The 71,040-nt window shown below is 45.8% G+C and overlaps 2 protein-coding genes and 1 long non-coding RNA gene across 4 annotated transcripts in view; 2 read left to right on the plus strand and 1 right to left on the minus strand.

Moving 5' to 3' along the window:
* Nucleotides 1-2,398, minus strand: part of EIF5 (eukaryotic translation initiation factor 5) — a 7,494-nt gene extending 5,096 nt beyond the window's left edge. The window contains exons 1-2 of one of the 2 annotated variants that reach the window (XM_053945398.1): nt 2,319-2,398; nt 1,959-2,151 (exon numbers count right to left, since the gene is read on the minus strand). The gene's annotated coding sequence lies outside the window, so the exon portion shown is untranslated. Of the gene's footprint in view, nt 1-442; nt 638-1,958; nt 2,248-2,318 lie in introns of those variants that run through there. The other variant, XM_053945399.1, reaches the window with a different exon arrangement.
* Nucleotides 2,399-6,313: 3,915 nt separating this feature from the next.
* On the plus strand, nt 6,314-41,173 carry LOC128789212 (uncharacterized). Its single transcript, XM_053944885.1, has 8 exons — nt 6,314-6,376; nt 29,385-29,979; nt 31,636-31,753; nt 35,310-35,384; nt 37,525-37,625; nt 38,616-38,708; nt 39,968-40,100; nt 41,048-41,173. Exons 2-8 carry the CDS (start codon nt 29,474-29,476, stop codon nt 41,171-41,173), a joined length of 1,152 nt encoding a protein of 383 aa, XP_053800860.1. The 5' UTR covers nt 6,314-6,376; nt 29,385-29,473.
* A 1,740-nt stretch (nt 41,174-42,913) lies between these two features.
* Nucleotides 42,914-51,808, plus strand: LOC128789460 (uncharacterized). Its single transcript, XR_008431417.1, has 4 exons — nt 42,914-43,065; nt 46,064-46,185; nt 47,802-47,987; nt 49,807-51,808. It is a non-coding gene; the product is annotated as an uncharacterized LOC128789460 (long non-coding RNA).
* Nucleotides 51,809-71,040: the final 19,232 nt, after the last annotated feature.

Raw genomic sequence — 71,040 nt, forward strand, 5'->3', positions numbered from 1 at the left:
GGTGAGAAAAAGGGAAAAGTACATTTGCTATGCTATGGCTTTCTTCAACCTATGGAACTGAAATCCATCCTTGGCTTGCACTGCGCTAAGGAACTTTTCTTTAACTGCACCACCACGCTTCCCACCCTCTCTTACTACCCTAAAACCACTGAACAGCTTACAACTACTTTTTAATTCAATTAATTCCAGCAGGAGTTCTGGAATCACTAAGGAAGGGCACACTCCTCGAATTATTATGCAGACCAGCGACTTGCACCATAAGGGTCACGTGGTATGGTTTCAGGCTGAAGGGCACAGGAAATCAGGAGAAATATTTGGAAATCCATTTCAAATTCCACATCATGAACCTATCACAAACTGAAGTCTGCCAAAATGTTGCAAAATATAACTAAGATGAAGCAGCAGCAATCTGTAGCCCAACATAAGTTTCTACACGGCTTACCAGTTTTTGAATCGGAGTGGAAAAGAGTTGAAAATTACGTAATTCTCCCTCTCACTTATGGATTCTCATAGCAGCTTCTGTTGAGTTCTGACTTAACAATAAGCCTGATAAAGTCTGACAGAAGTTGCTTCACTGTAGAAAGCCTAGCAATGCAGAGGTACAGAGCAGTGCAGCAGCTTTTCCAGTTGATTTTTTCTTGGGGGAAATGGAGGAGGGGGAGGAAGGGGAAGGAGGATGAATCCTATTATTAACGTTGCCTTGAGCAGTATTTACATATTTAAATTAACACGTGCCTCTATAATCAGATCTAAGAGTACTTAAGCCACAACTGGTTGACTACACAGGCAACCCTGACTACAGAGCGTGGCTATTCTGACACGTCATCATGTTGTTATCGTTAATGACAAGCGCTGACACATTAAAAAAGCCTTCTTAGTATTTATGTGGAAGAGCGTGCCTATGGTGCAACATGATCGAGTCCCTCTGGTCAGGTTTACAACTCCTTTACACAATAAGAACGTAGATCTCTACGTGCCTTAGAGATTACATTACAGTAGCATTGATACAATTTTATCCTTCCTCAGCAAAAAGTACACCGCGGACTCCGTTTAAAACACACCATTTCCTTCCCCAGGATGTCTAAAAAGAGCCACCGTGTAACCTGACCACGTGTTTGAAGAAATGCTGAGGAAGCAGCTCTCTCGGTGACCGAGATCCCAGAAGGAGCGCACCGTTTTTCCCTCCTTCCAGAGCGCAGCATTTGACCGCTGCAGGCTGAAGCTCCCTCTCCTGGTCCCTACGACACCTCATCCCAAGCACCACCCCCTCCATATGCCGTGCACGGAGGAAAGAGCGGGAAGGCACATCGACTCCCTGCCGCACAGCGCCGCGTCCCCGCCCCGCTCGCGGTGAGTCATAAATGCAGCAATCAAGCACTGAGTCAACGCCGGGAGCCATGGGGGAGTCACCGCCGGCCGCGCATGCGCCCCGCCGCGGCACGGGGGAGCCCTACCGCCCCCCCCACAGCCCGGGCCGCCCCCCGAGTGTCCCCCGGGGCCGCCCCTCGGGAGCGCGGCCGAGCGCCCCCGCCCGCGGCCGGTGGGAACTGCGCCACTGCCCCCCCGGCACAGCGCGGGAGGCGCGGCCCCGCCGCCGCCATCTTGTCTCGTCGCATGGCGGCGGCGAAATGAATACCAATAATTAAAAAAAAAAAAAAAAAAAAAAGCCTCGGCCCCCCAAAACCCAAACAATAACCCCACAGCTGAAGGTCTGCTGCTTTTAGAGTTGAATTTTGTTGTGCGTTTTTATGTTGTTTGTTCCCCCGCCCCCCCCCCCCCTCCGCGTTGCTTCTCTTCCCCCGCCCGTCAAAGTGCCGGACGCTTCGTTACACAAAACCTCTGCAAATATCCACCGTTCACCCACAGGCTGAGGCCCCAGCCCAGCCCAAACCACCCGCCTGCCCCCCCCACCCTTACCCCGCTGCCTTCACCCGCCCAAGCCCACTATTAGCACTCACCGTTTTCGTCCAATAAAGACATAAACCCAACGCTGCTCGCCCCGGGCTGCGACGAAGCCGATTGTGAGAGGAGAACAGGGCCGAGGGGGCGCTTATATCCAGACGGAGAGGGAGGCGGAGGCGGACGCCGCAGCCTCCGGGTCCCGGCGTCCTGGGGCGGGCGGTATCACCAGGGAGAGCGGTGCCGGGCAATCTGTGGGCAAAACACAATCAGGAGCATCGTTAGCGGCGGCACCTGTGAGGGAGAGGGAAGAGGAGGGGGGAGAAGAGGGAAGGGGGGAGGGAGAGGCGGCGAGAAGCGCGCAGCTGAGGCAGGAGGGGCCGGCGGACGGGACCCGGCAATGGCTGCCCCGTACTCACCTCTAGAATGTTCTCGCTCCGACTGAACAACGCCAGAGCTGGGATCAATCAGCCAGCGGTGCGCCCCGCCCCCCACTATCGCCATTGGCTCACCGCTCCCCTCGCTGTGAAGCTATTGGCTAAAACCTCGCTGCTCCCCTCGCCTATTGGTGAAAGCCGCTGTCAATCAAGGCTTTGCCTCCCTCCCCCGTGCCCTCCCCCTCGCCAGTGCCCCAAAGGACATCGCGTCTACAGCGACCGAGTCTCGCGAGAGAGCGCGGGGCGGGGGGGCCGAGGCCGGGCCGGTGCGGCGGGGCCGGGGCTGAGGGGCCGAGGCCGGGGCCGAGGGCGCTCCCGGGGGCTGAGGGGACTCCCAGCTTCCCCCGGCCCCTCCGTCCTGCCCGGTGTGCCCAAACTCTGCCCCGGGGTGGGAGGCGAGCTACTCCCGGGCGGGCAGTGACCCAGTGCTTGACATCTCATCAACTATGTTACAAGTAATAATACAAAGAATTCAAAGCAATTAAGTTGCTGAATAAGTTGTGTTTTTCCTGCACAGCCGGCTTTTGGGGTTGGGGAAGAGCCTGTTATTCACCTGCAGTGTCATAAAGGCTCAGGGTTGGGTGGCTCTGGGTGCCTGGGCTGCCTTACAAAGAATGACACAAGTGTCATATGCATGTACTCTGTTCTTAGTGGAAAATGTTGCCCGCCCTATGTAGCTGAATTGGGACCCTGAATGAAATGCATATCTTGATTTATTTTCACTCAAAAAGCAGAAAACTTGCATCCTTTCTTCCCTGTTTCTTGTTCTTTCCCATCTTCTTCCATCTACTCCCCCAGTATCACAGGAGTTATATGTTTTGGGTATTTTAGAGCGTCAATAATGTTCAAGTGCCAAACAATTTTTCCCTGACTTTATGAACTGAGTGGGCAACCAGCCCTGTTACCCCTATAAACACTCCCCAGCAAAGCAATGCTCCTCAGTTCCTGTCACTCTCTTACTGAGTAATGTTGTAAAGCTTCTTGATGGCTCTGTGGGAGTATAGAGGAAAAGAGAGGGAGCGACAGTAAAACTAGTAGTGACATTAAATAATGCTATATACTCTAAATCTCGTCCTGCCTAAAGTTAGTTTTAATGCATAATTTTCCTGCCTTTGATATCACATTGATGTAGTCAAAGGAGAGATCCCTCCTGTTGAACTTTGAAGTACATATTGAAAGTTTTTGGTCTGATATGCAGAACTGCACTCAGGGCAGTGGCTGATAAATGATGTTTTCTTAGAAGTCATGAAAGCAGGACTACTGCCACTTCCAGTAGCACACAGGGACAATGAAAAAGCAACCAGAGATAAATATGCATATCTTGGTGCTTTCTATCAAAACCCTCATTGTGGCAGCTGCCCTTGCTACATGTCTCCTTTCAGTATGTGGAATAGCTGGTCATTCTAGCCAGGACACTCTCCTGTAAAGAATCATGGAATGGTTTGGGTTGGAAGGGACCTTAAGGATCATCTAGTGCTAACCCCTCACCACAGGCAGGAACACCATCCACCAGATCAGCCACATCCAACCTGGCCTTGGACACCTCTGGGGATGGAGGATCCATCATATAAGGTTGTCTTGGACTTCACTATCAGCATTTGAAAAAGTAAACATTCTTCAGGATATGTAAAATGTCTCCTTGATAAATGCACAGCAACACTTTCTGAAATGGGAGAAAGTGTGTTAGGGCAAAATAAGGAAGCATCTCCAAAGTATGCCGGGCTTGGCAGTTAGCAGGAGGGGAAAAAAGTCATTAAAAATGTGAGGCAAGAAAAGCACAGCAGAAAATCCTTTGCTGTGAAACTATGTGGCACATACAACTTGCAAAATGCCTCCTGACTGTGGCTTTAGCTATGTATTACAACACCTATGGGGTTAATAAATTACAAGTGTTAAAGTATACTGTTGCCAACACCACTTAGTGAGCTGCTGGGAAAGAGACCCTGGACTTGGTACTATTTGACATTACGAATAACTCTGAACCCTTACAATTAATAGCATAAAGATAGTTTTTAAATATAGTATATAAGTTGACAAAAGTTAAAGAGGTACCTTTTAAGATGGTGTTTTTTCTGCAAAAAGCAGGTCTCATCCAGGTGAAATCACATGACATTCTCCTGGATTATGCAAATCAGACTAAAACTGTGGATTATTGACTTCATGGTGCCTAGTTGTTGATTTTTTTCCTCAGCAGAAAATTAATTAATATTAAATGTTGGATTCCAAATATTTTTTACTGAATCTTAATATTTACAGTTTGTTCATTTTAATATTTCATGGTATGGACAAGACAGAAAAATATTTTCTCTCCTCCCACTTTAAAATGTCACAATTTCATGAATCCTGAAGTTCATAGTTCACATTGCTTGTGCGACCTTCAAAATACAGACTGCTTGTGTACTTTGCATTTTATTGACAGAAACTATGCAGGTTTTATACATACTTTTGTAGATATGACATTTTAAATGACATCAGTAAGTTGGGTTTTCCAAATGTTTTCACGTCTAAGAATAGGAAATTTTCCACTGTTGAATTCTCCTTATCACAGAAATCCTTTATTATTGCTGAGTTTAGCCTTGAACAAACCAAGTTTGTTCCATGTTGCCTTAGCTGGTTTTTATTACAAATAACCAAGAGTCGATGACTGTGACAATGCAGCAAAATCAAAACTCTATTGAAATTCTTAACATATTTAACATCTTCAGAATTAGGTTTGTAATCTGAACAATTACAATGTGTGCTTTTAATCCCTGATTGGCAACTTGATGTCCTTCTGTGGTTTATTCAGTGAGTTTGTCCTCCCTCAGTGGTGCGGCTGGCTGCAAACATAACCCTAATTCAACGCCCTCTTGGTAACCTTGGCCTTGAAGAATGTTTTGTCTCTGCTGTGTGTGTTCTCTCCCAGAGGCTGGGTCAGAGCTCTTATTTCGTCCAGTGCAGGCAGGAACATTAGCACCTGAGTAAGGGATTCCTCCTCTTGCCGGCTTTGGCTGTAATTTCAGGAGATGGAAGGAGGGCCAAGCTTATCTATAGTTACGTGGAATAGCAATAGCCTTTCTTCTTCCTATCTTGGCAATGTGTAGAAAAAGTTTAATTATTTACATGTCAGGTTGGAATAGGTAACCTTTAGGGAAGGGTGGGTCTGAAATCCATCGGGATTGACACTAGACGTTGATCATTCACAAGGGCAGAGGTTAATTCTGGTTTTACTGTTCAGGAGCTTCAGAGTCGTTTCTGTCTGGCACCTCACTGGCCATCTTGGGGAGGTTCACTTTGTGAAATGCTTTTCTTTCCATGCTCTGTAGCACCATCATTCCTGTTAGCTATTATTAGTAGCTCAGGAATTAGTAAACGGAGAAAATAATGAAAGCAAGTGTGTGATGTTACACACACACATAGCCATTATTTATGGAAGCTATTTTTGTTGCTTCTATTACTATGCAGAAATGCTAAAATCTCCCAGCTAGTATTTGGGTCTGAGTGCTCTGAAAGGGCTCAGTGTCAGCTGACAGCATGAGCTCTGCCCCAGATCTGGTCTTGTCACTAGTGAGGTTCCCTGTACCCTCCCTCTTTCTCTTCCAGTGTATATCTGCCTATACAAGGGAGTCACCACAGCAAGGAGAGGCAAACAGCTTCTCTGCAGAATACAAACCAGTGTTTGATAGCAGTGAGGTCCCTGCCTTGGAAACCTATCTTTTCTCTGTGTGTCTCAGCAGTAAGTGGAAATGCTGGTGATAGGAATCAGGGAAGCCTGGTTTTCTCAGTTTGTCTAGGTAGCAGCTTTGGCTATGGGCCTAACTGGCAACCACTACCATTATCCAGCAGTTGCACGTTGTGGTTGGCAAATCTGCCTGCTACATTTATATGGTTGCTGAAAGAAGTGGATGTGGAAGATAAGAGTCCCTGGGAGTACAGCTTCCAGCTGAGAACATGCTGTCAAAGCTACCTGCCTGTTCATAATGCCCATTAGTAACCACTGCATTTACATTTCCCTGCTGCTTGTCATAGTCAAGCTTCAGATATCAAGATCTGCCTGTGTGGTAAGTTAAATCTCTCTTCCAGTGCCACTTTAACAATCTGCACTTCTGTTTTGTTAAAGAAATTGCTCAGGCCCTCTGCAGCTGTCGTGCTTTGCCAACACCTCCACAGATTAATCCCCCTTCATCCTTTTTCTTTGGCTTCTGATGGTCTGGCAACCAGTACTGTGATGATCACTATAGATTTCCCAGCTGATTTAATTCTGAGTAGTAGAAAAGAGTAATGGGTACTTAGAGTTACCTTTGGCTTTTTACTTTTCCTAAGGGAAAATGTGGTAGCCCCTGGTATTGAGAGCCTATCTCCAAACCTCCTCCCAGACTGGGGACACCCTGGAGATCTTAAGTGCTCTCACAGCCCATCTCTTGTGAGCCAAAATGTGGCTGCTGATCTTGTTCCTAGGGGTCTGCACTGCTGAGTGCAGCAAGTTTTGCTCATTTCTTCTGCCCATCTGAGCATGGAGGAGTTTCTTTGCTGTAGAACAATACAAGGGCTTTGCTGGGAGAGCTAAGCTTTTGGAGTCAGTACTGAGGCCCACGTAGGAATTAAGTTTGTGCTTCTGCTGGCAGCTCTAGGAAGAGGATAAGGCATCCCAGATGCTTGGACTGAAAAGAAAGGAAAAGCCAGTTTTGAAGGCAAAGGAAAATTTTATGTTCTCCGAAACAAAACCTTTGAAGGTGCTGCTTGGCTGGTGCTGTGCATTTGGAAACAGGCAGACACATCACAGAAAATATTTTTTTCCTACTAAATCTGATTTTAAATTCCTAAGGGTTGCCTCTCTTGTGACATTGAAGGTATTTTTCAGGGAATTACAGGTCCTAGAAGATAATGTTGAATTTGTACATAATGGCTGAGAATTTACTACTTGTTTGGTATGTTTAATACCAAGCTGCACCAGCAGCTTGATTACAGCTGGTGCCAGCTTTTTAATAAAAACACAAGGATTACCTTTTGTAATGAAGCAAATAATACAGGACTGCCATGCAGTGCCAAAGGCTTTGAATGCTTTGGTGGTTTGCAGCTCAAATATTTATATTACTAAAATAAATTGTTTGCCAAACTACAAAACAAAGCAGGGGGAGTGGTACTTAAATAGGAAAATAGAGGCAAAATCTTTGTCCTATGGTTTGCATATGCCAAGTGTTATGCATGCTTAGGGTATTACACAGACTAGTAGCAATATTAAAACAGCTAATAACACATGTTTTCCATGTTTTCAAATAGTGCTGTAATAAATTAAGTCTGGTTTTGGCCGGTGGGGATTCTTGGACACCTAATAAAAGCTGACTTGGAGCTCTAATAATGTCTCTACCTGTGAATGTCAGTGTGTTTGGAATTATGCAGGGGGTTCAGGAACAGGTAAATGGTGCTGAAGACACAAACAGGTGCATAGTGACACACAAACACACTCACCACCATTGCATAAATCTTGGTTGTTTAAGAAATGAGGCTAAAAATATCCTTGTATATGAATCCAGGTCAAACATGGTGTTGACTGTAAAGTCTAGCATGATTTTATTGACCTAATGTAGGCTTCTGTTTTTGAGAATGACTCAGGAGACACGGAAGGGAAAACATTTTTAGAAGGATTTTACTGCATTGAGTTGTTTCCAAAATCAGTTTTTCAAAAGTCTTAAGACACAGAGTTGGGCCAGTGCAGGCTCAAAAGCATAATGTAGGGTGAATTTTCCCTTGAAGCTCAAGGGGGTTATTTGAAGAAAAAAATCTTAACCAATCTTAGTGGTTGTTTTTGAGCTTTTTACTTGGGATAGTCTTAGGATACAAGCTTTCCTGAAACAGGCCTTTTCATAGAGTTGAAGGGATCTAAAATAAATGCTAATGATAACATGTTTTGTGGCTCCACACTCATTTGGGAAACTGTGGCACCCACAACTGAATTACATTATCTGGTAGCTATGAACATTTTGACATTGTAATTCTTTCAGAACTTGATTTTAGGATTCCAAAATGATTGTGTGCATGTGAAATCACATGTATAAAGCATTATTTGGCACTTAGTCTAATTTATACTTATTTCACCAGTGTCCTTAAGATGCCTTTTTCTTAAGCCTTATTTGCACAAGTAATTTCAAGTTCAGTAGCATTTTGGCTTCAATGCCTGATGTAGACATGCGACAACTGAATAAACTGCAACTTCTTGTACAGTTCTCTATGGATTTTGTATCTTCTGTGTCTTCTTTGCAATAAAAGACACAAAGTAGGACTTCCTAGAGTTCATCACAACCACTCCAATGTCTAAAAAATGAGATACTCAAAAAATATTCTGGCTGTTTTCAGTGTTGCTTGCTGCATCTCACCCACAGTTAGTTTTTAATAATTCTCATGAATGATTTACTCTTCCCTTTCTATCATGTTACTTTTTCATTGTTGCCTCCAGCAGACAAAAAGCTTTCAAAGGGTTCTTTAGGGCTTAATGTATTGTTTGTCCTAGATATTTGGCATGACTTATTCAGAAATGTGTAATAAATACACAATCCTCTCATTTCTGATTGTTTGCACATCTAAAACGTATCCTTGTACTAGCCCTTGTGAAGAAAATTAACTCTACCCCAGCTGAAACCAGCTGAGACATTTGACAGATTAATGGATGACCAGATGATGGATGAATAGTCTCGAGTTAGGAAGGGTGTGTGGATGCAGGTGGGATCTTGAAGGTCATGTGTAAATACATGTGAGCTCATTCAAGTCTCTGGGGATGCAGCATTTTATACCAGTGGATAATGTGCTGGTTTAACTCAGAGACTTCACTTCTGAGGCATCTTTCCTGGTACCGGCTTTGTGCACTTACCCCTGATTATGGATATAATATTTCTGTCTTCAAGGACATATGCTTATAAAAGGTTACTTTTTGTAATCAGATATCCAGTTCTTTTGATTGGTTGAACCTAATGTGGCTAAAGAAAGCCTTTACTTTCCCTGCTTGTTTTTTTGGTTTTTTTTATTTCCCCTGGTGCACTGAGACAAGAAGTACTGGTACAAGTGGTTTTGATAGTTTAGTCTATCTGCTTTGATGGTAAGTCTCTGTGTAGATCTATGTGCTCTGAAGGATGTTTACTAGTAGACAGTTGATAAAACTTCTTTTTATTTTATAGACAATGAATTGTGAATCTCAGTGCCACTGCTGCTCCCTCAGAGACTTACAGTAAACAGCTGAGTCATACAGATGAAGCCTGAAATTTCTTCTCTCACAGATGTGATGGAATCCCACTGAGTTCCTTTGCAGAGAGTCCTGAGCTACTGAGTTCTGCACCCTGAAAAACATGTGGATGGGCAGGAGGGTGAACAGCTTATCCCCTGCACCTTGTCCAGCTCTGTTCTAACTCTGGTGCTCAGGAGGCATATGCTGGGATGTGTGCAGGCAGATTGCTCACAGCTCACTCACATCCTGAGCAGCAGGGAATCAGGAAAAGTAGTGGTGGGCTGCCAAGTCTCAGCCTGCTGGCCAAGTTGCTTGAGAGTCAGCACAAACCTGCTACAGAGTGAGCCACTCAGGACTTCTTCTGCCCTAGCAAAGGTCTTAAAGGCAGCTCTGTAGCTGACTTTGGGTTGTGGCAGATTCACCTGATTTTCGCCTGTTTACCTATCATGCTCCAGATCTGCAAAGTGTTGTGTTTCCCATACTGATTCTAACCTATCTCAGTGTACCTCCTGAGAGACCTTTGGGAGACATTATGGGTATTGGGGAGGTCTGTCTGTCTACATCTGTGGACTCTGTACAGGGCTGTTGCACAAAAGGCTGTGCAAATATATTCTTCCAAAGACCTGCTAATGAGAACACGTGAATCAAAGGAGAGTTAGTAGTCATGGGTTTCCCACAGCAATCTCTTTCATAACTGATAACTGATGACTGCTTCTCAATGAGTACATAAAAATATTAAATAAACCACAGAGTCTTAAGCTTGTACTCAGGACCAGCTAAACTTCAGCCATTTGCTCTGACCACTTTTGAAAGCTCATGCATTGCTTGCATGGGAGAGCTGTGCCAGAGATGTGAAAAACTGTATATGTCTTGTGTTCTGTGTATTTTATCTTGTCCATTTCCCACTGGCACTGACTGCACTTAAAGCTTTTTAGAGGGCCTGTCATTGTGCTGTCCATGCTGCTATGGCATGGACAGACAGTATTCTGTTCTTAAATCCTGCCTTGAAAACCTCTTCATAATATGTCCCTAGAAGAAATTTCTGGTTTGTTTATTTTGATTTGTCCTTTGGCTGTGGCTGGATGCCCTGTCATGGGCCAGAATCAAACTGGCTGAGTACCAACACAGGGTAATTTGCAACTCCTTGTAAACGACTTCAGTTCATTTTGGCCGGCCGCTGCAGCATTTCCCAGAGCCAGTCATCTGTGCTTCAGCTGATCGGGATGCAAGCTGAACTCTGACTTGCCTGGCTAGCTTGCCAAGAAAAGCATTAGTTTAGCAGAAACAGTGTGTGGCTAAGGGCAAAGGTGAGCATGCGTTAAGTATCCACATCTTGATACTAAAAGGATGCAGCTACAATCTAAACAGGGTAAAGGGCACCCGGCAGACAGACAGCCGCCTGAGGTGACCCAGGAGCACACGCCACGTTGCTTGCTGAGAAAGGCCTCTTTGTCTCCCTGCATTAAGCATGCCCATTTTGAGTGAGATGCAAAACAAATGCAAGAAACCAAACTATATGACCTTGATGACATTCCTCTGTTTCTTGGCATTGGTTTGTTGTGCTTAGAAAGGCCTTGAATGTGCGTATCTCATCCCCAGGCAAAACAGAGATATTTGTGCAGCTGGACTGAAGTTCCTCTCTCCCTTATATACAGTCTAGGGGATGGAGAGGGTGTCTGAATGCTGGGCCACCAGGTGAGAGACAGGATACAGATACTTAAGTTCTTCATCTGTGTTTAGGAAGGAGTGAGGAGCAAAGGTGGCAAGGAGACCTTTAACCAACACCTACCCCTTTATCACCAGTGTTGTCTTGCCAGTATTTGTATTGCTTCCCTCTTCCCATTTAGATTACAGTTTGACCAGTGTGACCTGGATTTTCAGACCTTATTTTAAACACAGCTAATGCAAGTCTTGCTTCGGTTGAAGCCCTGCTGTGTCCATGTGTGTCTCTCAAAGAGACAGGAGAGTGTTTCTTATCAGTTTTAGAGAGGTAGTCTTACCAAAGTTCTTGTACTTCACCTGGATATGTGCAGTTCCTTTTTGTTGTGACAAGGCTTTACCACTTTGATAAATTACTCCTGCCATAGGCTATAGATAACAAGATAAAATAGACTTCACTTCAAGTTACAACTGGTTTTCTTTTCAGACTGTCTTTCGTATCTATTTCTGCACTGACAAAATGGTCAGACTGTGGACCTTGAAGTTGTTAGATTGAATGTGAGAGATACCAGTTCTGTGCTTCCATGAGCTTTGACAGCATTCAAAAGTTTGGATGTATATCTTGACTTCCATAACTACCAAATGTGTGTTTGGCAAAATAGTTTTCTTGAATGGCAGGTCCTGTATCTGTATGCAGCTTGGCACTGTTTGGTGGTGCTGTTTTGCAGGAACAAATAGCTTCCTGCTCCTGCAGTGGGTTCAGATCCAGCCAAGAGACTTGTTGGGTGAGGTAGCAGAGTCCTATAGCAGTCCTGGCTGCTATTAGTGAAAGGCAATTCTAGCAAAGTAAATGCTTATTTCTTTTAGTTGCCCCATACTTTAGTGTCTGGAAGTGACAACCTCTGAACCCGTTGGCATGACAGTAGCTTTGGTCGCTTTTGGAAATTTGGGACTGTGTGGGCTCAAAACCTCTACCTTTTTACGAGAAGGCTGAGATAAGCCCCATATCTGAATTTCCTGTGTCTTACACAGGAAAATTCCCATTTCCCATTAACTAAAGAGCTTTAAAAATTAAACAGCAAGCCTCTTCAGACTCTCTTCTTTCTTTGTCACTCTCATGTTTGTTCCCATTTCAGCTCCCTAAGGGGAAAATCAAATGTCATTTGCAGTTCACTGCTGTGTATTACATTTATTGCCCCTGTCTTGCTCTTTCAGAGCATGAACCCAACCAAGTAACTTCTTATCAGTTTGACGCGCTGTGACTGTTGTCCTGGTGACTGGTGTAGTTGCACTATCATCGTGTACAGAAGGCAGAGAAAGAGATGCCTCAATGTGTGGGTGTAGCTGTGCATGCACATGACATGCCAGGAAGTCACTGGGATACGTGAAGATAAGATCCAAGTCTTGGGCTGTGTATGTGAAAGATGAAGTAAAAACAAAACGGAGAAGCATGAGAAGTTAATAGCTGTAAGAGAAGAAATGGGGCTGTGTGTAGGAGTAGCAAATGCTCTGCTCTTCTCAGCATCTGATCTATGTACCCGTAACTCAGTGCAGTTGTATTTCAGAGATAGTTGCCCGCCAGCCTGCTGTCTTTTTCTACCCACTCCATTTCTCCCATTTCTTACTTAGGTTTATGGACATGAGAAAGAATAACGTTAGTAACACTTATGAGTCACGTTTTCCATCCAGACACACCATGCTTAACCCATTCATACACATCCTTGTACAGCATTGGCTCCAGTTCACTAATTACTCACATGAATCAATCAGACTGATTTTTGCAGTGCCCTCTCACAGATTATCTCCTGGGTGCTAACAGAAAGCCCTGTTTTGAGCAGCATATGATCCGAATGGATGCCAAGGAAAAACAGATGGAAAGAGATGGGTAAGGGAGCACAAAGAAATAGTGAGACATCATTACTCAGCACATAGGCAACGGTGTCAGCACACCAGCTGCCTAATGCTTGGAACAGCTTTTGCAGGCTACGTGGTGTGTTCTTGTTTTAATGTTGTCTGGTTCATGTAAATATCATCAGCTTTCAGCCATTGAAGAAAATGTGGGATGGGGTAACCTAGATAAAACAGATCCTGGCTTGTATAGGCTATGTGGTATTTAGGGGATAAGAACTTATTCAGGTTTTATCTTTTACCTACAGGTGAAAGGACTGTAGGAAACCTGTCAGTTTCTGTCCTGAGTGGGGCAGTTTTAACCTACTGGGATGAAAGTGGGGCACAGCCCAGGGGCTCATGTTCCATGTGTGTGCCGTGGTGTTGTAGCTGTGGTTGCTATGGGGAGAGAGTGTCTGGTTAATCCCTAACCTAGCTAATCTTCCATAGCCAATTGAGAATTGAATACATTTAGTTTACTGTAAAATCTGGGCTTTCTGGACACTCATTGCCAGGTATGACTCCACAGTCATCAACCAAGTTCTGCACTAGGTGCAAAATCATCTAGTGCAGAATGGAGGGAAGACATGCCTGATCTGCTGCCTGTCTTGTTTTGCTTGTATATCTATGCCCCCAGCATTGCCTTTGCCTGGGTTTGCTTATCTGTGACCTCCAGAGGCCTTGCAGCAGATAGGATGCTCTGCTAGACCTGCCAAATCTCTGCTCACATCTGTGTATTCCAAACAGCCTGTGTAGGGGTGCATTTCAGTGGAACACATTGCAGGCAGGAGCTGATGCAGCAGATCTGTCTCCTCCAAGGCAATGCTTCAGGGCAGGCTGTGTTTCAGGGGTGGTCAGTAGGGAGAAGGAATGGGTCTGTTAACAACATTAGTCAGACCCTGTACCAGGACTCCTGGTGGCATGTGCCACATCTTCTGGCTGAAGGATCAGAGTTCTGATGACTAACGAGGAGAGGTTTAAATATGTTCTGGGATGGAGCTTCTGTCATGTAAAATTCATGGTGCTGGCAGGCCATTCTTAATAAATAATTACCCTCTCTGAGGAAGACACGTCTTCATTTCATGCTTGTAAAAGAATAAAACAGAAAGGAAAAACGGATATTTAAAGAATGAGTCTGATGTGATTTTGAACTTGCTCTCCCAGCAGCCTTGTATTGGAATGACACATGAACATTCTCATGAGGAAAGGTAGAGTGAGGGGAACATCATTTTGGTAAGAGGAGGAGATGACTGGTGTTTTCTGTTTAGCGGGAATAGAGGAGTGGCATTTCTCACCTCTGCAACACCTTCAGCTTCTGGGGTGGCTCTGTGATCTTCAGAGACATCATGCATGGTGCTGGTGGGATACAAAGCAGGCCTGCACCAGCTCTCCTGTTCAGCACAGCTGATAACCCAGCTCCCATTGCACCTTTCCTTCTGCTTTTTGTTGGCCTGTGACTATTGTCCTGCACTCATTAGTACTTCTTCTATTACCAAGAACAGACTGTTTTCCTTTGGGCTACTCATAACTTTCATGGGTGTTGTGAATACTGAAATTTCTAAGATACTCATGAAAGTCTTGTGTACCTTGAGCTAGTAAAACATGATTATGTAGCCCTTCCTTTGTAACATGAGTTCTTCCTCTTAAGGGAAGCCAGAGAAATGAAGAAGAAGCTATTGTTTGTTGTTACAAAAGGCTCTTGAGCTAAATGGGACTCTGGCACCAACCACCAACTGCGTAATTTCAGGAGTGTAACTGACATGGCTGGAAATCTGTTTTTGCTGCTAATGAGTGCAGTGAATAATTGCTGCTTTCAGTTCTTGTTCAAGACAAGATAATAAGATAGAGAATGAATGTGTCAGTGACTGATTAAGTATATGTGGATTAACGATCCCCCCCAAAATATGGTTACAGAAAATTCAGTGCAACATCACATGCGAGCTGTTGCAGGTTATAGATGGCATAAGTCATGTGAGTATTATATGAGGGATGGAAAAAAAAAATTGGAAAATTTGGGATGTAAGAAGCTGTCTTCATAATGTTTGTCCCAGACCAGTGGTTTCCCTAGGAGCAATATTAGAAACATGTGGCATATCAATGTTAGGTGATGAGGTAGTGAAGCATGGCTAAGCCTCCAGCCAGCTTGTATCAGCCAGGCTATTCCAGCTTTCAGAATATGCCCCATGTTCTTAAAACACCCCTGAGCATCATTCTTCCTCTCTGTGTCTTAGACCCAGAGCTGAGCTCCCATGCTATGCCATGTGTAACAGGGCCTGTCCTTTCCCTGCCCATCTGTTTGCAGGAGAACTTGCTGTTGCCTGCCCCAAGTGGAAGATGTAGTTTGTGTAACTCCATCTGCAGGCTGTACCTGATGCACAGTGGCAGCATGGTCTTGCTGGAGAAATAAATGTTATTTAGGGTTTGGAAGGTGAGCTGGATCTGCTTCAGTTGTCTTTGCCTGTGTTGGTTCTTTTGAAGTTCTTGTTTCCTTTTGCAGGTACCTGGATGGTACCAGCTGACACCTGAGGGAGACAAGATGCTTGGGATGGGAGCTTCAGGCTTGAGATGAATTTCAAAGGACAGATGAAAGTAACTTTAATGAATTTTAGTGTCTGCAATGTGTTGATGGATTGCCAAAGAGGCACTTGAGACCCCCTTATTCTGGGGTAGCAGCTCTTGGGCAAGAGACAGAGGCAGAAAAGGTGTCAGCAAACACCAGACTCTCACAGCCAGCTCAACCTCTTGCCTTTTTCTGTGGCAGAAAAAGATTGTCCCCCTGCTTTCATCCTCTCAGCAGCACATTCTGATGTTCTTTGTGCAGCTTTGAAACCAAGAAGCAGAGGTGTTTCCCAGCTGTGCAGAAGCTCTGGGCTGGTGATGGTGTTCTGGGGAGGCTGGCAAAGAGGATTCTATGTGGAATTTCCCTCCTGCTGAGGTGACTCGCTCTAGCAAGCAACCTTTGCTGGTTCCATTGCACAATCTGCAGCACATCGTGGCCATGAGCCATCAGCCATGCAGCTGACCCCGTGCCCTCACAGATCATATACATCTGTTTTTTTCATGGGAGTGGAAAGTCAAAAGATCTGTGGGCCTGGAGATGGGTTCCTGACATTCTTTATTGTGGTTAATTTCTGGAAATTCAGGCTGTGGTTCATCTATGCTGATATATGCATATCAGTGCCTGAGCTACTCACTCTGAATTCCTTCTGCTGCTGCTGAAGAGAATGAGGCAGTGCTGGTGTGCTGCTTGACTGGCCTATTTCAGATATCTGCATTCATTTGAGAGGAAGGACATTGCCTATTCCTATGTCTTCTTTCTGCTTATAGAAGCAATTTAGTTTATCCACAGAGATGTACACTTCTTCACACTGGCCATGCAGCTAGTGGAAGGACTCACTTCCCCAGAACTTGAATAGTCTGGTGACTTAAGCACTGGGCAAAAACTCTGGATTCCCCATACAGGCCAGGTGAAAGCCAGGCAAGTAGAGAACTGGACACAGAAGGTCCTGGCTATAGAGGCCCTCTCCCATGCCTTGTTTGTCTGATGGATATCTGTCAGGGTTGTGACCACTAGTCTGCTGAATGAAAAGCTGTTGCAGGATTTTGGTTTTGACTTGTTTCATTTGTGCCAAGGAGGTAAGAAAAGCTCTCAGAAAATAAACTTGAATCTCTGGACAGGTTTTCTGTTCACTGAATTGGGCTCTCCTGCTGACTTTTGTATGGTTGCTGAGATCTTGGGTATACCCTTTCAGGAGTTGTGAAGATATGTGTTTCCTATTATCCATTCAGCTCTGCCTGATTCTCCATCTTCCATAACCCCCGACATCTTTTCTGCTCCATATCCTCATTCCTTTCTACCTGTGTCACTATCTTGCTTTTTCATATTCTCTCTGTGCTCTTGTCTGGTTTCATTTGCTCATTGCTGCCTGTGTTTGTTTCACTGACCGCCAAGGCATGCAGCCTGCATGGTCTCTCAGTAGTCTGAATTTGCCTTTTGAAAAGAGGCCCAAGATCTCAGCACCCTACTCATAGAACTAAAAAACCAAACTACCCCAAACAAGACAGACAAGAAAATATACAGTAGATCTTTCTGTGTGCTCATAAATAAAAGTCAGACAATCACATGCTTTTCTAAAAATAACACCCTTAGCAAGTGTTTTGGTAGGAATAACACTGACCTAGTTTGCAGGTTGCCCACGTGCAAAAAAAAAAGAAAAAAAATTGGTGAGGAAAACCCATTGCCTGACAGATTATTTGCATTTGCTGAACCAGATCTGAATTGAGAGGTTGTCAAACAGCTCTTATAGTCTCTGCTTTGGACAATACTCTCGGGCACATGGTGTGACTCTTGGGGATTTCCTGTGCAGGGCCAGAAGCTGGACTCCTTGGAGGATGATCCTTGTGGGTCCCTTCCAAGTCAGCATATTCCACAATTCTGTGATTCTTGGTGGCCCCTCTGGAGGTTTCAGAGGGGAGGGGCTCAGGAAATGCTCACTGGCAGCATGGCCCACAGCGGTCACTTGCCTTCTGTGTGGGATGGATGTGTAAGTTGCACCCATGTGGTACAGCCAGTGAAGGTTCACATAAGCAGAAATCCCCTTCTGCAGCCTCAGTCTGGGATGTTCATGTCTGGAGAATGGGCAGGATGTCTCTGTGATCTGTGGACCTGAATTTGTGTATGTGAGTTTTGCTTTCTGTCTTTGTCTGTGGCACAGATTGAAACATTTTGGTGTTGAAGGAAATGGCCCTTGACTGCCCAGCTCCTGCCCACCCCACAGACTCAGTCTGTGTCCCTGTCCTTGTCCCTGTGGCCAGGACTGCAGCATAGCCCTAGGGCAGGAGCTGTACCTTGGGGCATATGAGAGAGTCATCCCTGTGTGCCAGCTCCTTCTTGTCCCTTCTGAGTGGATATTGTTCAAGACCTGGCCTGGACCTGGAACTGTTCCCTGTGGGCAGCTCAGCATCGGTGACAACAGTGACAGCTGCCAGCAAGGGCTGGTATCAAGGCAGCATCCCTCACAGTGATGGACACCCTTGGATTTCCTGGAAATCACCTTAGAAGATCACTGATCTTTTGAGTATTATTGGTTAATATGCAAGATTACTGAGATGGGTATGTGGAGTGGCCTGAGAGATCTCAGGGAGATGAGGGCAAAGTGGATCAGCAGCAAAGGCTGGATGAAAAGGTCCTTTCCCCAGGGCTGACCCATCTTCCTGCTCCCTGAGCATTATCTTGACATTATTGAGTGCCAGAGGACACGCTTCCCCTGTGTTGGAGAGCTGGCAGAAGGAGAAGTGTCCTGCGTGGCTCACCAGCAGGACATGGCACTGCCTTATTGAGGCCTCCCTAGTTTCCCAGGGGTGATGGATGTGCTGAGTGTGCAGCTGGATCCCAGCACCGCCTGGCAGTGTGGGCTCAGCAGCCCCCTCTGGATCGTTTCCTCCTGGCGTGCTGTGAACCAGCAGTCCCCGGTCCAGCGCAGCCCGGCTGCCGGCAGGAGCTGGAGGCTCGGGAGCAGCAAGCTGGCCGCCCTGCTGTGCGCTCCTGTCCTCCACAGCCTTGGCACATCTCAGCCTCTCCACGAGCCGTGGCCTGTCACATGTGCTGCAAGGAGGGCTGTAGCCCTTTCCAGACTTTGAAATGAGAGCAGAAGTGTGTCAGGGAGTGTTCTGTGGGGATATTAATAAAGTTTTTATGGCAAATGGATGCCATCGCTGTCCCTTAAGATCATATCCTCTTCCTTATTTTTCCCATCTCTCATGATAAGTGATACATGAATTTCTGACTCTGAGCAGCCTTGATGCTGGGAAATGCTCTCATTCAAGCAGAGAATCTAGGTCAGCTGCTCATAAGAATAGATCAAGCCTTCATTGAATGCAGTGGCCAGACCTTCAATTGGATGGGTTTTTCCCTGGCTTGTTTTGTTCACAGTGTGCTCCAGAAGCTGACAGGCATTTTGTGGACAGTAGCTATAACATCCTGCCAGCAGGCTTGATGCAAGCATTACTGAATCAATGCATCATAGGGGAAAATTATTACTGTGAGGTATTAATTGTGATTTTTAATCGTTTTTTAACCTAAGATAGGGCCTTCAGTAATGAAGACCTTTATCTATGGTCAAGAGGATCTGATTTGTAAGAACATATATTATAAAAATGAAGTCTGAACTTTTTCTCTGATTTCACACCTATAAATAACTGCTGTTACATATGGCATCTAATTATTTAATTGTATATGCAGATTAGACAGTCATTTACATGCTGTCATCAATGACAGCAACTAATAGCACTGGAAGTTATTTCCAGGAGCATATGGTAATGCCAAAGGTTTTAAATATCAGTCAGTACCTGCCATATATATCAATATCTCTCCCCATCTCTTCCTTTCAAAAATGTTAGAATAAATTAATCACAAGGTGCATCTGCTTCTTCTTGGAACTAGTTGCACCATAGAAGATCTATTGTATTATATATTTTATATAAAATTGCAGTTCAGCTTGGAGTTCTTGATTGATCTGGGTGTTATGGCTCCTTGGGACTAGGAAGGAAGAGGAAAGAAAATGTTAATACACTTTTTCTCCATTTTATTTACATATGCAGAGGGTGGGGGAAGGCAGTTGCAGACATGAAGGACTCAGGTCCCACTAGTACGAAGTATGATCCACAGACATTTTTATTCAGAAGATATTTAACAGCTCTTTGGCCTTGCTTTTGTGTAGACTAAATTGTTACCAATGTTAAGGTTAATAGGAACAAGGGATAGGGAGTGCCCAGTTCATCTTCTTGTCCTCATCAACAAAACCAGTGCAGACATCTTTTTCCTGATGTGAAACAGGTTTTGAGCATGAAAGCTTATATTTTTGCTGCCATTTTACATCTTTTGCCCACATGTGTAAGGTATACTGAACTGTGAAGATGGGGTAACAGCCAAGGAGTCCTCAGTGAACATACAACCATTATTGGGCTTGGAAGCTCCACATTAAAACTTTGTGCAGAAAATATCATTATTGACCCATTTATTCAAACAGACAAGCTCCAAGGCAGCTGCCTGAAAATCCAGCAATTCTGTGCTTTGTCAAGATCAGCTCTGTTAACTTGGTTTGCAGTTTCTGTGATTTTCAGAGGTTTTTGACTCCAAGGCATTTGTTGTCATGTAGTCATGGAATGTACAAACTCTGCACCACTACCTCCTGCTCACTAAACAGATGTGCACAGTTAAGAGGCTGAATTTGAAACAAAAGGAAATTGTCAGTTACTTAAATCCTTTGTTGCAATGTGGCCTTAATGCTCTTTTTTAATTCATTTTCAAGAATGGGTCTTGGCTCTTGACAACCAGTAAATAACACGTGCAGGAGATCTAAGATCCTAACAGTGCAGATAACGTGCTTGCTCATGATGGGGAAAAAATAGCCATTCCTTTTTTAATTTGCTCAATAATTTAGAAACATCCTTCCAAGTCACCTAATTTTGGTTCCTCGAGGACCTCATCTTCTTCCTTTGCAGGGAGAATCTTTCTGTGAGCCATGAAGGCGGCGGAGTGGCTGTGAAGGAGGCGGCAGGGGAACAGTGCCAGTGTGCTGGCAGTTGGTGCTGTGCAGCTCTTGGGAGCTGGGGTAGTGTCTCTGGATCTTTATATAGCACTGCCTCTACTCTGCTGAGACGTGGGAGGCCTTGGAAAGATGAGATACATCCTGATACTGACAGCAGATGCATGCATTACAAATACTCTTCCCTTCCCTTTACCTTGCCTGTTCCTGAGGCCTCCCTCCCCAGGTCTTGCCCATCTCTTGTTTTCTTGGTATTTCTTTCATTTCTGTAAGACAGGAATGGGTCTGAAAATGTTGAAGACGCTCAGGCAGCTTCCACATCATGAAACAGTGCTGAATTTTCTAGTGCCATTTATCTTCTAAATGCTTTTCTGGTTTCAGAAGAAAACCCAGTGATGTAGTGTAAATGTTTTATCACCATGTATTTGGGAAGCCTGCTTTATTCAGCCTGAACTGATGCTAATAAAAATTTAATGCTTCTCTTTGTGCTCATGAAGAGTTCCTCCCCAGGGTATTTTTCTGAAGTAGTTTCAGAGGATGATTGGCTCTCTCCTAGGACCCTTTTGGGTGTCTCTTGCTGCAGCAAGTCCCTCACTGTAGCTAGCAAGCTCCAGTACTAAGATTGCTAAAATCTTTCAAAACGGACCTTTTAACAGTGTGATTTGGCATCTTGGATGAGCTGAGCTTTACCAGGGCTAGTGGCTAAACCAGATTGCTGTTCACTGTGGGGTAGGAATGGAGTTCTTGCTCAGGTTGTTCAGAAGTGACAACAGGAGACACTTTATGCTGAGCTTTTCTGAAGATTAAGTGTCTATACCAAAGCTGATCTCTTTTCTTCTACCTCCTCTCCTAAATAACCTCTTCAGCCATGAGGATGAGGGCCCTGAGTAGTGTTGTTAATATACCCCACCCCATACTAATAAATGTATTTATTATATTGATATATTACTACATTACATATTTACATGTCAATGTGGTAATATAAGAATATATATTTATTTAAATGTATTAATATATCAATACACCCCATACAATAGCTCCTGTGTCAGCGCAAGTGCATGGGGCATTCCTGCCCTGGTTTGTAGCCAGACACACTTGCAGTGAATGTTGAGGGGAGAAACAGTTGAGTTTTGATATTTTGTCAATATTGAAACGTGTCTGGCTCCTGTCAGAAGTCTTGGGGTGTCCTGGCAGCTGATCAGTAGATATGATTTTTAGCCTCCAGATGGTGTTTGGCAGATATGCCTGTGGAGCCATGTCAGTGCACTGGGGGTGAAACACTGAAGACTGGAATTTACACAATCACTGGCCTCTTGTGGCAGCAGAAAAAGCATGCAAATTATATAATGTGGATTTTCAGTCCCGAATCTCTGCATATGCTGCTCTCTGTAGGGCTATGGGTACAGATGTGTGTAGGAAGTCTCCTCTGAAGTTGAACCTAAAGTTTTTAGTGCTGGAAAGAATCGATGTAAAAATGCACAGAGGAATCTTGTTGATCTAAGGCAAATGAAGAGACTCAAAATTTTAGACTTGTCTGTCCAAATGTGGATGGAATATTCATAATACAAACTTTCCCAAAAACCCTCTCTGGATATAAATCATGGATCATTTTGAAATGGTAGTAGTTGAGGTAATCACACTAGCAAAAAATATCCATGATTAATTTTTTTAAAAAGCTCTTTCCATTCCTAGGAAAGAGGAAGCAGCATTTAAGTTGTAGATTTCCTTTGGCAAAGCTGCCCTTGGAGCTTTCCTTGGATAACTTCAGATAACTCATAAGATTAGAAACCAAGCTGTTGGGTGACTGCTCTTCGACATGACCAGACTGGCAGCCTGCAGTGCTGTGATGTTTTATGTGGCAGAAAACTTTGCTGAAGACTAAGTTGCTACTCCAAAAAGTATTGTTTCAGTCTTCTCTTACTATGTGGATTAAGATATTCTCAATGCAAGGATTTTTAGGGCCACATCAAACACTTCTATTGCTTGGCTGTCTACAGTTCTTTACAATTTTGGGGATTGTGTGTTTTATTTATTATTACTACTATTGCCATTTTTGTCAAAAAAGGAAGCATCTTCCTTAAAGCAATGCTTGTTTCATTCTGAAAGGAAAAAACAGAATTAGGCAAAATCCCCAGGAATTAGCTAAAAATGTTCTAAAGGAACAGCAAAGTAGGTTATTAATTAAGTGAAAATTGAGGTCAGTTCGAAATGGGGTCCTCACAATGAGAGGAAAAACAGCGGCAGTGCAAAATTTTATATCATTTTAATGAATATTATGTTTCAGTGTTCAGGGCAGGGAAGGAGCAGTATCCAATTCTTTGGGGAACTTATTCTTTGAACTTTAGTGTGGTTGCTGAAAGTGCTGGGACCATGCAGCATCTCTGTCAATCCATCTGCCTGTCCTCTCCTCGTAAACCAAATTCCTCCAGTCTCAGGCAAATCCAGAGTAGGACAGAAGTTTCAGATTAACTCTTCCAAAATGGGATACAAATCAGTGGCTGAGCAGAGAAAAGCTACTCAAGCAAACACACTCAGGAAGAGAATGGAAGAAGCTTCTTTCCCTTTTCCTCTAAAATTGGTGGCATGTTCGGGTAGCACAGATCTCAGGCGGTGAGAGGTGGCAGCCTGGGCTGGGTATCACTTTAGGGTAGCAACTTTGTTTCATCTGTTGCTATAGATGGAGAGGCTGCCTGTATTAAATGTTCCTGCTGCTTTGTTTGCACATGCACACAGGTTATCTGGAGAGTACAGGGGATTTGGTGAGTACCAGAGGCAAGGAAATTGTGTTTGTGTACCTTCAGACTGTGCTGCCGGGTGGAGCCTCTGATATGAAATAAAGGCTGAGTTCATGCTGTGTTCTCTTCCTTAGCAGGGGCACTGAAGGTCTATCCTCTCCTCAGATGTGTATGTTTATGAAGTGTGTAAGGATGTACTATTTTGTGTGAGTCACCTTCTCTCAGTTTGGTTAAAACTGGCTTTAAAACTGGTTAAAACTGACTTAAAATCCACTCTTGTGCATTAGGGCAGGGGATCACATGGATACAGAGATACACGCAACCTTTGGCTGTGTTGTCTTGTTTCCTTAGGAAGTGGAGTTATCTTTAGGAAATAAGAATTAATGTATGCTTCTCACAGAATGATAAACATCTGACTGTGCACAATAGGCAAAGTCACCTCTTGCATACAACTGCGATGGCAACACCAGCTGCAATGTCAAACGTGAGGGGAAGGTACTTTTGTTTTGTTTCTTTGTTGGTTTGTTGGTTTTGTCTCTCTCCAAAAAAAAAAAACTACCTTGCTTGGAATAGAGACTTGCTCTTCTTTGATTGCTGATGAAATCAAAGGTGCTGTGTGTGAGTGGAGGAACACATTATCTGACTGCAATATAGCTTCACAGAGTGGTTTGGCATGCATTTATATCCTAGGAAGCCAACAACTCTCTGTGCCATACTCTGCATGTTTTATCATCAATTAATATTCCTTTCTGCCATGTTTCATGCCTTGGTTCAAAGCAGTGGAAAGTACCAGCATGTTCTGGAAACAAAAGAAGGAGGTGAACAACCTCTCCAGATACTGCAATCCGCCTGCCTCTTAGGACCAAGTGTACTTTATATAACAGATGCTACTGAACACAAAGTTTCCATTGTCTATGCCTGACTGTGTTCATGTAATGTCCCTGCAAAGCAAGCAGGGGCATCACTGCACTGCTGGAATTGGAATATTAATGTAATTGGACTCTTGCAAAGCAATTTAATTTGTAGTGCTAAGAGTCTGACTTCATACAATTAGCATCAAGACCAAGCACCTATTGTTCAAGTCAGACACACAATCCACTTGTTATGAAGAGATTTTATCTATAGAGGCAGAAGAATCGGGAAATAACAAGATAAAGAGTTAAGTCAACAGGGAAACAATATAAAAAACTTTCCAAGATATTCAGTTGTTTAATGGAAAATCCCAGAGACAAAGGAGTTACAGTTTTTCTGAGATATGAAGACAGAGTCTCAGTGATGTGGGGAGGCTGTGGACTTTTCTAGGAGCTCCAGGAAATGAAGGAAACTCCTGAATGCTGGGGATGTTCCTAGGAGACAAATTACTTCTCTTTCACAGTAAGCATAGCAAGGGTCATGGCAGGGAGAATTACCCTACTAGGAACATCCCACTGTGGATAAATGGAGGCATTGAAACACCAGGAAGAAGGAGAGGGCTGGCTTCCAAGAAGTGGCTTTGGAGGAAGAAGAAAGTCATTTGTACACCTGACAAAGGAGTTTGTTCAGAAGCAGAATTGTCCTTGTTCTTGGTCCTGTGTCCTTGTGGTTTTCTATTGCCCTTCTTTCCTTGGAATGACTCCCCTTGGGTGAGCAGCTCAGGAGCCCATGGAAGGAGCAGACAAAACGTGGCTGTGCACCAGTTCCTTTGCCTAAACCAATGGTTTTGGACAGCAAACAACCCTCTTTGCATTATGTAAACTCTTAGTGAAGAACCTCTGTTCTAGTTTGGTCTCAACTATGTGAAGGTGCTCCTTCTATGTGAAGGTGCAGCTTCCCTGTGAGCTTTGCCTGTCTTGGCATAACAGCATGCATGGGAACCCTGTGGTAGATGATGTTCCTAGAGACTCAAATCATCCCCTTGTTTTAACTGCAGAATTTTAGCCTGAGCAGTAATACAGCATTAGAGACAGAGGGGAGAGGTCTGTACACCCTGCATGTGCTGTTAAAGCACACAGGCCCAGAAAAGCAGGCTGCTGGTGGCCTCTGGACAGCTCCTTTGTGGCATGTCCCCTCCTGCAAGAGTGCATTCCCCTCAGGGACAACATCCTCCACCCCAAAGCAGTTGTGGGCAGGGGTGCAGAGTGGCTGACAATGGATGCTGAGGCATCACTTCCTGCTGCTGCTGGGCTCAGCACCCTTGGTCAGTCTGACCATCCCCATCCTGCTGTCCCTTTGCAGGGTGCTCCTGGCTGCCTGCTGCTGGGGACCATGGGCTCCTCTGCCTCTGCCTGCCCTGGTTTGTGAGCGAGGGGAAGGCAGGACACAGGAGCCATGTGGGTTGTTGGAGCTGCAGTGCTCAGACTGTGCACTCTCATCCTGGGGAGTGCCTGACATTCTCTTGACTGAGTGGGTCAAGTGGTCCATGGAATAAGAGTTGGTCCTAGCCTCAGGATGTCAGTCCATCTCTGCAGTCACTCCCTGCTTTCCACAGGCTTGTATTGTATTCCCTTGAAAGAGGCTTTCTGGGAAAGCACAGCAATTCCCACACATCATGCTGCCACAGTTTAGGGCACAATCTGCAACTGTGTGTTCAAAATCTATGTACTGCAGAGAGTCTTGCCTTCAGGACTGGCACTTTGACATCTAATTTCCTTCCACAGAAAAGTCCAGGGAAATTGGATTTTGTTAGAGACAGGCTTGGAAAAATGCTGATGAAGTGAAACATAAACATATTGTGTTGGAATTTTCATGGGAAAATATTGCTGAAGGGTTTCAGCATGCCTGGAATGCTTCTCTCAGTACTGACCCTCTTACTCCATCTTGTATTCATATACTGTGCAGCTATAACATTCCAAATGAAACATTTTAACTTCAGCTGATTACATTCAAGGTCAAAACGAAATGTGTATAAAGCCTCTCAATTTTCAACTTTATTCACAAGCTGGGAAAACACTGTATTTTGCAACCTCAGTATTTCCTACTGGCAGCAGCTCAAATGTGTGACCACTGCTGGAATTTCTGTTTCTCTTTCCAAATGAAATGTATTTATTTCCTCCTCTCCCTATTGTTACTAATGAATCAAACAGCTTTGTGATAACATGCTGGTGGAATTAAGCACTGATAAAAGAACCAGAACAACATAACATTTACTTGGTTTCCAAGTAGGAAACTAGTGGAATTTTATTATCATGAAAATGTAGAAAATCTTGGAAGAAACTGCAGGCATTAAAGCCAGAAATATGAATTAACATATTTGAAAGAGTCTAGATGGTGTGTGGAAAAATCACCCCTTAAATTCATACTCCTGAAATCTTTGTTGCATAGTGTATGGTTTTGAATCAGTACAGCTTGTAATGATTAATACAAACTGTCCTCAGCTGATGAAAATCCTCAAGTTTTTGATTTAATCATTATAATAATGGAATGGAGAATTAAGCCCAGTTTGTAATTCTCTTGCAAGAAGGGCGTGGTAAAGACAGCATTTCAACTCCTCTCCAAGTTGTCACAGCAGTGTAGGGACTTAAAAAAATCTATCTTAAATGCAAGCTCCTGGATTTAAAGGATACTTTCTGTGGAGGAATTTTTTCTGTGGTTTATGGTCAGAACCTTTAGCAGCCCAATATGGACCTTGTGCTAAGCAGACATACACCTCCTTTTTCTTCACTGTGGATATTGGCTGGTGAACTGATCCATGTGTGCATACATGTATGGACACACACATACACACACACACACATATATGGTAAATTTAAAATAATACATAATCATGTACATAGTTGCTGGAATATTGTACATTCCAGAAGGCTGAGATTGCTCTTATCTCCTCTGAATAGTGTTATTAAAACATGGAAACCAACACCCATTCTCTGGGCCTTTAAATCCCTGGTGGCTAGCACTAGGCTTGCTGGGAGGTGAGGGAAAACTTGGCTCCAAACCCAGACGTGATCTCCCTGCCAAAGGAAAACCAGGTGCAGCCTGGTCATGCAGGGTGGGTGGAAAAGGATGTGTGTTTCATAAAGTTGTTACTAATCAACTCCCATATACTGATAGGATTGTCATCAAGATAACTGGCAGTGCAGGGATATTTTAATAGTTTAGAAAATCCCAAAAATTCCCCTGGCTTTCCCCCAGTGCTTGTGGTTAGATTATGTATGAGGTTTTTGACATTATTTACCCAGAAGAGGGAAGGATTACATAAGCGGGCTGGAAGCCTATAAAAGTGTCCTCACTTGGCACAGACAGGAACCAGGTTAGACTTTTTCAAAGGCAGCTGAAGCCTGTAGCTGCACAGAAAAAAAAAAAAAAGTCAGAAGAAGAGAGAACTTCTCTGGGAGATAGACACTAAGATTACTTTGCATAGAACTATTTCTCATGTTTTCTTCTGATAGTATTCCCAGTTGGACAGAAAGCACCTGAATCTGCTTGGATCATGCAGAAGAGAAAGCATTCCTGGGCAGCCTTTGTGGGAGGAGGCAACAAGAAGGGGGAGAAAATGGCTGGGGAAAATGCAAGAATACTGCCCAAGGCCACACATGAGGAGAGAAAGAAGCAGGAGGCAAAAAGGAAAGAGAAATTGAAAACCTTGGCAGGCAAATTGCTGAAGACTGTGGTTGGTGGGAAGGAAATGGTGGAGAAGGCTGGTGCTGAGGATGTGGCAGGGAATTTGCTGAAGAGGCCAAGCAGTAGGAAGGGATTGGAGAGAGGGACGCCTGCAGGTAACCTTGAAGTTATCTCTGGGTCCAGGCCTGGATCTTCTCTGCCCCTCCAATCCCACAGGCTCTTGTTTTTCATCAGTTTCTGGGCTAGGTGCTTTCCACTCTCCCCTCCCCTGAATTCTTGTCCCTTCTGAACCCTACACTTGCTACTCTGGACAGTTCTCTATTTCACTTTTTATTTGCTTCACAAATGTTTCTCTTTACTGTTCTTATTTTTATCTCTGCAAAAACTCCTGATGTGTCTTGTGAGAAAGATGATGTACGTGTGACTGACACCCCAACCATGTGACTGTGCTCTTCCTCCACAGATGGGAAGGGGAGGTGGGTTGCACACAGGCTGGTTGTGCCAATTAAACATTTCCCATGTGTTGCATGTATCAAGGCAGGATGGGTGCAGCTTGTAGGCCCCTCCTGAATAACTTGCCAATTACTTTGCTGAACATCCTTGCATCAACCCTTCTCCATTTCATGTCATGTTCCTCCCTCCAGTCCTGTTTGATTTAATTCTTACTTCACATATGAGATGCTTTCATAGAGGAAAGCTAGGAAGTACATAGGCAAAATATAGTGGAAGTTCATACTCCATTCTTCACTCTACATCCAAAGTTGTATCCTGAATTATTTAAGTCCCACTGCTTCTGGCTTTACTTAACTTTCCCTGCATTCTCATCAAGTTCAATTTGTCCTCTGGGCTCTGCTCCAGATACCTTTGGCAAACCTTAACCCTTCATTGCTCAACCTTGTAATCTATAAAACACATGTTAAAAGCCCTGCAGCTCTGTGCATCTGTTGTGAGAGTACATTTAACTCTTGTTGGTTGACTGGATGTGCTAGGTAAGATACACTGGAAATAAGCAGCGCTGAAAATCTTCCTTCCAATGGAGCTTGCAGCACTTTAGTCCTGCCAGGGTTTCTGTAGAGGAGGCAGAGAATTCCTTCCAGGCTTAACTTTCAGCTGTTGGCTTGTTCAGAAGATGTCCCTCCTTTAATGCTTTTCTTCTGGACAGAAGGTACATTTCTTATGGAAAGACTGTAATTAATGAACCTTCATTGCTCACAAGAGGAGGTCTCTGGAACGATGGCATAAAGCTGCAGACTAATCTGCAGGCTTGGTTAACCTGGAGGAGAAAGGATGAAAGAAATTTAGAAACAAAAATTGCTTACCCTGGGGAAACTGAGAGGTGATACTGCTAGACCTTAAGTGGGTTTATCTTGAGTAGATCCTGAGGAATTCTGGAATAGATATAAACTAGATACTTCATGGCTTGGATATTAAAGTTATGGTCCTATAGACATGTGAACAAAGAGCAAGTTGTGTTCTTATTCTTTTGCAGAGGAAACCATCTGCAGATTCATTGAGCAAGGAAAATTTTTGGAAGCTTGTGATCAAATTTATAATCTGGAGCGTTCTGGAAATGATGATATGGGGAAGTCTGAATCACTTTATGTGCTGCTGGCTGAACGAATGTGGACTGTAGTGGGAGAAGCACTCAGTGGAAGTGATAGGATGCTCCTGGAGCCATTGCAGTCAGTGGGGGAATCACTGAAGTGGGAGAAGCAGAAGGAAGCAGAGCGGCTTGGCAATGGCCTAGAGATAGATTCTGTTTCCACCTGGAGCCCAAACTTCTGGAGGAAAGATCTGGAGGAAAAGCTAATGCAGTACATGACCACCCAGATTCCCCTGTTTGCTTCCTCTACTAACACAGATGAGGCTGCACTGAAACAGCACCTGAGTCATCTGGAAACGACGTTTCTCCCCAGCCTGGAGCACAGAAGTGACGTCTTCAAGGAAGCAGGATTGCTCATCACCTATGCCCACTGCTGTCATGCCTCTTTGTGTTCTCACCTGGCCACACTTACTGACAGTAACTGTTTCAGCTTCAGCCAAAGCCTTTTAATTTATGGATGGATCATTAAAATGTACAAAAGGTATGTCTGAAGGGCTTTTTTCCTATATTTTTCTATATCTCTATTTTTTTTTATTTCTGAAAACAGTCCCTCTTCCTGATAACACAGTGATGATCAGGACACTTGCTGAGTTTAGGTTTTCCCACTGCCTCTTTTATCTTTGTGCTCTCAGAACCAGAGCCTTTTTTCATTGCAGTACTGCCTCTTTCTAAATTCTTATTACCAGATTCAGGGGTTTACCTGAGGTGGGCAGGTATTTTTCTGCTGGACTGCTGTTGGACATGTACAATTTTTCTTTTTTGAACAATTTCTTTCCTCACATCAAGCCTTTTTTAACAAGGTCCATAATACTCTACTTACCCCAGAGTAGTTTTCCCTGGCCTTTATGTCAGCATGGTGCTCTATGGATTTCTCTTGTTCTGCCCTTCTCTTGTTCTCCCGCTGCTTTATCTGGCTTGTAGTTTTCCCAGTTGTTCCTGTATTTCCTTCATTAATGTTCAGATAACAGGAAAAGCATGTAACACATCATTAGATTCCTGCCCAAGTTTGAGGAAACAGATCTGGCTTTCCCTCTGAAGAATGGCACATCTGAGACCCTTTGGCCCAATGTGAATTCAAAGCCTATGGGTGTCATCAAAGCCCAAAACTTTCTTGTGATTTCTTTTTTTTATGGTGGATGAGGCGTTTGGTTCTCTGTGTCCATGGTTTAATTGCTACTCGGCATCTCCAATCTTCTTAATAGTTCTCAGCCTTTTTGGATTATTTGATTGCTTTCATCCAAGCCCACAGCTTCTCTGTTCCTTGTATTAATTACACTAATAAACCCTTGATTAGCTCATTAGCAGTTCATCAGGTGGTCTCTTCCCCCAGCCAGCTCCTGAAGGAGGGAAGCTGTGTGGTGGGTATATGCTGGTTGTCATCAGGCACATGGTAGATGTGGTCAGGAGGCATCCCTTTTACTGCTGCTTTTAAAATAGTGAAACTTTGGAGTAATGGATTAAGGAAACATTCAAAACTTTAATAAAATTGGAGGTGAAAAATCATGTAATTTAATTATATAAAGAAAAGTCAAATATAAGAAAAAATGTATTCTATAAATGCAGAATTCCTTCAAGAAAAAAAAACCAAACAAACAAGTAAGACAGTGACTCTAGTAGTCAGATGGTAGTGAAAAAAGTAGAAATGAGAAGAGTAGAGATGCCAGACTTCAGCATTTTACTTTTCCTCTCTAAATACAGTTACAACCTCTATGACAGCTCATGCATAGATGTGGTTGTCTGGGTATATAGCTGCTTCCTATTCCATTCAGAAAGAATATGTGACACTTGCAAAATTGTGCATTCATGCAAGTGTGCTTGGGAGACTCTCCCCAGGCTTAAGAAGGAATAGAGCAGCAGCAGTGAGGGAAGGGGAGAGGGGAACAACAAGCAAAAACCTTAATTTGGGCAGCAAATGTAGGAAGAAGGAAAAGAAACAGCACAAAAGAAAAGCTGGCAAAAGGCCATTGTAAAGATCATCTACTGTGCTGTGGCTGCCCAAACTTGGCAAACACTGCTGGGTTCTTGCAGGGCGCCCTGTTTGCTTCGTGTGAGGCTGTGGTGCCAAGCAGGGGTGCCAGGCAGGCGAAGGACCCGCGGGAAGCTGCCCCTCTGGCTGAGCTCTTGTTTCTGTACACAGAGGCAGCCAGGCATGTGAGAGACCCGGGCACAGACCCCAGCACAGCCTTTCCCTTGGTGCACAGTGCCTCGTGTGGATTCTTTTGAAGACTGAGGAAAAGTTACTTGCAATCGCACGGGTAAGAACTCAGGAGTTTTACCCCAATCTGCCAGTTTTATTCCCGCGGTTTTAAATTAAGGGTGCCCTTGTTAAATAGCCAGCTCTGCCCAGGCATGTGTGAGTCCCAAGGTCTCCATCTTGACTGAGTTTCATTGCAGAAGGTGTGAAGACCCATGTGATTGTGTGCTGCCAAAGGGAGGCTGCCCTGTCCTTGCTCCTTAGCAAGGAAATGTTGGGACATTTGCAAATCTCTCTTCATCCTATTGCTGTATATTCAGAGGGCTGCAATCTGCTCTGCTCAGAAAGCCATTTATCCAGAGGAAAGGGAGACTATGGGTGAAACCCACTTCCTTATTGAGGGCCATTTCAAAATGTTGTTCATCTTCTCTCCATCTGTTAATAATCCCATCGTGTGCAACAATTGGGGTGTTTTTACAACCCCTTTGCCTCAGCTGTGCAGGATATTGAGGCTGCTAAATTTGTCTGTGTGTGGACCCCTCACAATCCTCTCCAGCCTGATGGACTGACACTGCTGATGTTAGAGCAAAGATTATTTCCAGAGCTCAGCACAAGAAAATGTGCAGCTGGTGCCCACCCAGCAGCCCTCCACAGAGAATCCTGTCTTGTGATCCCACAGGTGACCCCAGCCCTGCAGCTGCAGCATCTTTCTTTTCTCAGCAAAATTCCCCCTTTGAAGAATTCTGTTGAGACATATGGAATACAAACGAAGCAGGGAAGATGTGTTGTAGCAATGGGGAGTTCCAGAGGAAACCACTTTATTTGGAAAACTCAGTGGGGTCTCTTTTATTCAGCTAAAGCTGAAATGCAGCAGCAGGAGTTACCACACTCAGCTCTCTTGCTTTCCATTTCCACCAGCCCCTGGGGAGCAGAGGAGGGGAAATTCCATGGCAAACTGCTGAATCATCTCTGGGAAAGTACTCTAAATTGCAGAGTTTTTCCTCAAGAATTATTCCCTGAAGAACATGAAGGTAGTCACAAACATAGAAGTGCCAGCTGGTGACAATATGCTTAAAGCCTACTGGTTTCAGTGTTTAAGTATCTTTATGGGCTGTTTTTAATCATTACCCTGGGGAAGACCATGTGTTCTCAAGCTCTTTTTTTAGCATTTGTTTCAATGAAGGAAGTGACTTAGGGTAGTGCCACTGAGGTTATCCTAGAGCAAGTCACTGAGTCATTGACAAGCCTTCAAAGATGCTGACTAACGGTGATGGGAAATTTAACTTTTTTTAGTTCCCTCTAATGTAATAGCTGAAGAATGCTTTTGTTTAACCATGGGCTTTCTGTTTTCCTGATACACCATGTGCTGAACAGGCTCACTTCAATCTGGTTATGAACCTTTGTGCCATACAGCCCTGAGTTTTCATGCCACCTTTGATCCTGAAGCATCACAACTCTATGTGGTGCTGAGTTGTACAGAAAGAACAGAGCTGGAAGTGCTGGACAGTGTAGCACAGCATTGCCCCAGCTTGCTTCAAACCTGGCCAGCTTGGGAGCAGCTCCAGATTCAAGCTAATGAGCTTAAGTGACATAAGCTGACTCCATATGGAAAAATTATGGATGACTCTTCAGCTCAGTGGCATAGCTTATAAAACCTGCTTTATCCCTCTATTTCTGCTTCTAGGGTATCAGCCCCTCATTATGCTAATATACAGGAAGTTGTTATTGAGCAAATATCCTGCTGTTATCTCTCAACTATTGTCATATATTATTGTGCCTAAATCACATGGTGTGTGTTTTGCCACTTCAATGGATGACTAAAATTTCAGAATGAGAAGATCCTGACTGGAATAAGCCACAGTTTGCTTTGCTTATGAATACCTAGCTTATCTTTGGGTGTGGCAGCCTGATATCTGTGCAAACTAAAAGCACTTTAAACAGAAATGAGTGGTGAGAACTGTGAGCATATCTAAAGGTGCTGAGAGCCCAGATGCCACGTGGTGATCAAAACCACTTTGAAACTCCAATGTGGGGAACTCGGTCAGCTCTGCATGCAGGCAGCTTTCCCCTCAATCTGGACACACCTGGGGCAGGGGAGCTTTGTGCCTTTGAGGTTACAAAGTTGGTGAACTGAAAATGCTGTTGCCATCAGTTGGGTTGCCAGTCTGCAACCTCTGCCCTTGTTGTACTGGGGAATTTGACAGGAGTGCAGGGCAGACCTTCCAGCATGATGCCAGGGCTTATTCTCATAGTCATTTACACTGATCTGCAAAGGATCACTTGGGTCTGTGTCTTCTCACCACCACCCCTCTATTTTTTCAAATGGACAGAAGGCGGTCTGAGAAGTTTGTGTTCTGCAGTCAGCACAGGTGTACTGACCATCCACGGATCTGAAGCCTTGCAACATTTTGGTCAGACAGGAAGAAACAAGAAGTAAACTGGGCCTGTTTATTACAGCAGAAGTTTTGGTCCCCTCCACATTGGAGCTTTGGTGCCTGACGTGCTGGTATCAGTACAAGAGCTACAGACAAGCAAGCTGTTTCTAATTCAGACACATAATCTGATCCAAAACAACTAAGTGCTGTCCTCAACAAGTTATTAATTGCCTTGCAGTTCCTCACTAAGCCATGCTTTGTCCAGTTGTGGGGGGCAGGCTTGAAGAGTTTGTGCAGCTCAGCAGGGATGTGCTATCTCAGCACATAGTGTTCACACATTTGCTCACAGTCAGGTGATGGCACTTGTGAGGAAAGAATTTTTTCTGGGTTGTTTACAACTGCTTATTTGTCTTTGATTAGCACTTTTCAGTGAATATGGGAGAGCAGTTGTTTTGAATATAATTTTGATTAAATTCTTCAGCTGACAGCCACAAATTTCCTAATTCATCAGCCAGAAAAGAAGAAAGACCAAAATGGGAGATCAGACTTTACATTCCTTGGAGGAAGATTCAGAAGTAAAAGAATAAATAAGCAAGCCAGACTTTTGAGTTTAAAGCTTCTATAAAGGTCAGATCATGTTTTAAGCAACAAGCCCTTTCTCTGCAGTGCTAGTTTTGTTTTTACAGCCATTCAAACTAGCATAAGCCAGCCAAGTCTTGGAAATTTCCCATCGTGCAGCCTCATGGGGCCCATCTCACCATGACAGTAGCTCTAAACACTAACCCGGCTCCTCTTTGCACTCACAAGTCCCTGGCTCAAGCAAGGGAATTGTTTTAATTAATGCTGGCTGGTTTCTGTGGATGCTGGTTGGAGAGAGGAAGGGTGGAAAATCTCAGCTACAGTAGCTGGCAGCATGGAGATATATCTAAGCATTGTTTTGCTGTGTGGGCGCCTTCGTTGGGTGCCTAAGCTAACTAGGGAAGACTGTAGATAACCCAAGCTGACACTGGGATGAAAGCAAGCTGCAAATCATTTAAACTCAAACAAACAATGTAGAACAAAACAGAACAATGTTATTAGGTCAGCTGGAAAATAGCCAGGCTTTAGGTTAAATGAGATAGCCATAAAAATGGAGGCAGAAATTAATCTAGTCCAAATGGATAGTGAGAGGCTGGGAAACCTAACTTGTTATGAATGCCATTTTATCTTAACTGTACTTTTAAATTTTCTTTTCTCATTTAGAAGGAAGTAGGGAAAGCACTGAAAGAAGCCTTTGATATTGGGAAACCACCTTGTGCAGACGCTGCAGTCATTGAGGTAAACTGGGGGGAACTGAAAAGCTCCTATACTTTGGGGCAGTTGTTTTTGCACACAAGTATGTAGGTATTTGGCAAGACCCAGTTTTGCATGTCTCAGTCTAAGCACAATGTATTAAAAGCCTGCAAGCTGGCTGCCATACTTAAGCTGTGTCTGTTTGCTCCCAAACCTGTTTTTGCCCTGGGCATACATAAAGAAAAAAAAAAAAAAAAACCTTACTAAACTAAGGATAAGCCTGAGCTAATTCAAGCTGAAGCTGCATTTTCATACATGCTCCTGGATCTTTACGTAACCTTTTGGAAAGTCGTGGTGTTACCCAGTCTGCTCTGTGTGAGCTCTGCAGAGCACTTTTCTAAAAGCAGGGAGAGCTGCCGAGCCGTGGCAGGGCCCCGTGGCTGCAGTGCAAAATGCAGGCAGGCTGCTCCCTGCTTGCCCCTGCTGGCACTGCTGCCCTGGCGGGCCAGGCAGTGCGGGGGATGCTGCAGGGCACAGCGAAGGCGAGCGCTCCAAGGGCACTGCAGGAGCACACCCTGCTGATTCGTGAGCAGCGTGTACTGTGGGCAGAGGGTGTTTGGATCACGACCTGCAGAAGGATTAAAATAAATCCTGGAGTTTACATGTGGGCTTAAGTGATGCTGGAGATCAGGGGCATGGCTGTGGGCTGTCATGAGTGTATCTTTCTTCTCCACTTACACCACCTGAGTGGCAGTCCCGTTTTGGGTCATGAGAGAGGGAAATAGCTCCATGGTCCTTTGGGATGGCAGACAACCTCAGGCACTGGAAGCATTGCAGATCACCAGCAGCTGGTTTTCTTTGTGAGGATACAGCTTTAGCTGGCAAGCATTGGCTTTTCTGGCTCATCTCAGACCCAGACACGTAATGCAGAGCTCACATCAGAGACGGTTTCCTCCTTGCCTTGCCCTGTACCTGCTGGAGCAATGATGTGCCCAGTGATGTACCTGTGCTAGGGTGATGTTTAGATATCAAGATGTTTTTTTTTTCCTTCTTTTGGCTCACAGTGGAAAGTTTTCTAACAGGAACTAGGACAAAGCATGTTTGAATCCCATAGCCCTCATATCTGTAACATCTGGCAATGCTTCAGCATGAGTGGATTCACTCTGTTGTGTATGCAACTGACAGGTTTGAATGCTCTGGGGTGGGTGATGGAAAAGCCTGGATTAATAGGAAAGCCTTATGAAATTACCACCTCCTCAATTTTCTCAGGCTGACACTTAAACTTCAGATAGAAAATGAACAAGGTGTCATGGAAACTCATCAGCTGTGGTTTTCTGACACTTTGGGTGTATTTTCTCCTGCCCCTTTGGGTGAGCTTTTGCATCTGTTATGAGCAGTGGAAAAACCCATTCATGACGTGAGTCACCCTTTGTCTCTGGCAGATGAGCACTGTGAGGGCACAGCATATGGGTCCATCTGTCTCCTTTTATCCATCTGGCTCTCCTCCCCTTGCAAGCTTTTGTTTCCACAGAGCAACTAATGGGCAGCATTAAGTTGCCACCTGCTCAAGCCTGCCCGATAAGGGGTGAATTTTGAGCTGTCTGACACAGCCCGCCTCCTGCAGACACCTGGGCCACCCCGCTGGGGTCAGTGGGGCAGGACATTTGTTGTAGGGTTTAACACACAGAGCTGTGTCAGGCGTGAGTGGTGGTGGCTGGGAAGGTGACACCTGCCCTCTTCAGGAATCCCATGTAGAGACCCTGGCAGAGGTGCAGGGCACACAGTTAGGTCTGCATAACCTTCTTTTTAGTGGCTGCACCCAAATTTATCTGCGAGGCTGAGTCAGGTAGAAGCACAGATGCTCCTGCAGATGGCAGGTCTATGTGTGAGCTGAACTGCCAGGCTGGATGTGACCAGCAGAGAACATCTGCAGGGACAGGCTTTTACCCAAGCACAGGCCTGCTGACCACAACAAAAACAGTGGTAGTAAAAGTGTAGTGTTAGGTATTCAATAAGGCTGATGAAAAATACATTTATTTCCATAAGGACTCTCAAAACTGAAGCAGAAGTTGGTGCCTAGGGCAGAGGGATTTGCTGCAGGGTGAGCAGTGGGATGTATTCCTGTACACTGCATAGGGAACAAATGACTTTGGCTAGTTTTCCTCTCACATATTGAAATCCACAGATACTAACAGAAAAGACAGCGACTGCCAGGCGAGTCAGCGAGAGCCTGAGTGAGAAGGTGGAAGCTGAATGCCTGGAGGAGTGCCTGAGGTTCCTGGAAAGGTAGGAAGGATGCTGTTTTCCTCCTTGCTAACATTCTTAATGCTCAAAAGAAAGAAATCCTGATGAAGCAGCTGGTGATGCTGTGTTCACCTGGATCTTGATGGCTGTTTCCTATTAAAGTGTTACTGGAGAGACAGCACTTCAGTGCTGTTTGTGTGCTCAATATTTGTAGTTGGACTAAAGCTGAGGGAACAAAGGGCATCTGGAGTAGCTTATACAGGATAAAGCCTTGCGGGGAGTTCTGGAGAGGCTCAGACCTTAAACACACCTGGGAAGAGGGGCAGCCAAGTGTCCAGTGCCCAGGCCTGGCCCTTCCTACCCTGGCTGTGCATCCCAGGCACTATGCTTTCTGCTGGCTCTGTGGCAGGGTGGGGAGATCTGCTCTGTCCTGGTTCTCATAGCAGAATGAATATCTTCTCATCTGGCCTCTCACCACTTCCTCTGGCTCCCTTCATCTGCTTTTTGTTCTTGGGTATTTCTCTCCCCATGTATCCCCCACAGCAGAAAATGCCAGGACTGCTGGTTTAGGTAGTATTTCAGATGGAGATTTGATTTAAGATCCTTGGCCCTCCACATGATGACAGGAAGGAAATTTCTATAAAATGGAGTCGTCCAGAAGCCCTTTGTGAGACTGAGACTGACAAAGCAGTTCAGAGACCTTGTGGGTTATTCACATACACTGAGACTGTTCTGCAGCTTTATTGGCAAAGCCTGAGTTGCTTCCCAGAAGGAAGTGTTGCAAACCAACCTCCTGCCTCTTGGTCCCTGGCACAGGTACTTAGGCAGCTCCAGGGCTCTCCCTGCTGTTCCTGTCTTTTTCTTCCCCATCAGCTGGGCAGGACAGAGACTTTGTCATGTTGTAGATCCCACCTGGAGGGTTGAAACTGTGATATAAAAGACAATCACAGAATATTTCTTTAGTTTGCTGTTGATGTTAGATGTGTTATGGAGCACACCAGATTAAAGGAACTTCTTCCTGTTTTAATTTAGCTATGAAGATGAAGTAAGAAGCTTTCTCCAGCTTGATGGCTGCCCGCAGATCTGCAGCAGCTTACGACTCCTGGAGAATTGCTGCCTTCTCAGGTTAGAAAACAGAGCCTCATGACATGGGGAGCAAAACAAGTTTTCTGCTGGTCTGATCTCCTTCTGATTCTGGTATGAGGCCAATCTTGCCTCCAGCTGGGTATGGTCATCCAGCCCTGTGCACACCAGCCTTTAAAGTTGGAGGAAGCCAGCTGCTGTCAGCAAGACTTCTTCAGAGCTGCCCTTGCTGCCCCAGCAAGAGGGAGGCTCAGATGGGGGCTGTGACTGTGGCCAGGGCCACAGGGCTGTACTGCCACTTTTTGCCTGCTCCCAGGCCCTGCAGGTGCTGTAGCCATCTCCCCCTTCCAGCACTGAGCAGGAGGCAGGCAGCAGTGCTGTGTCATGTGTGGGGACACTATCCTGGCTAACCCCACTGTGGGTTGTGATGTCGTTCCTTTCCCTGGCCTGATCGTCCTCCAGCAGGAAAGCCTCATAAAGGTTATGCTGAGATGTGTGTGCTACTGCACTTGGTAGGTGCAACCTTAAGTGCTTTGCTGAATGAAACCCCGTGGAATATGCCAGGCTTTCCCTGGGGTTGCTAGGAAGGAGGGAAGCAATAAAGCACAGAAGGGTGGAGGAGGATGTTTGCACCTACGAGCTAATTTCAGAAGCACTTGCAGCATTGGAGAAAACAAGGTTGCTTCTCTTCTTTCTGTGTAAAGTTATCCAGGGATCTCTGGAGTCAGCAAAATGCCAAAATCCAACATATGCACAGTGATTACTTGACATCAGAGCCTTGTGTTGAGCCTAGGTAGCTGCTTTGTTTGTTGTATTTGCATGTTGCTGATGCTGGATCCTAGACTGAATACTTATGAGTCTCTTTTATGTGATCCTTCACAGCTTTACTGAGAATGAAGTTGTACACTGAGCCTTTACAGAAAGTAGAATGTCTGGTTTCAAGCTGGTGATAATTTTAGCCAGGATTTGCTGACTGGAAGACTGCTCTGATGGAAGATAATTATTTGTCTTGTATTTGTAGATTGTCGAAGGCACACAGGATGCTCACCCAGACTCTGTTTGTCAAGACTGCTTCATGCTTGCTCGTTTTTGAAAATGCTAGAATTTTTTTATTGACACTGCCCTTGTGGCAGTGTCTTAATGAGTGCACAAATGCAGGTCACTGAGCTAGCTTTGGACCTGAGCATGTGTCCATTCAATGACTCAGGCATCTGTGATGGTTACAGTAGAAAGAGTTTTGATCTGAGAGAAAAGCGTGATTTGATCTGATCAATACTTTCCATATTTATTTTTTTAAACAGAACTGTCTGGCATAAGCTAACATACATTTGCAGTGTCAGCACTGACCAGAATATTAAGGTAAATGGATTTCTACACAGGATGGAAGATGACACTATAGAGCATTTTCTGCAGACCGTCACTACTAAAGTCAAGGTATGGAAGACCCATTTTAATTCTGACTATATGCAGACCATATGGCTGGCATGCACTTCCCTCTCATGTCCTGATTTGGAAAAGGTGAAGCCATAGTTTGGCCTTCAAGTCTAGTTTTCTCCTCTGCCTTGTCAGAATCTGTATATGGACAGCTTCACATTTTCCAGTTTTGGGACTGCAGTTTCCCAAACTGCTTGTAGTGTTTGCTGTTGTGCTGCCCAGACCCCAGAAGTTGAATTTCACCCAGTACCTATTCATTCCCAGCAGCTGGGCATCTTCCCAGGACAGTGATAAATCACAAAGCCCAGGGCTGTGCTGGGTAGTCAGGATATTGAAAAGGCTGACCAGAAATGTGTCCCTCCCTTGAGATAAGGTCCCCTCCCTTCACACTTTCTAGTATCAGTCTATTAGCCCAGACACCCTTCACCCTTGTGTCTGGAAAACACAGAATTCCAGGCTCCTGACAGTGTGTGATCCTGTGCATTTCCCTGGGAAGCTCCCCTGAGCATCCTCAGCCTCATTGCACAGGCTCCCTCGGGCACACGTGAGGCAGCAAAAGGAAAACGACAAGAGAAACTCTGGCTACACTGTGCAGTTTTGGTCTCCAGAGCTCATTGCCAGCCTGTCCCATGGGCCCACATCTATGTGGGAACAGGGGGTGGTTCTGACAGAGCATCTGGCAACCCTGGGGGGGAACAGGAGGCCCAGGGCCCAGGTTTTCAGTCTTCCAGGTTTGGCCTTAAGAACTTAGTACATACTTCCTGAGTTGGAATTGTTTCTTTCTTTCATGTTTTGATTTTCTTTGAAAGAAAAACACAGGATGCTGCAGTTGGTGGAGAAGTCTGTTTCCAAGAGCAGAAAGAGCAAAGACACAATAATCTGTGTCTGTTGTTTGTTTGGTGTCTCTACATGTGCACCCTTTGACTCTGTCTGTTTCTTTTCCTCAGGGAACACTGAAGGACCACTTCAAAAAGAGTGACAGTGGTTTTGACCACATCCTTGAATCTTTAAAGCAAAACTTTTTGACCTTTGGGAAGAAAAAAACTGATATATACGAGGTAAGAAATAAGTAAGAAAGTGAGGACAATATGTTACTCAGGAAATCATCTTACAAGAAAGATGGAGAGGGATTTTTTTCCAAGGGCATGTAGTAACAGGACAAGGGGGAATGGATTAAAACTGAAGAGTATAGGTTTAGATTAGATTTAGGAGGAAATTCTTTGCTATGGGAGTGGCAAGATGCTGGAAGAAGTTGCCCAGAGAAGCTGAAGATGCCCCACCTCTGGAAGTGTTCAAGGCCATGTTGGATGAGGTACTGAGCAACCTGTTCTGGTGGAAGGTGTCCCTGCCCATGGCAGGGGGGGTTGAACTAGATGATCTTTAAGGTCTCTTCCAACCCATACCATTCTGTTCAGTGGAATCACTGAAACTAGTAATTGTGCTTGGGATAGCACAGTAACTAGAAAATTAATCTAAATTGCAGTTTTCTCTGTTGTCAAATGGGTTTTTAAATATCTAGTGGTCTCAGTTCAGTACCTCTATCCACCAGGGTTGGGTAGTGACAGCTGGGACCTTTCTGTGATTTCAGCAGAGAAACCAACAAATGAAGAAATGTGGAAACTGAATGTACTTCCCAAATACAGAGGGACTAGTTGGACTCCCTCCTCTCCTACCATTGCCCCAATACCATTATATTGTAAATCTTCTCAGCTTCTAATGTGCTTCAACCTTATTTGTAAGGATTATTGATCCCTTTGATGTAGAGTGGACACAGAGAAGTGAAAAGTCCAGATTCTTAAAGGGTATGGTGTCTCATGCAGAGTAACTGGCAAACAACCTCACAAAGTACCCAAGTTTTTTCACCTTTACAGTAGCCTAAGCAACTTGTCTAGGATCTTACAACACCCTTGAGTCTATCTCTTCAGCAATGAGGTTGGTACCTGGGGAACCCTCTCTTTTGTGCAGGCTGGATTTGCTGCTGCTACATGTGCCACATGTCCTCCTAAGCATGGGACTCCTAGGTCTGCAGTCTCTTTGTCAGTGATGATTTTAATTAACATTTTGCAATATGGAAAGGTAATGGAAGAGAAAAAAGTAGGATCTATTCTGCTGTTCAAAGCCTGTCACTGGACATTATGTCACATTAGTGCTGGGGCAAGCAGCAGCTCAGTGGTGAAACGCTGTGCCAGAGCTCTCTGTCTCTTGCTTTGTCTGTTTTGGACAGAGCTGAGGATTTTCTGTACCTTTGGACTGCAGCCTCACCCTGCTCTGATTTCAATTGCTAACAAAACGTGGTTTCTGTGCAGCAGCCCACCCCCCATCAGAAACACTCACTGTCCCTGTCAGGCACTGCCTGGCCTCTGGCTGGGGTTCCTCAGCAGGTAGTGGGAGATAAGAAGGAATTGCCCAGGTGACTTCTCTGTGCCCAGACGCAGCTGTGTGCCCAAGTACCCTGTGTCAAATGTGGATGCTCGAGGGAGGCTGCATCTGGCTTTGTCTGTAGCCCAAGCTTTCCCCAGGTGATGTATTTGTTAGCCAAGCCAAGCTGCAGCTCTGTGTGAGTGACCTCTGGCTCAGCTAACTGGTACCATTGCTTTTGATTTGATGTCTCCACACTTACCATCAAGGTTTGTCATCCACATGCAGCTTGGAGATAGCCCAAGTGTTAGATCAAGCATTTTAATACTTAAGCAAAGAAATGGGACAGCCATCTGCATGGGCAGAATATCTGCTGTCTGCCCTGCTATAGGTGTGGCTGAGCCTTGCTCAGTGCAGGGAAGTTAATCTGAGTATCTTTGCTCTGGAACAGGCCCTCATCAAGGCTGTCAATGCCATCATTATTACAGAATACATGCAGGCCCTCCTGACCACTCCCAGGAAACCATCTGCTATGCAGAGGAGGAGGATTGTCAACAAGATAGAAGAAGATCATAGGATGATGCAAACCATCTTTAAAGAGTGCTTAGTAAGTCTTTGATATGGTTACAGTTTTGCTCTCTGTCATCAAGAATGATACCAGCAGAGGAAGACTCTGAAAACTACAAAAAAGCTTAAGAGTTTTTACCACAGGGGTATCAAGCTTCACTGAAATGACATTCAGATGTGCTGACAGCCCTTCTGATCTGTCAGAAGCTGTTAGCTCATGGTTTTGAAATGTGTGACTGGAAGATGCAAGTTTTGCACTGCTACCACTGACACAAGAATGAAGCGTGCTCCTCTGAGCTGGTGAGACAGCTCTAAAGCTGCCAGCTCCCCGCATCAGGCCTCTGGTACATGGAGTGGCAGTGCTTTCCTTTGAGTCTCTGGAGTGATGAACCAAACAGGCTGCTCCACAGCTCCACCTGCTCTGTGGATTGCCCTGTAAGGCTGCTCCTCCCTGGACATGGGGTGTGCATTGCTACCCCTCTGTCCGGCCTCCTCCCTGCCTACAGGCCCTTCCCAGCCCCTCAGACTGGGATGATGGCTGACTGAGCCATTTCCCTGTGCTGTGGCATTTCCTCATGGCAAAAACATGCTGATGCTGTTGTGGTTGCTGACAGCTGTGAGGAGGAACGAGTCTTCCTGCAGGGGTAAACACCTCACACCATTAGGAGGTGAAGGCGCATTGCAGAAGATTGGGTGTAAAAGCAGAGCCACACCTCTGAAGAAAACTTGGGCAGAAGTGCTGGTTCTGATTTGCAGAAACAACTTCAGAAGCTTTAAAAAGTCTCAGCTCATAATCTGGTGTAATTGGCAGTGCTGCACGCACTGCAGCATCTCTGGATGCCACCAGGCTGTCGCATGAGTCCCCTGATTACCCAAGGGCAGGGACTGCACTGGCAGCAGCGTCCCCTCCTTCAGCTGGTCCAGTTGGAGAATCACTGCCATGCAATGTCCCTGGCATGGCTCATTAGCAGATGAAGGCTGAGAGTGCGCAGGCATGGTGCTTCATCAGGGGCTGGGCTGAGCAGCACAGCAGTGGTTGCAAAGTCAGTCTGGTAACAGGACTCAGATATGACAGCATATAAACCCACTTGGCTACACTGGTTTTAATAATTTCACAAATGCTGAGTAATTCTCACAACTTGCCTATTTAAGTGCTAGGGACTGAAAATCTATTTTCTCACAGATGAGTCCCTTGCAAGCCATATGTCAGCAATTCTTACCTTGTCCAATGAATAAAATGAAATAAAAATTATCGTCTGTAGGCTTCTCTAAAATCCTCTCAGACCCATTATAATTAATGCATTAGATTCATGGCAGCAAGCTGGAAGCTGCCAGTGCTTTTAGCTGAAGACCCACCTCTTGGAGTGATTGATGACACATTAATTAATGCTTTCAGCAACTGAGACACGGGGAATAGCAGGAAGGTTTTCTAATCTTAACTTTGAAGTTTACCAGAAATGCTGTTCTCAGCATCAGCTTTGGATGTATTGTGCATGGAACAGCGCAAAGGAAATAGAGGAAATCTAATTATCTATTAAAACCCTACATTAAGCTTGGGTGAAAAAGGGCTGCATCTGGTTAGAATGGTTTCCCCAGTGTCCCCAATGTGTGCACTTTCTTACTTGATGTGAGAACACTGAAAGCCTTGGAGGTGAAATGCACAAGTGATTTGCAGAGGACTGCCTGCTCCTTAGTCATGAGGCTCACGGTTATGCATGCGAAATATGAACTCTGCTGCAGACTGAATTTATCGTGCAGTTGTTGCACAGGCTGCACCTGCTCCCTGCCCTGCTCTGCCCTCTCTTTGGGCTCTTCCTTCCCCTCTGTTCTCAAAACACATTAGGAAATACCTTGCTTCTCTCCTAAGAGCAGTATGTGCCAAAGGCACTTAAACACTGCTGACAAAACACCTCTTTTTTTTCCCTTTAGACTGCAGGCTGTTTACCTCTGACCTTGCCTGCCTATGTAGGGCTTAACTAAATCTGACGCCTTCAAATTAATTAGCATTTTGTAATAATGTGCTTGCCAAGTATGAAGCTGTACAGTACCAGTGCCTCAGGAGCTGAGTACAGCTTGTGCACTGAGCAGAGCTAGACGTGCTGTGTGCCTGCAGTGCAGGGGGAGACGGGGAAGACTGTCTTCAAATATTATTATTATTTTTAATTATGTTCATTGCAGAGGTGCCGCATGGAGAATGTGACCTGCTGTTTCTAATGCCCCCTGCAGATGAGGGGAACCTGGGCTTCTCCTGCCCCAGTTTGGCAGCCCGTTCTCCAGGTTTGCTTTGTCACAGAGTCTCTGCTGACGTGCTGGCATCAATAATTCAGGGAAGCAATTTAATTGCATTACCACACTGATGAAAAATGTGAGCAAGACCTGAAGCTCTCTCCTGGTGCTACATCTGCATTCTGCTCCTCCAGCTCTGCTAAAAATGCTGTGTGTTTTTTGATGAGACTTTTCTTCTCCTGTGTGCTCCAGATTAGAGGGAGTTCATCGTGTGCAACATCTACCAACCATGTCATGTATTTTACACTGTCCAGCCCTGTTTCCCACTTTTTTTTTCTATTGGAGGATCTGTGTCTCCTCATCTTCTCCCTAAGGTTGCTTTTCTGTCCCTGGGCTTGCTTTGGGGCAGCAGAAATGCCAGCATGTTTGGCCAACAAGACTGTTTTCACATTGGTCAAGCACAGGGCTCTGCTTACCTCCAGAAGCAAACCACATCCCACAAGACGAAATGGCCCTGAAAGGACAAGCAGTTTAGGGAAAAATGAGGTACACTTGCCAGCTTTGCCAAAGGAAGAGCAGGAGAAGACTCTGTGCTGCTAAAGATGGTTGTCCAGCCATCCAGGAAACAGTTTGTGACTACTCACCAGGTTCTTTTCTGCTACCCTGGGGTAAAATCAGACTTCCATACATGCACAGACTCTCCCGCAAAGCTCCTAACCCACACAGAGAGATCCCCAGTCTGACACAAGTCCAGCTCTTAACATGCTGTGCTGTTTCCCCTGCCCTGAACACAACATTGCTTTTCTCCCCAGGGTCCTGCGGTTGGTTCTCTCAAGAATCCCATAAAAGCAATTTTAGAGCTTGTTCAAACTTCTGATCCTGAGGGGATGAAAATAGCACTTCTGCCCATTCTAAAAGAATTTCCTGACCTCAGGTAATGTCTTTGACTGCTTCAACCTCTGTGCTTTCTTGCATGATTACTTGAAACTAGAAGACCTACAGCAATATTAGTCCTGTGGTACTTTTGCAGTGTGTTGGGCCAGGCACAGTGACCCTTTGAATGTACTCACTGGTGCCTGTTTTAAATCTTTGTCAGACATGAACTGGTGAAGTTGAGATGTCCTTCTGTAAAGGTGGAGGAGGGATGAAATTGCTGTCAACAAAACAGAAATGCTGTGGAAAACTACTACCTTAATGCAGAGTTTACAGGCACATATGCATCAAATGTGGGTTTCAAGAACATCCTTAATTTGGGCATTTCATAACTTCCAAACACTTGGCTTTTGTCTTCAACACTTCGCCAAACCTTGCATAGCTATTTTCAGAAGTTTCTAGGTGTATTCAGCAAGACTATACACTTACATTTCTTACAGGAAACTTAACAGAATTGAAACACAGCTTTTACTAGGAAGGAGAGATCTTAGGTAACTGCATTTTTTTTCCAAAGCCTGTGGTTTACTCCATCTATCTTTTGTTCTCATGTTCTGTGCCTGTGTTTGTCCAGCTTAACATGATTGCAGTGTAAAGCTCTCTGTCACAGGATGCTGCGAAGGTCAAAAATATGAATACCTTTAAATGTGGGGCAGACAATTTGTGGTAGATAATTACTTCAGTGCCTATTCAACATGACAGTCATGATATAAACCTGCAGCAAGGGAAGTTTCTAGACTTTTGTAGGAAGGACTGCTGTAGGCAAAGAAAAAAACCCAAAGATATTATGTTATGCTTCATCTGGCTTCTTACTTCTTTTTTACTTTACAATACAATACAAAATTTACTTTACAGTACAATAGCACTTTTAAGGGTGCTATTGAAGTAAAAAGCTGCTTATCTGATACAGCATAGCAATTATATATATATAATTGCTATGCTGTATCAGATAAGCAGCTATATATATATATATAAATATAGAAAAAAATACATACATACATATATATATATATAGCATAGGAACTGGGCATAGAAAGTTCTCAGAAGACCCAGATATCAGAGGAGGTCATCCTGGTGTGAGTGGATGCACTCTTCTTGTCTACAACATATTTCTCTGTTTCAAACTGTTTGGCTTGGATACATTTGCCTTATATCCAATACAGTATTTCCCTGCTCAGGGGAACAGTGCACTGTAGAACACAAATCCTGTAACCTTCCAGATGAACAAGAATAAGCTCCATTTGAGGGGAGAAGAGATATCAAAAATGCCTCCAAACAGTCAAATGTTGAGTTATCTGAAACCTATTATGATAGATACAGGTCTTTTTCTAGGAATAACTTAAGCTGAACATTTTCAATACTTCACAGGGATGCTGTGTGACCTGGGCTTGGGACCCATGAGCTCAGCCCTATCTCACACAGCTCTTGGGATATGGCCTCCCCCTTAGATAGCCAGAGGGTGTCAAAAAGCAGCTTCCAATCTTTGGTCTGGTCCAGCAAAACTGAGGGATAGGAAACAAGCTTTTTTTTTTTTTTTTTTTTTTTTTTTTTTTTTTGTGTTTGTTTGTTTGTTTGTTTCCTTGACTCATTCACTTACTGTCCTCTTGTCCTTCTGGACAGGAAGGAACATCTGAGTGCAGTGCTGGACATCAAAGATTCGCTCAGCCGGGAAGACAGAGCTGCTCTCTTGAAGGCATTTCATGATAATTGCAGGGAATCGGAAACAGAAGCAAACATGCTCTTTGCAGATATAGAAGTAAAACCTAGAAAATATGGACTCTGTGCCTGCCTCTGCTGTTAGCAAAGGTGGGTGTGTGTGAGTGTGCTTGTGTGTAAGGTGTACCTACCCAGGCACACTTCTTACAGGGAGGTGGAGCTGTAGCCTCACCTCCCCAAGGTTCTCATTGCTCCATACACTGGCTCTACTTCCCTCTCTCTGCCTGCAGACTTCCACACCCTGGAAGATCAGGCTCTTCCTCCCCATCTTTCACTCCTGTCTGTGTGTCCCTGCAGCAAAGTCCCTCTGCAGCATCCCCTCCCTCCCAGCTCTTACCCTCTGCATGGGCACGGTCTCCCAGGCAAGTGCTGTTGCCTCCTAGCAGGACAAGCCAAGGAGGATCTTCTCAGTGATCCTCCTGCTTCTCTGGTGCTGAGGGGAGGGATATGTGAGCCCCACCACTGCCTCCTCCATGACAGCTGCATTAATTAAAGCAGGCTTGCCCCATTTAGGTGACTGTGTTGTGCTGTGAGGCAAGTGTGCCCACCATGTGCTGGCAGCAGCAGCAGCTCATGGCAGAAGGGAGGAGGGTTAAAATCAGAGGGATGACTGTCACTGCAATGAGTTAAATCCAATGGTGAGAATTGCCAAGACTAATCTGGGGCACTTGCAACCACCTTTCAGTCTCCCAAGTGACTCCTTCATAATCACAAATGGGCATTTTTACTTTTTTCTTGGCAGGGTGGGGGCTAAGTTGCAGCAGATTTCAAAGTTAAGCAGTTCCTCATGGATTTAAAATACTGCTTAGTAGAGAACATATAGCTATTTTCTTCACTTTAAATAATTGACAACTTCTTGTTAGTCCAAAGTTATCCAGCTCCAGCTCAGAGGTGGAGAATTTTGTTTTATGTTGGCTAGGTCAGAGCCTTTAGCTATCAGAAATAGTCCCACTCAGTTAATAACTACAGGTTGTCAGCAGTTACTTTCTGTTGCATAAGCTGACTAGACTGAGGTTGAGAAGCACAGTCCCTTTCCTGCTCCACTCTCAGGTGTCACTATTTATTTATAGTTACCCATGTTAGCAGATCAGGCATGAGGTATGCAGGATTCTACCCTCCAGGCACAGGCAGACAGCAGGCTGCCCTGGTAGCAGGGAGAGAAAGCAATTAGAGAAACAATTAATAAGCACAAAAGCTTCCCCTCCTAATGAAAACTGACTCTGATATAATGAACTGGCTGTCAGCCACCCATGTGTATACCCTGCTTTAAAGAAATTACCCATAGTGTCACCTTTGCTTTAGTAAAGATATCGAGGAATATATTTTTAAAGAGTTGTAAATCACTTAATCTCCTATTTGCTGAAATTCCCTGGGTAAAGAGGCTCCCAAATCCCAGCAGACCCAGCTGAGTGTGCAGTGTGGTGGACACAGATGGCTAGCACAGTTTGGTGGCCTCACCTGAGTTTGGAGCTATCAGTAAAAGCTAAATCAATTATGGGATGTGCCACCTTCCTCCTTCCATCCCAGCCCTGTGATTTTGCTGCCATGCTCTGGGATGTGACCTGTAGGCTCTCTAGAATCAGCTACTTCCTCCTAGCCAGAAACATATTTCTCCCTCCTGTACATGGAGGGGGCAGGACTTTAGAAAAGCACTGGTTTTGGTTGTTTCATGTTAGCACAAAATGTCCTTCCAGAAGAGCAGTAAGAAGGTTTGGCTGGGGAGGGCAGGCAGCAGTGGGAGTGCTGCCCATGGATTGCTTAGCCCAGGAAGTGGAGGATTTCAGCAGGTAAGTGTCGATACAGCTTCATGCAAGAGTGTGCACAGGAGGGCTGTTTCTGCTGTTTGACTCCTGCACATGTTCTGACAAGTGCTATTTAATTACCCTGCTGTTTTCTTGCCTTCCTTCAGGCCTGCTGGGGGAAACACGAGGCCTTGCTCTGTTGTGCCAGCATCTGCAACCACATCTCCTTGAAAGCTTCACATGCAGCTGGATGCATGGAGAAACCTGTCAGCCACGGAAGACAAAATTCCTGCACTTTTGCAGGAAAACCATGAGGCTCAAATCCTAATCTTATATGTGAAGTCCAGGAGGAAGATTAATGGGATATGGTCTAAAGACATTTCTTCAAAATTTTCTAGAGACTGCCATTCAGATGAGTCCTGGTAGTTATTCCCAGGATGGGGCAAGTGTGGAGGAGGGTTTCCCCTCACTGAATTCTTCTGTTTGCATCCCTTGTTCCATGAAATCTCTAATGAAACCAGGGACTGCTGCACCACATGGTGTCCCAGCATTGCAACCTCCTGAGGGATTCCAAGACCTCAGTTAAGGAATATTGCCTGGCTGATTGTGCTGGCAATGCCTGCAGGTCTGGGCACCTCAGTTTACTCCCCAAAGCCTGACCTGCACCAGGAGGGTGCAGACAAAGCTGCCTCTTCCCTCTCTTTTGAAGGCTTGACCTGCTTTGGGGGCAGCCTGCCATGGTGAGGTGTGGGATGGGGAGCTCTTCCTGTATGAGTTTTACAGCTGGCTCAGGAGCATAGTCTTGCATTAATTTTTATACCTTAGTTACTGGAAATTTCCTCTTGGAGAGGGAGGGGAAAACCTCATAGGAAGCAGGCAGTAAAAGGAGCTGTTTGTCCCAGCCTCTGGAAAAGGTCTCTGCTAGTTTTCAGATGTAAATAGGCAGTTCTGAAGGAAAAACACTGACTTTTCTTCATGGTTATCTATGGGCTGGTCACAGGCCCCAAGCTGGATGTTCTTCAAGGCCCTCCTTTGCTATTGTGTGAATATAGGCCATTACTGCTCCTCTCTGACACCGTAACCAAGCAAAAAACTCTACCTCAGATGTGCCAGTGCTTTTCTGAGCAGCCATTCCCTCTCAAGTCTGCTTCCCTAACAAGAAGAAGGAAAATTTGTGCATAACTTGACAATGTGTGTAGCAGTGGACATGTCATGCCCTGGTACCCTGAAAAGTGCAGGCCCAGCTGGGTGCTGCCACATTCTGCAGTGCTGTGCCATCACCCCAGGGACACAGGTGCCCCTTCCCAGAGCCCTGAGTGCAGATGGGGTCCTGTGAGCTGGAAAGGAACCAAGGCTCATTTGTAATTGTCATTAGCTTTGTTCCTGGTGCAGTACTGAGCGTGGGGTGAGTGTCAGAGAAGAAGGAAGAAACAGGTTCCTCCATCTCCAGGGGAGTCCTCTGTGTGCTTTCGGGGCACCAGAAGACCTTGGCACTGTTACAATTCGTCCCTCGTGAGAGCATCCCATGGCCTGCCTGCCCTTCCTGACTGCCTGGCTGCTCAAAAGGCCAGTGCAGGTGTCCCTAATATTTCATAGCTGTCCATTGTGGCTTCAGTGAGACCTTCCCTGGGATGTGGGAAGGCTTGGGAATCTGGGGGAGCTGCAACCTGTCTGGGTGGGCATGGGTTGGGCTGCAGGGCTGGATGAGCACCTGCCTTCTGAAGGCTGTCAGCCCTGCCACTCTGGGCTGGTCACCCTCCCCTCCTGCTCAATTGCACATTTTTTCAAGGATGGGAAGGGATGTCAGACCTGGATGACAGACCCTATTGTGATGGCAGGGTCAGGGACAGCCTCTGCCAATGGGCATTTCAAGCAACAAACCTTCCAGAGAAAATAAATAAAACCCTCTCTGACATTTCCATCACTGTCAGGCTAAAAATAATCCTTCAGCATGTGGACAGCTCTGGCCATGCACACATCGATGTCGATGTGTGTCTGTGCTCTTTGACATCTGCAGCCAGACAAGGGTGTGCTCTGCTTGGAATCAGCAGCTGGGAGCCCTGAGGGTCACCAGGCTTGCCATTGCTGTGTGCAGATCAATGATGTTTTGTAGCAGCAAGTTTTTGCACCATGTGTGAAGCATCCACTCATGGAGAGAACAAATAAAGACTTGAGTTTGTCCATGAGGTTTAATGACGTTTTCCAGAGCCAGAGGGCCCAGGGATGTTGGCTGGGGGTGATGGGGAGAGGCAGGCTGGTGTGGAGGAAGATGGTGTGGGAGGGATGTCCTTGGGCACCCACAAGTGACCTGCAGAGAGCAGATGGCGTGTGGGGAAGCTTCCTGGAGGGGAGGCAGTGGCAAGGGAATGCTGGGTCACTCCCTAGGACTGTCTGAGGTGAGCAGGGAGGGGAGGAGAAGCTGCAGGGAAGGTGGATGAGGGATTTTCCTTGTTTGACAGAATGGATGATGGATTTTAACCCACTTGATTGTGTGACCTGAACTTCCCAAGTGATCCAGCCTGCTCCTTTCTAGCTTTCACCCTAACCTGGGGTTAAAGCGCTTGTGTGGGATTTATGCCACTCTCTGAAGAGGGCTGGGAAACAGGGTCACACTCAGGATCCTCCTGTAGGATTATCTTGTGGCCTTGGGTTGTGGGCAGGGACAGCCCTGCCATTGCCACCAGCCTGCCAGCGACACCACGGAGCTGTGCTATGCATCTCCCACTTGGCCTTTCTTCCAGTGGCTCCACCTCTGTGAGCAGGACAGGATCTCTCAGAGGCTCCCTGCACAAAGTCCCTCTCCCACTCCCTTTTCACATAAGGTTTCACTGGGATCCCCTTGGCACAAGGGTTGTGCCACTGCCATGCTCACCCATCACCCAGACACACCAAGCTTGGGATGTGGGCAGGAAGGAGTGACAAGCTGCTCTGGCTCCTTTGGAAGCTGTGCTCCATCACCTCTTCAGCTCTGCTTTGGGCAGAAGTGTTGTGTGATGAGCAATGATTTGTCACCTGAGTGCCCCACAGTGCTGGGGGCCAGGGTTTGGCTGGCTGCTTTAAAGTGCTGCTATGGGACCTCACCAGCCAGTCCCTTCATTTGAGCTGCCATCTCTGAAGGTCACCTTCAGGGCTTGATGCTGAGGGCAGTGGAAAGCAGATGCTCTTAATTATCCTGCAAGGTCTGAGGAAAGACCTGACATTTTGCTTCCCTGGTTTATTTAGTCACATCCTTTGCCAAGGATGTGACAGGGAATGGAGGGCTTGATAGTGAAAAGCACAGGTAATACTCAGACATGCTGAGCTCTGTTGGATATCAAATGTGCATGAAGAGAATCAGTTCCTAAACCTGTGAAACCTCAGAGAAGGCAAACATTCTGATTGCAAAATTAGGTAGTAAATTGTGTTTTATTCTAGTCCCTCCCAAGAGGAGTCTTTTTTCCTGTCAGTGATGGGAAACTAATATGTTAAATCCAATATTAATCGGAATAACTTGCACCCACCTTTGAGTCTTTCCTCTCCAGCACCCAGCTGGGAGTGATGCCTGGTCCACAGGTGGGGAAAGGGGGGTGTGTGCAGGCAACATGGCAAAAGCCACCACAGGCTATTCCCCTCAGCACATCACTAAAGGTTGGATTTTAAGGCTGAAATGCCTGCCTTTACTGCAGGACCCCAAGGTCCATGAAGAAAAGACGACGAGGAGGCACTGGCTCGTGCTGAGATCTCTGATTCTGTGGCAAGGAAGGCTGGGCTGGATTCCCCCAGTTTCCCGCAGCGGCCGTGGGAACACCCGGGCTGGGAAGGGTACACTCCTGGTGCCATCTAGTGGCACTGGAACATGGAAGAGGCCGTGGCTCCTTTATGTTTATTATTTGCATTGTTATTAGGGGGCATTACAGGGAAATATGCCTATGTGATGTATCAATTGTGTGGGCTGTGAGTGGCCCCTTACCAGAGTGTGAGACTTGCAGGACAACAAAACGCTGGGAACTCAACTCTGCTGTAAAGTAGGATGCACAGAGCGCTTTGGTGTGTCTGCCTGCCAAATAACCAGCAGGTTTATGGGAAGATTGTGAACGGCAGTGATTAGCAGGATAGGTGAGATATGTCCTGTGCTTTACAGAAAGAGCTGGAGCTTGTGAGTGTGGAGAGGAGAGGTTGAGAGGCAGTGCTGCAGAACCAAGGACCCAGGAACCTGATTTTTTCCCACTTCACAGCAGCTGGGCTTCCTGCTGCAGAAAAGGGCTTTAGGATAAGGTTTTAGTTGGCTTAATCTGACCTAAGGCCATATGGGCACCTGAAGATGGGTTTCTGCCCTCACCCCTGTGTGCCTCCCCACCACCTCACCATATGGCTCCACTGTCAGCAAATTAGCAGCCAAAATAAACAATCCTGCATGAGTTTGCCTTTCCTATTTGCTTTTCAGAAGCCCTGGTTCCATCTCTCTGAGCTCCAGCTGCCAGCTTCACACCTTCTAACTCTCCTGTCTCCTATTGCTATCCTGGTTTTCAGCCTGGTCCCAGTTGCCCTCCCCAAGCTTCCCCCTTGCAAGCTCCAGGGGCTGTGGTTGCTCTCCTGTCCAACTTGGCTCACACAGCCTGTATGGGACCATTGCCTATTGCCCCAGTGGGATATTCTAAAAGGGATGCCAGTCTGCCAGCAGTTTTAAAAAATGGACTGAGTTTAAAGCAGCTGCTGGGAAAACCCCTGTGTTTCAGGGTGGGGACAAAGTACTTGCAAGAGCAGACTGTCTGGAGTTGTTTGTTATATTGTTTATCCTTGCAGGGTTTTGGAAAAATTGTAAAGTCGATCTTGGTTCAGAGATGAGTATTAGATTTTTTTCTTCACTGGATTCTGCCCTCTGAACTTCACACTGGTCTTTTGTGCTTAACAAAGTGGGCTTGTGCTATGAGGAATTATGTCATTTTATTCCCTTCCAGGCTGCCCAGTGCTGAGAAAGATTCAAATTCTCAATCCCAGATGCTTGCTGCAGCTCCTGCTGATGGTGCCACATGGTCCATGGCCCATTATGCCCATGTCTGCTGGGGTCTCATCCAGCATGGTCCAAACTTTGGAGGGAGACGAGGGTCCGGGAAGGGGGAGGATAAGCCCAAACTGAGGTGTTGCAGCTCGGGAAGAAGCTGTGGTAGATGTTAAACATGAGTTTTTCACTGAGAGCTCTGTGGGAGATGGGGGAGAACCCCTCAGAGCGCAGGCTTAGCCGTGCAGGTCCCCTGGCAGAGGGCCCGCGCTCAGGGCAGCCCCCAGCCCCTGCCCTGCCTGTGCCACCTCGTCCCCTCAGAGCGAGGGGCTCTGACCGCCCCAAGCTGCGGACCCCCGGGATGCCTTCTCCTGGCTGCCGAGCGCCGTGTGGAGCCGGGATCCGCCGCTAGATGGGAGTAAAACCTGCGGGAACGGCCGAGCCCACGCGTGGGGCCGCGGAGCGGGGAATGCCCCTCAGGGCTGGCACGGGAGCGTTTCTCCTTCCAGACCCGGCCCGGCGCCAGTGCCCATTGACACCGTGACTGTCGCCCGCTGGCAACTGGTAGCTGATGTTCCTGAGCCCTGTCCCACCGACTTTCAGCTTAAAAACTCAGGACAGCAGAGTTGGACTCACTTGTAGAGACAAATCTGCCTCCTCTTCGGACCATCGTGAGTCCTGACCCAACACCCAGCTGGGCCCTGGGGTGGCTCCCTGGTCCCTCAGCCTGAGGGTCTTCCTTCTCCTGTCGTGTTTACACTTAGGTGTCCCACAAAATTCTCACCCATTTACTTGTCTTTCCTCCCTGGGATGTCAGCCCTGGCAGAAGTACTGTGCCCATCCTTGCTTTGCCTTGTCCCTGCCATGGGGAAAGCCCTGCAGCCAAGGCCCCGTGCCTCAATGGGCTTTGCTCACCCCAGGGCTGCTGCAGCTGTCCTGGCTGTCCCTGGCTCAGGCCTGTGCCCAGAGCACAGCAGGTGTCCTGGAGAGTCCTGGGGCAGGAGTTTGTGCTGCAAGGGGAGAATGCCAGGAGGAACAGGGTGCACTGTGTCATAGCTCAGACCTGTGGTGATTTCTTTATAGAGGTTGTCCCCGGCTAATGAGGATGAAGCTCCTGCTGTTTCATGTCCTGCATGGTCATTGGTAACTGCCCTGTCAGCAGCACTTGGCTCCTTCTTAAACCAAACAAGCCCAGGCTGGTGGAGCTCAGGCCACAAGATCATAATCAAAAATAGTCATGCCTGAAATGTTTTTCCCAAGAGTGCCTGATAGCCACATGGACAGGGATTACTGTGGGCACAGTGGCAAATGTCTCTGCATACCAAACACTTGTTGCAGGGAGGGAGGAGAAGTGGCAGTGACTGCCAAGTGCCCACGTCCTGTGAGCCAGACTGAGGCTCAAGGAGCCGAGCTCTGGCATCGTCTTCCCTACAGCTTACCTAAAAACCAGGACCCTGGAACAATGTGGAGTTGCCACCAAACCTTGGGCATTCCCAACATAAGAGGAAAATTTGAGTGAGTGGTTTCTGAGACTGATCAGGGAAGAACTGCAATCACAGGACAGGGCCTGGTATCACAGCCATTGTGGAGCTGAATTTCCCTGAAGACTGCTTTGCTTTCCTGATTTGCCTGCCCTGCTTTGCCTTGCATTCCCTTCCCACTACTGCATTTATTTCTAGAAGTAATTTTAGTTCTTTGAGGGCCAATATCTCGTTTAGGCCTACTTTCTTTTCTAAATTAAGCTGTGTTGGTTCCTTCAGCTTTCTCAGACATCACATTTCTGGTCTGTCAGACATTCTCCCTTTTGCCTTTTGGACTCTGGAATGCCAAGAGTGGACACTGCACAGTAGCCAAACTCTGGCAGTAACAGCTGGAGTAGGGGAGTTTCTTTCGTTGCTGTCCTGGTGACACTCCTTTTTGCATTTCCCAGTTGGAGGCTTCCTTTTTCACAGCAGTGTGCTGACACAGCCCATTCATGACTGTCATTACTCCAGAGTGTTTGAATTTTTGCAGAGGTATTACTGAATGGGCAATTTCCTCCCTGTGTTTGTACAGTTGTTTACTTCTGTTGCATTGCCATATGCTGTTCTTGTTGTGTTTGAACTGCATCCTATTGTTTTTTTGGTTTTTTTTTTTATTTTCCTGGATAATTCTGAAATCAGATTCTGTCTCCTATTCCTGGTGACTGTGCTTGCAGTTCCTGGATCTCTCATAAGCATTCTCTGCATTTCAGCATTCAAATCATTAATGAGTCTGGCTCAGACAAGGCTTCTGTGGACTTGCACTCAATACCCCCTGCAGTTTTGCTCTGATCATGGATCTCTGTCCAGTTTTGTGTCTGCTTCCCTGAAGCTTTGCAAGAGCAGACCCTCAGCCCAAGGTCTGTGTGCCCAGAGGTGTGGTGCTTCCCAGACCTGTGCCAAGCCACAGTCAGCCCTCACTTATTTACATGAATGGTACTTGTGACAGTGTTAAAACCCTTGTTAAAGTCAACAGTCCCAACCATCCCACCTGACCATGAACAAGAACTTCCTTACCGTGAGGGTGACTAAGCACTGATTTTCAAAAGGAGCTTGGACACAATCCTGAGTAACGTGGTCCAGGTCCTGCTTGAGCAGGCAGATTGGATTGGATAACCTTCATGGTGCCTTCCAACATTACTCATTCCATGATTCTGCAATCCACAGCTGCTCTGCTTTCAGGGAAGTGAAACTCCTGCCCTGGAGGGAAAGCAAACAGATTTAGGCAAAACAAATTTAATTTAAAACAGTCTTGGTGTATTGTCTTGGTATCATTCTCATGCTGCAAACTCTTTAATTCTACTGATATTTTTCTAGGAAATGTCTTTTATGATCAGCACTGCTTGCTCTTGCCTAGGGAGCTGCCTCCCTCTTGGCCACTGAGGTGGATGGCTGCAGGAGGGCTTTTCCAAATACACTATGCTGGGACAAGTTGGGTAGATGAAATCCACCTCTGGAAGTCTCTATTTAGGCTGCAATGGGTGCACAATTTGTTAGTGTTATCTTATTTCCTTTACTTTTTGGCAGCATCATTGGCATAAGCAGCCCTCTCTGCATGTGTGACCTCCCCTGGGCTAGTGCAGCTTTTGGGGGCTGGGCAAATGGTGAGGGGGATGACAGAGCTTGCTCAAGCCAAGGCTGCTGCTGGAGAAGATGCACCCCTGAGCACTTAAAATTGTGTTCCTGTGGTGTTTCTCATGCCTCAGTACCAGCATCTGTGCTTCAGCTTTCCAGTTGCTCCCCAGATGCCCGTGACACGGTTTTACATTCATCTCCTGGAATTTGAATTGCTTGTTGTCTTCATGTAATTCCTTCTTGAACTTCAAGGGATTAAGGAATTTATGATTCAGCTGAATTCCCAACATGCTGCACATCCTCCTACCGCACTGGGAGGTTTCTTCATGCCTTTAATATTATGTTCTGAGGAGTTGCCTGCTCATCTAAATTCCTCTTTCTTCTTAGACCAACGTGCCCCAGGGTCTTCCCTGTTTTATCTGTGTCTGTAATCTGCCCTCATTTACTTCATTTTTCCTGTTCCTTCTGTCCTGAGAATTGACATTTCTCTGGCCTTCCCGTACCTGGTCCTGTGTTCTTCTGCCCAAAGCTGAATCCTTTCTCCCACCCATGAAGAGGGGGATCAGAAAAGCAGTACTGAGCCCTGTGTACTCAGTGCAGGGGTAAAAGCACTTCTTAGGGCATCTGTGGAGGCTCAGGCTCACAAGGGGCATCCTTGAGTTGAAGCAGGGCAGCCCCCAGGTACAGCTAAATTGAGCTTCTCTGGAAGGAGTGAGGGCGACAACAACAGAGCAGGGAACCCTGGAAGGTAAGTGTGGTCTCTCCAAAATGTCAGACTGGGGGATATAAGAGGTCTGAGGAGAAGGACAGCACAGAGGCTGAGGGCAACCATGCCTCACCCACATGGGTGTCTCCAATGCTGACAGGCTCTGCCCAGCACAGGGCTGCTTTGGGAATGGGAACTATCCTGAATGGGTGAACTCCAGATAAACCACTCCTGCAGCTGAGCTTCACGTTGAAAAATCTGTAGGATCCCTGGGGACACTGAGGCACATGGCCCTGGGCATAGCTGTCACACACCAATGCTGTGCCTCAGTTTCCATTCTAAAGCTGCAGTGCTGGTGCTGCACGTCCTGCCGTGTTTTGTCAGGTGCGTCCCCACTGTGAGAAGGTGCAGGGGTTTGTCTGTTCTGTCTCATTGCAAGGCCCTGCAGGCAAACCTAAGCTGCTTTCTGGCTCATTTGTGTCCTGGGATGCAGGAAAAGAAGCGATTCTGGTAAATCACATGTCTCAAGGATTTTGAAACTGTCCAGGCTGCCAGACATGACACAAGCTCAGATTTCAGCATGCTTTAAGCACCATGTCAATAGCAAGGCTGTAGCTACCAACAAAGGCAGAGTGTGGCCTGAGTAATTTGCTTGGAAAATCCACATCCCAGCTCTTCCATTTGTGGACAAATGACAGAACACTACCCTGGAGGAACAGCATCAGTGTTTATGACACTGCACTGGAGGAACAGCACTCTGGGTTCATTTAGATGCCATCTGATTTCTATTTTCATAAAAGCAGAGATGTTTATGTTAGCCTCAAATGTTTTACACAATGCTGGGCTGCTATGGTTTCAGCACTGATGAAATTTCCCTTTCACCTCAGATAGGAGGCAGATGGGTGCCTCTATCCTGGCCCTAAGTGAGGGCTGGGGACAGTTCCTGTGCTGGCCAGGTTCTCCTGGGACTGCCAGGCTCTGCCAGCACAGGCAGGGCAGCACTGCCATGCCACTGAGGTGCTGAGACTTTGATACCAAGAGCAAAGGCTGTTCCCCAGCCAGGGCTGACACCTCCAGCATCTTGCCCAGGACTGTGCTCAGAGCTGATGTCAGGGGGCTTGGACACAAGGCCAGCAGCCTGTCCTCTAACAGCCACTGGCTTGGGGAAGGCACTGTTGTTGGCCAGAAGGATCTCCACTGAAGTCTCCACTTCATGCTTCTGTGCAGGAGAGACATGTCCCAGTAATGAATGTGTGGTCAGTAAAGGGTGCAGTGGATGGGTCTAGACCATGAACAGAGATTGCAGAAGCTGGACTTACTTAACTTGGCAAAAAGGAAGATAAAGGATAATTTGACAGCAACCTACATGAAGGGTGGTTATGATGGTGACAGAGTCAAATTTTTCTCAGTATCAGCAGGTGATACACCAAGGGAAAATGGGCACAAGTTGTAGTTCAGAAAGCTCAGGTTCAACACAAAGGAAAAACTTCTTCCCTAGGAGAGGATTCAGCCCAGAGAGGTGGCAGACTTGCTGCCTAAAGGTTGTTCCAGACATCTCTAGGCAAAGCCACAGGATAACCTGAGCTAGTGTTGGCAGGGGTCCTGTTTTGAATGGGAAGGTGGAGTGAAGCCTCCAGAGACCTCTTCCAGCAGTGGTGTCATCCTGTGAGCCCTGTGGCCAAGCCAAACTGACTTACAGCTTGTGTATTTATGTGTAATGGAGCATCACTTCTCATCTGACTGAAAATAAACAGGAGGTGAGGGCTCTGTGGGCTTTTTGGCAAGTTTCTTCCCAAGCACGGTACAACAGGGAGGTGGATGGAGCAGAGGGCTGGACTGAAGGACACATCTGTAATTTTGTAACATTGACCTGATGTACTAAGAGAAAGAGCAAACAAAGAGAGGGAAAACATAATAGACTAGAGGAGTTTGCATCTCCTCAAAGGCAGGAGTCTTTTTCTTCACCCCACATCATGTGGGACAGACAAAGTCCCTACCAGGGACCAGATAAGAGCAGAATAGAAGGATAGGAATTTTCTTGTGTCACTGAATGGTCCTTTCCAGACTGAAGCATGCTGGCATCAAGGACCTACATTTTTGTATTGCTTCCTGGGAAGCAAGGCCTCCCAAGAGGCTGTGGCAAGGCTGGAATTTCCCACAAGGCCTTGCTTTCTCAAGTCATTGAACCAAGAAGTGGTGCTTGCTTGGAATGTTTGTTCTTGTTGACATGACTGAAGAATAAACACATGTCCCAGCTGCACACAAGGACATGAGGCAGAGCTCCAGGCTCCCATTAAGACCAGTGCAAAAAGATTTGGGAGTTTTTTATGAGGTAAAGTTGACTGGAATTAATAAATGCAATTTATGGGATTTATAAAGGTTCTCTTGTAAAGACATTTTCTATATTTAACATAGCATCATCTTTGTTTTGTTTTTCTACTGGGTGACAAGAAGAAAGAGAACAGAAGACAATTTTTGTGAAGATATATGGGAAGACTGATTTACCAATGTGACTTCTTACACTGCTTTTGGTATTGAAAATGAGGTTTGGCAATGTCTCAGGGTGACCTTTCACAGTGTCACTCACTGCTTCTCTTGAATCTCTGGGAACTACACCAAAATTATTAAAATAAACACAAATTTCAGGTAGTATGGAGCCAAATGACCCAATCTGCAAATCTCAAACATCTGGGGCATCTGGGAGTGGGTGCAGGACGTCAGCATGGCTCAAGCCAACCAGCCCAGCATCCTCTCCATGCCAGTGTCAAGAATAGAGATAGCTGGAGTGGTGGGAGAGGCACAATCCACCCTCTTATACTCCCCATACCCCAACACTTTTCAGCTTACACATTTCCTGAGACAGAGCAGTGTCTATATTTGAGAGCCCTCAATGTTGTTTTGTTCCTTCTGTCCCTTCTTCATCCCTGATTGTTTCCTACTTTCAGCTGAGCTTTTAGCAACCACAGCATCCTGCAGCAGGAGATGCTGTAGCCTAATTACACCTTGTGCAAAAAAAGCTTCAGTTTTCTGTTTTTGGGTTATGTACCTACTGTCTTCATCCAAAAACTTTTGTGTGGGAAGAGACAGTTTTCCTCTTTTCATCCTATTTAGTATTCCACTATTCTGCAGCCTCCCATCCTCAGCTGGCCCATTTCCAGCCTGAGGAGTCCTGCCCTGCTCATCCAGAAGCTCTGCCATGTCTCTGCTCTGGACTTTCTCCTCTGCTATCACCTCTTCAAGGTGAAGGGACCCAAATGGCACAATTTTTGAGCTAGGGCTGCCATGAGATTTTGTTAGGACATGATTTTCTGCTCCAGATTTGTTTGCTTCCCCCCTCCCCCTTAGTAACTCCTCACTTTTAATTTGAGGTTTCTTCTCTCTTCCTTGCATTAGGTAACACTTCTACAGCGCTAGAAATGTTACCTAATGCCCAGGGTCTCATTTGGCTCCCCTGTATTGCATGTAAAACAAGAATTTGCTTCCCTTTACATAATCTCCTCTGCCACTTGAACACCTGTTTGCTAGGCATCATAAGGTCACCTTTACTGCCATGAACCATTTGCTGTCATCTGCAACAGCTGTCACCTGCCTGTCCACCTTGCCCAGGTTTCTGCTGACATCCCAGCACAACCCTGCATAGAAGAGCAGCCCTCCAGTATGAAAATTGCACCTTATTTCCCATCTTTGCTCTGTTACTTGTCCTTGTGAGACCCTCTCACTCACCTATTGCTCCCCAGTTTCTCTCTGAGCCTATGGCAAGAACTTTCCAAATGCCTTTTGGAAACCTCAGTAGGCTACAGCCTCTCCCCTGTGCTCCCTTGCTCCCCCCCCACAGAACCCCTGGGGGCTGCTAAGGTGCCAAGCTGGGCTGGTTCTTCCCTGGTGAATCACCATGAGACAGGCCAGAAAGGTGCCTGCCAGGTGCTGGTCATGCCTGACACAGGGGCTCAGACTCTGTGGGTGTCTTCCAGGTTATTTGAAGGCATCCAAGAGCTGCCCTTGCTGCAGGGTCTGTGCCTGCCATCCTGCAGACCCTGATCTGGAGGGAGCTTGCTGGTCCCTGCTCCAGTGAAGGACAGTTCCTGGGCATGGAGCCACACTGCAATGGGGATAATGATGCTTTGTGCTCCTCCAAGGCTCACCAACAGATTTAGGCCCTTCCCACTTGAGTCTGCTCCAAAAGGAGACAGATCTGCCAGGTTTCCTAAGTCTTTGACACTCATCTGTCCAAGCATATCACAGACCCACCCTTTCTTCTTCCACACATTACATTTGAGCTTTGCATCTCAGGGCAGATGGTTCCCTCCAGTGTTTTGAATTTTGTTTCATGAGAATCACAGAGCAGCAAATGGGGACTTGCTGGTGAGGCTGCTGCCTTACACCAGGGATGTCCCAGATGTGGTCTGGAGCCCATGGGGACAACTAACCGTATCCATGACAATGGCATTCCTCCTTCCTTCTGATGATCCTGGAGCTTGTTCACTCAGTTTCAAGCAGATAGGCTTTAAAGCTAAAGCTGTGAGTACAGAGAGGGTCCTCACCTTTAGATCATGTAGATGCTTTTTTTCAAATTTAGAAATCAATAGGGGAGGGGAACATTGTGGCAGAGAGTAAATGTGTCTGTGGAAATGACACACGGATGATAGCTGAGGAAAACAGATGATTTTCTGGGGTTACCTAATAGTAAAAACAGTAATTTTTGTTGTGGTGGGGAAACGACCCATTTGTGAGTGGGAGGGAGTGCACATATTTGGGGCTGCTGTTCATGTGACAGCTCTCTTGGTGTGTCCCATGTGGGGCTGGCCCCTGCTGTTGGCTTACAGCAGTGCAAAGCCCATGGGTTCCAGGGAGGCCTTCCAGAGTGAGATGCAGACAACTTTGAATATAGGAAAGCGATTTAAATTGCCAGATTTCCAGGAGCTGCCAAAAACAAAATTGTTTCAAAGCAGTAGAGTTTCTTTATGTGGGTCCTGAGGCCCTGAGCGGGAGTGGAGGTGGCCAGCTGCCCTGGGGCATGGAATGGAATTTGGGTTATTTCCTCCAGCCTGGCTTAGCTGGGTTGTTCTCCTTGGCCAAGGACACAATGACCTTTCTACATCCCTTCCTTTCTGTAAGGTAGTTAAAAACTTGCTTGTTCCAGCCTGCAAAAGCTAATTTACAAATTAAGTAAAAACCTCTAAGGCTGTGATATCCAGCCTTCAGCAAGACCAACACCTTTTTGGAATACACCAAAGAAGAAAATTCTGCCTCAAAGCATTGACTTCCTGGAGCTAAACTTCTGTAGGAAAATACAGTCTTTCAAGACCTAATAACCTTTCATATCCTGGTCTTTTCCCAGCACAAATAGTTGCCCTGTATTTTCTGGCCAATTAACCTGTGTTGATTGAGATGCAGGTTCAGCTTGGCAGTATGAATAGACATGGTCAGGGAGAATGGAAAATTTTATGTTAAATCCTGTGGTAAGAATTCACCGACTTTATTCGAGGCTGGAAACTTTCAGATAGAAAAGTGAAACTGAAACATGTGAAACAAGAGAAAAATTGGAGTTATCCACTGAGTAACAGGGAACGTACAGGGGAAGTAACCTGTTGTGGCAGAGCTGTGGTCTTGCTGCACCAACAAGATATTGCAGGATCTTTACATCTTCTCTGATTCCTGTGTTCATAATTTCTGTTATTCACTGAATATGACTATTTTTAAAGGTGAAGACTGGCACCAGAGGCATATGGGCCAGCAAGAGCAGAAGGCAAATATTATCTCTAGGTCCTTCTGCAAGGGTGATGAGGTGTGTTTCATCATGCTGGAGCAGGAACGGCTCTTCCAGGTTGACTCTTCATTTTTCACACAGATCCCATCATGCATCTGGTCAGGGATGATAGAGGTGCTGGGAGGAGAGGAGATGAACAAGAATGGTGGCAGTGTATGGTAACAGCATTGTCTGATGAGAGTCCTGGAATAGCTATGATCCAGAACATCTGAAACCATCCACAAAGTGTGATAAGACTGGTTGGCACTATTCATGAGCTGTCTGTTTCTCATTTGCACTGCTGTCCCTGCCACATCAGTTTTGCAACAGTTGAAGAAAAAAAGCAAACAAAACCCAGCCATTTGTGGTGGTCAGGGAAGGAATGTGAGACTCAGAATTCCTGCAGGGATGCTCTCTGTCGTGTCCATGCCCCAGCAACATGCAATGCTGGGATTTTCCAAGTCACATCTTGCATCTCCTTGCTGGTGCCTTTTACATCACAATTCCCCAAGTGTTGCACAATAGATATCAGAAGGGAGGGTGGTGGTGGGAGAGTTTGCTCCATTTCCAAACTCATTGCCTTAGCCTGACTGAAAATCTAAGCTGGTCTGGTGGCCAAAGACTGCCCAGGGACCAGGGCTCAAAAACCAGCTGCGAGATCATGACCAGTCGTAGGGCTGGCCACATCTGTGTTTCATGTCCTGCTCTGTAAAGTGCAGAACAGCCCCTTTTCCCAGTGCACAGAGAGAATAAGCACTCATCAGTGAGCTCTGATCCTGGGCACAAGGGACCATCTAAATAGATAGTTGTTCCAAGGAGGGATGAAGGCAAGAACCTCTTCTCCCACTGAAACAGCAGCGAGGTTTGAGTTGGTGGGAGCAGAGTGTGATTTCTGCAGGGCTATTGCTGTGCATCTAGTCTGAAAAAAAGTGTAGTCCACTTCTTGAAGAATTTTTTGGCTTGGCTTGATTCCATTTATATTGGCAGTTGAAGCATGTTTCAGTGGTACCAGGCAAATGCTTTGCACTGGAGGTATAAAGCAGGCAGCACCTTGTAGCAAAGATTTTTAAGGCCAGTCCTGTCCAGATTATCTATGTGCTAAATCTATGCAGAAAAAAATGACTCAAAATCACTTGTGTAGCTAAAACCAAGTATAGGTATAGAAATATGGATTGCATTATATTGAGCCAACTTGCAGGTTTTAGACTGAACTATACAGGCTGGGTGCGTCTTATTTCTCCCAGCCATTGTTAAGGTGACTTGAGATTGCTCAAAGTTCTCTTGGCAATGTTTTCTTGTAATGAGGGATAAGTTAAAGCAAACAAACTCAAAGTGAAGCAAACACAATTCAACTGTGTGGAGGAAAGCCAATAAAAATAACGCTTATGTCCTTATTTTTGGCTTGATGTGGGCTGACCTAGTGGACACACATTGTGATGTCAGCTGGACTGGGACATGATGATATATGTGTGTACTGCTCAGAGACACTGGACAGCTCTGCTTGTGCTAAGAAAGGTGGCTTGGCTTAGGGGCCAATGGCCTCTTTCCCACAGATAAGGCCTCTTCTCCACAGGCAAGAGAGTGTGTTGGGCAGGAAAGGAAAGTGAGAGAGCAGAGGAAACAGGAGATCAAGGGCTGAGAGGGTATGTGCATTCCTGGGCTCATGAAATTGCCAACTGTCTTGGTTCTCTGCAGGGTAAACACAGCACCCACAATGCCAAGGAGGCTGAGGGCAGCAACTGTGCTGCTGCTAGTCTCAGGGATGTTCAGCTGCCATGGGCTCCCTGTGCACCTCTGAGCTTTGTTTGCCTGTCATGATTTCTCTAGGTAGCTCTTGGGAGGAGTTTTTAGCCAAATGTGTAGTTGCTACCTGGGCTCCGACTGCAGAGGTTTCCTCCTCTTCACAGCTGAGCAGCCACATTGGGGATTTCAAAAGTTCACACCACTGATGAATTATCTGTTTCCTCCATGTGATAAATGAGAAAGTTCAGTCTGCTTTCCAGAGCTACCAGGTCCCCTCTGGGACCAACACTGTGTGTCCCTGACACTGGCTTCAAGAGGCAGCTTGGTGCTCACTTCTTCTTGCAATGAGCCCCAGACCAAAACAGGGCACTCTCCAAGCTCCCCATGGCCAACTCTCCACACTGCACAAACACAGTTCATTCCTCTTTTTCCTTTCCTTCTTGACTTAGGTGGGTTGTTGTCAGAAGTAAACAAGGTAGAAACATCCATCAGGACCCCATTGGGATGGAGGCTGCTGATCCCCATGATCTCCAGTCCATCAGCTGATCCTGTGCCAGCAGGATCAATGCCCACTGGGAGTGGTTCCTTGGGACCCCAGCAGACACAGCTCAGCATATTTCTGACTTGGTGTAAGTCAGGGACATTTCTGCCCCACCACTGTGCAGTGCATGTGAACACTTCCTGGTTCTGTGGTCATCTCCTTCCTGCTCCCCCCTCAACTGGTCTTTAGAATGTGCAGCTTTTAGACAGTTTGGTCTGGCTATAGGAGGTGATAAGTGATGCTTGATGACCTTCATTAGTGGCATTATTTTAATTCAACTGCATGAAGGACAAATGGGAGAGCAGTCCTATGCTGAGAAATACATGCCTCTGCTTTAAAGAAAATGCTCTCATCTGGGTAGATGGCAGCTAAAATCAGGGCTATGAAAGAGCTCTGGCCAAGCAGCTCAAGAAGGGCCTCTGTTTTCTGGGTGCTGTGACTGAAGGCAGGGCTGAGTTTAGGACAAGATGCTGTTTGTGGGACTGATCACTTACAGATTGGTGAAGGTGTATCTGCAGGGCTGTGATTCCTGTGGCAGAGGGGCAGTGAAGGGCAGGGTCGGGCACTCCTTGCTCCATGTTCTCCTGCTATTTAACTCAATTTTGGCTTGTCACACACTGTTACCTAAATCCTCACCCTCAATAGAATTCTGGCCTCCGACTGACTTCTGTGTGTAGCACACCTGCAGCTGAAAGCACTGAAGCTTTGCAGGTTGAAGAAATCCTTTTTGGAAAAAGAAACCTCTGCCTAACATTGTGGATACACCACATCATTTCTTGCCATACTTGGTACTATATAGAGGGAGGGAAATAACACATTCTTTACTTGTGTTTTTCCAAGAGAAACGAAAATGCATTAAAGAGAACAGAAACACAGGAGAGTCAGATGGTCTGAACACTGACAACATATCGTCTGTCACTGACGGTGCTCATGTGAGCTCTGGCAGCTGTTGCCTTGCCTACGGTTCAAGGGAAAATTAGTATATGCTTCCAGCTGATTGCATCACTGCCAAATATAGACCCACATGTCCTAGGCTGGTCATTATCTGACCTTGAAGACTGTGTCTCCCTGGCTTTCACTCACAGTTCTGAAATCCCTTCTGTGCCTGTGTTCTCCCAGACACTTTCCCCAGCTCGTGCTGTGTACTGGGGACCACACCCAGGCCCCCAGGAGATACCTTTGCTGACCTCATGTGTCATGCCCTTGGCTAGGAGTATCTGGGGGAGCTAGGTCACTGTGTTACAGTGCTTCAGCCACTGAGCGTGGTATTATTGTGTCTTTGGACATGGAATGCCATGGTCTGTTTGGGATAGCCCATTGCTACCCAGTCACCTCATGCTGCAGTCACCCAAGCCAGGTGAAAGCAGAAGCACAGGCAGGTATTCATAATCTGTTCTTGCACCTGAGAAGTCCATGGCTTGTACTCATGAGAGATGGAAATGAAGGTACAAAAGACTTGCCTGAGTCACAACCTGCACGAATCTTCCACCAGAGAGGCTTCCTGCCTCTTCCTGCTCCTATGCTGTGGTTTGTGCCCATCGGGAACCTCTGACAGAGGCAGTATTTAAAGGGCTTTGCTCAGAGACCAGCTCTGGGTTCCCTTCCCGGTGCTGGTGCTAAGTCACCCTTCCCTTCCACAGCACAGCCATCCTCCTCTGACATCCTCCCAGGATGTCCAGACATGTATCACCTTTCTCCTGGGAACTCTTCCAGTTCCCTCCTTGTTAAGGAGATGGACAAGCACTTGATTGCAGTGCTGGTTGTTTCCCATCTCACACACATAGGCAGAGACTTCCCTCCTGCAGCAGCTGTCTGACAAACAGCTCTGCTGCAAGGAGAGGTGACATTGCCCCTGGCCCTGGTGACTTCTCAGCCTGTCCTAAAGAAGAACACCACTTGCACCAGACCTCACAGGCTGCCCCGATGACACACAGGTGAAACACCTAAAAACCTGACCATATAGCTCATCACTGGCTCAAGAGAGCAGCCACCTCAGCCTCTGAGTGACTGACATCCACCTTGTCCTTTTGGGCATACCCTGCATGTATTTGTACAGCAAAAGCTTCAGAATTCAGAGAATTTAGAATTTTAGGACTGCCCATTTGACAGTCCTGAATACTGGAAATAGCGATAGTAGAGATTGTAAGATGATAGCATGTTTTCTGGTTTTTGAGTAATTTTTTGCTTTAGGCAGGAGCTGCACATCAGGAACACTGAGATTCTTGATGGCTCATGGACCTGGACAGGACAGAAACATCTTCTGCATGTTTTTTGTATTTCTGTCATAATATGTTAAAGCTCCTACAACACTGTGAGCTGTGAACTCTTATGGCCTGAATTTTCTGATATTTTCCTTGCCGAGAAAGTTAGCAGAAGGAATATGACCAAAACCCATGCTAGGACTCAGATACCTCAGGCCATGCTGTGGCAGAGCATGAGAACAGAAAGGGGATTTCACATATCAGCACAACCAGCTCTTGAGTCCCAGACTTCACGGTTTGAGTTGCCAAACAAAATATCCCGATTACCCCACTTTCTGTGGAGGAAAAGTGTTGAATTTCTAGAAAACTGTTATTTGAAGGGCTGAAACTGGGCAAAAGGCTGGATCCGGAATGTCTGTAAGAAAAACAGCTGTTATGGCAGTGGCATCTGTCTGGGGGCGCTGTGTGCATGTGTGATGCACGAGCCTTCGACTAAGAAATTATCTATGTATTCATCACAACTCCAGTCATCTGGAGCTCTCAAAACCCTGTAGATTGTATTGCCTCTATTTCTGCCTGGAAAGCACCCCTACAGAGGATATTTTTGTGTATAGAGAGGTAAACAGATTGCAGAAATCTGCTGTGTGTTGATTCTCTTCGTGACAATTCGCACATTAACATGGAATTGCTCACGTACTACTGAAAGCAAGAATTTACTTTTCAATTCAAGCTATATTGAAATGTATGAAAATGGGCAATTTATAATTTTGAATAATAAGCTGAAGTTTGCAGTATAGAGTTGTTCATATGAGACAGTAGAAAATTACAGTGGAAAGAATAACATCATATCTGGATAAATGCAGTGTTTTTTTGTACAGAAATAGGCTTTTATACAAAGAAAATGTTACATGAAGAGATGGGGTTCTGCCTGTGGTCCACAGGGAACACTGAGTGGAGGGTTTTGAGGTAGGTGGAAGGTAGAACTTGTCCTTAAGTGTGGTTTCCACCCAAGAAAATTTGGCTGAAGAGGTTGTTCTGGACAATGAATGAATCTGGTCTTTCTTCAAAAGCTGCTATTGATTTCATGCTGTACGTGCTGATCTGACAAAATGTTCCCCAAGTAAATGCAATCTGAGCCCTTTGAGAGAAGCTTCATAGAGAAATCAAATCAAACAAAAATGGGAGCTTGGGCAGTTCACGCATTCCACAGTAATACTTTAGTCTCAGTGATATTTTTAATGGATCTGAATGGGATGCTGAGCTGGACAGTTAAACAAAGACTTACAGAAGATTTTTGAACATGGCTAGAGGCATGGCATACACTTGAAGGCTGCACTCCCACCTCAGTCTCTGCTTCTGCAGCCTCCTGTGTTTCCCTTACTGACATACAGCTAAGGTTATCTGGATTATTCCTCATGCTGGGGGTTTTTGCCATCTAAAGGACTAACCTCAGGATATCACCTGAGGTGATATCACAAGCTGCCAAAGCTGCTCCAGCAGCAGGTCTAGCTCACACAACATGTGCAAGAGTTTCCTCCCCTTTTTCCTAACTCTTTTCCAGTAAATCTTAGGAGGGGTCTTTTTGCATCCTGGAGGAGGGACACAATGCTGCTCAGAGCTGTTTTCTGCAAACCATCCGTGTCCAGGCAGGACAGCAATGACACCTCTGAATGCAGTGTGACCTCTTTAGGTGACATTCCCTTCACACCCACTTGCCTCAAAGCTGGTGTGGTCCACGATTGTGGTCCAGCACACAAGCTTGTCACAAGCAGGCGGCTGCCAGGATCCTGCTGGGCTGAATGGCTCTCTTGGGACATTGGAAATACCTCTGGCACTCCCCATATGTTGAACAGGGAGAGTGGTTAGCTTCAGCCAAGGTTTTTGGTTCTGTATAGCCCCATGCAGATTGTGAAGGGGCTGTGTCACAATGAGTGAAGTTGGGGATGAGACCTTGGCTGAGACAAGGGATCTGCTATGCAGAAGATGACAGTCCCTGTCCCATAGCTCGGATGGTTTTCACCTCTTCTTACAGCCTTGGTGTAGAGTAAAGGGGGCTGCAATGAAACCAAAGAGCAGAAACAGCCCTCTGTTAACTAGGACATAGCACTGTTAATTTTATCCTGCTATTTTCTCTAAACCGTGCACTTGGTTGAGCTCTCAGCTACACTGCTCTTGCCAGTGGGACTTGGGGGTTGGCCTCATGCCTTTGGGATGGGGCTCAAAATCTCTTGAAGACTCCAGGACCAATATTGTTCTACCTAAGGGCTTGTTATAACCTCCTCCCATTTGAGAGGAGTACTTTTGGGAGCTCAGCTTTTCTGCTAAATATTAAATTTTCCTCTTTTATTAGTCTATTATGAGAGTTATTACAGCTCAAGTGCTCTGTCCTAT

The sequence above is a fragment of the Vidua chalybeata genome, chromosome 6 (assembly GCF_026979565.1).
Source record: "Vidua chalybeata isolate OUT-0048 chromosome 6, bVidCha1 merged haplotype, whole genome shotgun sequence".
Taxonomy (NCBI): domain Eukaryota; kingdom Metazoa; phylum Chordata; class Aves; order Passeriformes; family Viduidae; genus Vidua; species Vidua chalybeata.

Excerpts from the sequence above, each read along its gene's own strand:
- LOC128789212 (XM_053944885.1), top strand. The coding sequence starts at position 29,474 with ATGGGGAAGTCTGAATCACTTTATGTGCTGCTGGCTGAACGAATGTGG. Across the intron at positions 29,980-31,635 it reads ATCATTAAAATGTACAAAAG|AGGCAGCCAGGCATGTGAGA; the intron begins GTATGTCTGAAG and ends TTCTGTACACAG. Across the intron at positions 38,709-39,967 it reads GAGAATTGCTGCCTTCTCAG|AACTGTCTGGCATAAGCTAA; the intron begins GTTAGAAAACAG and ends TTTTTTAAACAG.